This window comes from Oncorhynchus mykiss, chromosome 22 (genome assembly GCF_013265735.2).
Source record: "Oncorhynchus mykiss isolate Arlee chromosome 22, USDA_OmykA_1.1, whole genome shotgun sequence".
NCBI lineage: Eukaryota > Metazoa > Chordata > Actinopteri > Salmoniformes > Salmonidae > Oncorhynchus > Oncorhynchus mykiss.
Window position 1 is genome coordinate 18,926,397 of NC_048586.1, and position 63,921 is coordinate 18,990,317.

Sequence of the window (63,921 nt, forward strand, 5' to 3'; positions counted from 1 at the left end):
CTCTCTCCTTTGCCTTCATATCGACCATCCCCAAGTCTCAGGCAGCTTTTTAAAGCGGCACTTGTAAACTTACCTGCTCCACCTCCCCTGGGTGCAGTCGGTTCATTTAAAACCCATTGAATTAATTATTCAAGGGTATTATATTTCACATTCAATCTATTTCCTGCATCAGCGATGCTGATAATGGCTCCCAGAAGATTTGGGGGTGCCATGCATCCCTTGTTTATTACACACACTGCCTTCATAAAAGCACCACAGATAAATACTACACACTAAAATCAACGCTCAAAGGTCCAGCAGTGTTAGACATGCTCTGGAATTTTGGCGACTACTAAGTTTATTTTCTTTATCTTCCGCTTTAGGCTGGTTCTGTTAATGTGTAGTTCATACATGCATAATCTATGAGCGGAATTACTGTTACCTCAATTTGCCACAAAACCGCTAGTTTGAAAGCAACCGTTTTTGTAGAAGCTGTGCTGCACCACCACCCCCCCCCCCCCCCCCCCCCACGTGGGCCAGCCCCTAGCAATTCAAGTTCAACCAATGAGCTTCAGTCCCTCGCCATATGATTGACAGCTAGCAAGATGAACACGATGCACCCACAGCAGAGACCAAGAGAGAGAGAAATGACATGCCACACATGTATGACTTAGTACACAATTTTCAGGGACCACTTTAGGCTTGTGAGCGCTACTTTCAGAACTACTACTACCCTTTAAGCAAAGTACACCACTAAATTAAAGTTCTGTACTTAGCAGAGTGGTGTACTTAGCAAATGGTATCATTCCATTTGAGGGATTTGATGTTGACACTGGAATGGCCACCACTCAAGATTGACAGAAGCAGGCAAGGCTTTTAAGCAGAAAACTTCAGAATCGACCACCTAATAGCAACTTTTTTCAATGGCCAAATCATTTAGGGTTAATACCCATGCCCAAGACCCCAGTGTCTTTGCTCAATTATTTTTGGATAACATCCTTACATAAAGGAATAGTTTGTGATTTTGGCAATGAAGCTCTTCCCCAGAGTCAGATGAACTTGATACCATTTGTATGTCTCTGTGTCCAGCATGAATGAAGTTAGAGGTAGTTTCGCAAACCAATGCTAACTAGCATTAGCACAATGACGAAGACTAAAGGAACAGCTAGAAATCTAGTCTTTGAACTGACGCTAGTTAACAATTGCGCTTACAATAATTGGCAACTTCCTTCAAACTGCACGCAGACATAAAAATGGTATCCACGAGTTCATCCGACTGTAGCGAAGTAGACAAAGGGCTTCACAGACAAAGTCCCGAACAAACCCTTTAAGACAGGTATTCCAAAACTGGGGTACATGCATTGCCGTCGGGGGTACGCCAAATAAAAATGTGATTCACTTTTTTTTTTAATATACAGTGGGGAGAACAAGTATTTGATAACCTGAAAAATCGTCAGTGTTTCCTACTTTCAAAGCATGAAGAGGTCTGTCATTTTTATCATAGGTACACTTCAACTGTGAGAGACGGAATCTAAAACAAAAATCCAGAAAATCACATTGTATGATTTTTAAGTAATTAATTTGCATCTTATTGCATGACATATGTATTTGATACATCAGAAAAGCGGAACTTAATATTTGGTACAGAAACCTTTGTTTGCAATTACAGAGATCATACGTTTCCTGTAGTTCTTGACCAGGTTTGCACACACTGCAGCGGGGATTTTGGCCCACTCTTCCATACAGACCTTCTCCAGATCCTTCAGGTTTCGGGGCTGTCGCTCGGCAATACGGACTTTCAGCTCCCTCCAAAAATGTTCTATTGGGTTCAGGTCACTAGGCCACTCCAGGACCTTCAGATGCTTCTTACGGAGCCACTCCTTAGTTGCCCTGGCTGTGTGTTTCGGGTTGTTGTCATGCTGAAAGACCCAGCCATGACCCCTCTTCAATGCTCTTACTGAGAGAAGGAGGTTGTTGGCCAAGATCTCGCGATACATGGCCCCATCCATCCTCCCCACAATACGGTGCAGTTGTCCTGTCCCCTTTGCAGAAAAGCATCCCCAAGGAATGATGTTTCCACCTCCATGCTTCACGGTTGGGATGGTGTTCTTGGGGTTGTCCTCATCCTTCTTCTTCCTCCAAACATGGCGAGTGGAGTTTAGACCAAAAAGCTCTATTTTTGTCTCATCAGACCACATTGCCTTTTCCCATTCCTTCCCTGAATCATCCAGATGGTCATTGGCAAACTTCAGACCGGCCTGGACATGCGCTTGCTTGAGCAGGGGGACCTTGCGTGCACTGCAGGATTTTAATCCATGACAGCGTAGTGTGTTACTAATGGTTTTCTTTGAGACTGTGGTCCCAGCTCTCTTCAGGTCATTGACCAGGTCCTGCTGTGTAGTTCTGGGCGGATCTCTCACCTTCCTCATGATCATTGATGCCCCACGAGGTGAGATCTTGCATGGAGCCCCAGACCGAGGGTGATTGACCGTCATCTTCCATTTTCTAATAATTGTGCCAACAGTTGTTGCCTTCACACCAAGCTGCTTGCCTATTGTCCTGTAGCCCATCCCAGCCTTGTGCAGGTCTACAATTTTATCCCTGATGTCCTTACACAGCTCTCTGGTCTTGGACATTGTGGAGAGGTTGGAGTCTGTTTGATTGAGTGTGTGGACAGGTGTCTTTTATACAGGTAACGAGTTCAAACAGGTGCAGTTAATACAGGTAATGAGTGGAGAACAGGAGGGCTTCTTAAAGAAAAACTAACAGGTCTGTGAGAGCCGGAATTCTTACTGGTTGGTAGGTGATCAAATACTTATGTCATGCAATAAAATGCAAATTAATTAATTAAAAATCATACAATGTGATTTTCTGGATTTTTGTTTTAGATTCCGTCTCTCACAGTTGAAGTGTACCAACGATAAAAATTACAGACCTCTACATGCTTTGTAAGTAGGAAAACCTGCAAAACCGGCAGTGTATCAAATACTTGTTCTCCCCACTGTATATAATAATAATTTCTTCCCATTTTCAAACAGTCCATTTATATTTTCCAACAGGGCTATATATTTGGGTGAGGTTTTTTTCTCGCCTGAGTAGCCTCGTTTCACTGCCAAAAATAAAATTAAACCATCCAGTGTTCAGCGAAATAACACAATGTCAAATACAGGTAGCTTTGTCAAATGATTAACATCCAAACCATTACTCTCTTGCGGGAATTCCACGTATGTAGCCAAACGTAGCTGCATTCACCAAGAGGCTCTTGCTGCCAAGGGAATGCCTGACACCTTGAAAGATGCTTTGGACACTACAGTGAAAATGGTTAACTTTGTTAAAGCAAGGCCCCTGAACTCTCGTGTATCTTCTGTGATATGCAATGATATGGGCAACGACCATGTAACGCTTTTACAACATACAGAAGTGCACTGGTTATCAAGGGGCTTAGTATTGACACATTTTTTTAAAATTGAGAGACAAGCTTAATTACGCAGGTACTTTCCCGAAACAAATGACAACAAACAACTGCCCTGTCTCCAGTCCACTTACCGATATTTGAACAAGAGAGCCTCATCGAAATTGCAACAAACGGTTTTGTAGAAATGTAATTTAATCAGAAGCCACTGTCAAATTTCTGGATTGGCCTGCGCTCAGAGTATCCTTCCTTGGCAAATTGCGCTGTTAAGACACTGATGCCCTTTGCAACCACGTACCTATGTGAAAGTGGATTCTCGGCCCTCACTAGCATGGAAACTAAATACAGACTGTGTGTGGACAATTATTTAAGACTGAGACTCTCTCCAATACAACGCAACATTGAGTTACGTGCATCCTTTTCAAATGAACAAATAAGGTTTTATATGTAAGATGGTTAAATAAAGAGCAAAATTATTGATTCTCATTATATTATTATTTGTGCCCTGGTCCTATAAGAGCTCTTTGTCAATTCCCACGAGCCAGGTTGTGACAAAAACTCACACTCATTCTTATGTTTAATAAAGTATAGTGTGTGTGTGGCAGGCTTACAATGATGGCAAAAAACAACATTTGAGAGTGCGCTGAACCTGGTGCTAGAAAGGGTACGCAGCTGGAGGTTGAAAGTTTGATGGGGTACAGGAATATAAAACGTTTGGGAACCACTGCTTTAAGACATAGGCCTAAATATCTCAGCCGAACACTACTCAACTTGCATCAGTCGTCTTGCCTAACCAGACATTTTTACAAAATACTCTTGTTTATTGAAGTGCATTGCCACTGATAGCTACTGGCTGAGACAAACAATATAGCAGAAATGTATATACTGAAGGTATAATTTGATTACAGATGGTTGAGATTGTGTTAATGTCCAGCCTGAATGCTTCATAAGACTAGACCCTCTTAGGGCCATGTTCTTCCTTTTATTTAGACTGTGTGCTTTAGACTGGATGGGACAACAGTTTAAATGAATTATGAGGACCCAGCGTGAGAAAGGAGGTGGTCAAGACTGTTTAATCACTGAGGCGAGAAACAGAAGCTTGCCCAAATGGAGCCTCATTACTAAAATCATCTTTAAAATATGCATGTGAACATGTGACTTCCAAAAGACTGTAAACATGGTTGCTTAACACAGGGCTATATCTTGTAGTAATTTCAAGTAAGTTTAATAGTTTATTATACTTACTTATAGCATCTCCCTGAAGTCCAATTCCTCAATTTGAAAGAAACCAATCAACAATGGTGGAACTCATAATATAATAGAAAACAAAATCCCGTAAGAGCTTTAAATGGTATGCTTATGATGGAGCAAAAACAATTTTCTCTACAAACATTAACAGCAATAATGTGTGTTAATCCGAGGACAATCATTTGCAATGTCAATTTAAACCACAAATGATGGCTTTCATAAATGAATGCATGTTTTCTCCAAATGAACGTACCAAATGAATCGAATGTCTTATCGCCAACTGATTATTTTAAGGGTTTTCAAAACAATGCAAATAGGAATACACTCCGGAAAATAAGATTTTGCATTCAACACAACACTCCCGATCAGAATAACATTTTTATCAACAGGGCACGGGGAGAGCATTTAATTTAGAGAGAGAATCACTCCATTTCTAAAAATCACACTGGAATTATATGCAACGGGTGGGGAGAGAGAGAGGGGCACAAAGAGAATGGAAGTGTGTGAGAGAGGAAGCAAAGATAGAGAAATAGTGGTGGGTAAAAGAGAAAGAAATGAGAAATTGCTTTATACAAAGGATTCATTAAAATACCTCTAGTCTATGCTCGTTCAAATAGACAGCTAGAATGGGTTGGCAATGTCGGAGTGTGAGTGGTGGCTCACCTACAAGATTAGGCCAACATTATCTTTCTCCCAGATGTAGCGTTCCTATTTGCATCACAGAAAGTAAAAATGTACATCTTATACAGTACCTTTTCGAAAATGTTCATAAAAATCTACTCAGCCTTGTGTTGAATATTCAAAAACATTTACAAATGCACTTTTGCTAGGCATAGGCCATATCAATAAAGTGTTTTTCCATTAGTTCTCACCAATGTACTTTTCTTATTTTAAAAATTATTGGTACATTAGTGTTATGAGGGAGACTAGCCAATCCTTATTATTTTGTAAGTGTTACAGTAACCAGGTTTCCATCCAAACATTTCATGCAGATAAAAGTTGTCGTTAGAACCTCCTAATGTCGACAAAACAAAATAAGTTAGACAAGGAGGTATATTTATTTTGTTGGTGAAGTAGATTATGCGACAGTGGAAACTCATGTATGAGCAAATGATGATAGAAAGAACATAATGATGCAGTAAACTTGGGAGTCACGAGATGTTGTAGCCTACTATCACCACGACATGGAAAAGCATGTCGAGTTCTTAGTCAGATAGAATAAGTTATGATGAACTACATAAGTTATTTCACAACGTATGGTGTTTAAGTGCACGATGATAAGCTTCAACCAAATGTCCAATAGATAGATGGTTGGCTATCATTTGAATGATGCTGGGGACATGATCCATGCTTGGGATTATTTACTTTTCTTTTATTAAAAAAGAGGATCTTGGTTTTATCCATCATATAACCAAGCCTGTCCACTGTTTCAGCAAACTTGTCTACAGAGCATGCGCCAAAACCAGATTGGGCAAGTATGCCATTTATCGCAACAGTTTGTGACAAAACCATCCTTAAGAGTTGAAAATGCAATGGATACACAATCCCCCTGCCGAGAGCGCTAATGGACACTATGTCACTGTTTGAGCATTTGTTTATTTGCTTTCTGGAGTCATGCTGTCTGACTCTCACCCATACTCACCCTTTCATTGAAAATAAGAATTTGTTCTTAACTGACTTGCCTAGTTAAATAAAGGTTAAATAAAATAAATAAATAAAAATTCTCCCCCTCATGTGAGAGATCGATATCTCCTGCAGCTCATGGCTTCAGCCAATCGGACAATGGCCATGTGTCTCACCCCTGTGCACGCTCTAGCCATGCAGTCTCTCCAGGTCCTGATTGGCTAGCCAGCCTGCCCCACACTCTCCAAGGGAGTAAATATTGCCAGGTACGGTGTTATTCCAGTCTGTGAGTGTGGGTGTATGTATATATGTGCATCGGATGCGTGGACACAGAAAACATACCCATGTTCATCTTCTCCTGTGTGTGATTAAAGTTCCTGTGTGTGTTAACTCTTGGGCTCCTTTATTCCCCTCTAACCGGGGGCGGTATCAGTGAGTCACAAACCAATAAAATACGTAGAACTGGGTCACTGTCTTTCAACATTAAAAGTTGTGTTGATAGAAACACATCTGGTGGGAAAATGCACATATTTTTCTATGCAGACTTTAGAATATTCTCGTGAAAATCTGTCGCCAATTGGATGGAAACCTAGCTGGTGGTAAACTTTAATTCCCAGGTAAAATCTCTACAAATGTCTCAAAGAGGCTTTCTAATCCGTCTAATAAATGGTGTTATTGACTTAAAGTCAATAATCCAAAATCAATATAAACAGGATATTAAGACCCTGGCAAAACATTCTGTTCAAACTAATAAAGTGTTCAAACAATGTCTGAGATTAGCTCAAAATGAACAAATGCTGAAGGCACACCTGTATCTCAAATTTAGAACTAACCAAACAGGGAGGCTTGAGATCTGACTTACACTCAAGGGTCTCATATCACATCAAAATTTGGGGCTCTAAATTTAACTGATTCAGAGCCCGCTAACTACAGTTTGTGTAATAGAGTAATTCCAAAAATGAGGGGGGAAAAAGCCTTTGATACCAGCAAACAGGTCATTTTTTATTGCGAGTCGTGTAACATCAAACAAACATGACAAAAGGTTGCAACAAACATTGTCCTAATCACTGAGACCACACAACCACACACTAAGACAAGGTACTGACATCCCTAGAATGAATAGGCCTACCACAGTGTCCTCTACTGGGCGAAAAAACAATATCCCACATCGCCTCGGCGCTACAGGATCAGTATGCACCTAAATGGAGCTAGAGGATCAGTATGCACATGTATGGCGCTACAGGATCAGTATGCACATGTATGAAGCTACAGGATCAGTATGCACATGTATGAAGCTACAGGATCAGTATGCACATGTATGGAGCTACAGGATCAGTATGCACATGTATGGAGCTACAGGATCAGTTAACACATGTATGGAGCTACAGGATCAGTATGCACATGTATGAAGCTACAGGATAAGTATGCACATGTATGGAACTACAGGATCAGTATGCACATGTATGGAGCTACAGGATCAGTATGCACATGTATGGAGCTACAGGATCAGTATGCACATGCATGGAGCTACAGGATCAGTATGCACATGTATGGAGCTACAGGATGAGTATGCACATGTATGGAACTACAGGATCAGTATGCACATGTATGGAACTACAGGATCAGTATGCACATGTATGGAACTACAGGAACAGTATGCACATGTATGGAGCTACAGGAACAGTATGCACATGTATGGAGCTACAGGATCAGTATGCACATGTATGGAACTACAGGAACAGTATGCACATGTATGGAGCTACAGGAACAGTATGCACATGTATGGAACTACAGGATCAGTATGCACATGTATGGAGCTACAGGATGAGTATGCACATGTATGGAACTACAGGATCAGTATGCACATGTATGGAACTACAGGATCAGTATGCACATGTATGGAACTACAGGATCAGTATGCACATGTATGGAACTACAGGAACAGTATGCACATGTATGGAGCTACAGGAACAGTATGCACATGTATGGAGCTACAGGATCAGTATGCACATGTATGGAACTACAGGAACAGTATGCACATGTATGGAACTACAGGAACAGTATGCACATGTATGGAGCTACAGGAACAGTATGCACATGTATGGAACTACAGGATCAGTATGCACATGTATGGAACTACAGGAACAGTATGCACATGTATGGAGCTACAGGAACAGTATGCACATGTATGGAGCTACAGGATCAGTATGCACATGTATGGAACTACAGGATCAGTATGCACATGTATGGAACTACAGGAACAGTATGCACATGTATGGAACTACAGGAACAGTATGCACATGTATGGAGCTACAGGAACAGTATGCACATGTATGGAGCTATGCAAACGCTATCTGAGGGAAATGATAAAACAAAAAGAGCACAATTAATGCTGCATTATTAATCAAACAATAAGCCCTGCTCTGGCAACTTTCTAGAGATTGAAACATCAGATTGGTTTGATTTTTTGGTTTTGTATGCCAATGTTGAGAATCAAGAAACAATGTAGAAAATTATTTTATAGCCTGTAAAATGCACGGTCAATGACTATTATCTCATCACCCAAGATATTTCATGCAATCAATACAAAGGCTATAGAAGTAGCCTAACTGGGTCAACAACAGCCTATCCCAGTTCCAATTTATCAAAATAGCACAGTATAATGTTATACATTTGTCTGGGGTTTGCAACTATTTCAAAGTCTTAAAACAATAAGGCTCCCCCAGTTTGCCTTTCTCACAAGGCTTATACAACATGTTTTTTAGGGTGACGTAGACGGAAACATTTCATATTTTTCTGCAGGAGATGTAGGCGTATGAACAGTCAGGTTATAGGGAAAATATCATGGTCACTTTGCTAAACGTGTTATCCAGGCGCCAAGGTGTAGAATCTCAAAAGCGTTGCTTTTTTTTAAAACATACCCCTTGTGCTCAATCAGAGCAGGGTAGCTGAGATTTGTTAGTGAAGATAACTATAGTTTGACACGGCATCAATATAACACTTATCATATAGGGGCTGTCTGACAGCTGCTGCCAGCAAAGAAGAAAAATACATCTCCGAGGACACCAAGTTCCTACGATGCTTTAATCTTAAAATGTAGAGAGTGTGCAAAATGACGTTCTTATGGAAATGATGCAAATAATAACACTACCATCTCCTATAAATAAGTGACAGCATTACATTCTGCAATCAAACTAATGGCATTCCTTCTTAAGAATGATGGTGTGCATGCATTAAAGCAGCATACATTAACATCTGCTCATGAGAACATCAACCAAAGGAATTACAGCCCTGCATTAGGCCAATTTACAATTCAGGAATAGACTGCTACCCTGGTGTGACCCCTCTGCATCTGGAAATGTACTGCCAGTACTATGGATATGGAAGAAAGGACTAAAAACCTCACAAAATTAACCTTAGACTAGGCCTACTGAGTAGATTTACAGGTTCACAGCCAACCTACATAATTGAACACTGGATCCCATATTTTATTGCACTGCAATAATGCACATTATAACATAATTCATATAGTAAACAAAAACAACGTAGCCTGCATATTTAATTTACCCTTACCTGATTTGGTGGCGGGAAGAGTAAGATGTTTGCGAAGTTAACGTTTCAATCCCAACAAGGCTATTAAATACTGCAATAGATTTTTGTTCATCTCCATAAGAAGTACTTGTAGGCTAATAAATATCCTACTGTTAACGCCGAGCTGACTGACTGGCCTAGCTTCCAGACCTCGTGGTACAATGCGAGCTGACAGTTCTGGGTCTGGTAATAACTGGTGGGTTTTCCCTGAAATGCCAAGTACCACGACAACACATTGAAAAATACAGGTTATTAAAATCATAGGCTAGCTAGCCATTGCAATAAATACTGTTTTCCAGCTACACGTGGCAACATGAGGAACACGGGGTCAATGACTACAAATAAAAACGAATGTGAATACCAACAAAAAAAGTAACTTTTCTTTTTTTTAAATTGGAGGATATCGTCATAGATTGAGTCTTTTGGGATAATGGTTCCATTTGACAATACGCACTAGCTCAAAAGCCGGCAGGTGGCGATATTGAGTCGTGTCATTTTACATGATTCAATCTCGCCATCTGCCAGCCTTTGGGCTAGATACCCACTTGGACGTCACTAGTTACCACAGTCAGTCATAAACCCCGCATATTTCTACAATTTCTCTTAAAATATGATTTTAAACCTAACCATAACCACACTGCTAACCTTAAATTAAGACCAAAAATAAAATGTTGGTTTTCATGAAGTTTGACTTTGTGGCTGTGTTATTTAGTGGAAACCTACGCACTGGGATATAGTTTTTCGGCACCAACCGTTCGATAACGTTTGTTGCAGCATTTTAACTACAAGCATATTTATGGTCACTTCGATAATATCCAGCAACAAGGGCGTGCGTTTTGTAGTTATAACGTTGTATGTTGAGTGGTGAATTCCTAATATTTATTCGTCAAATGTTCATGTGATATTGTATCCACATTTGTGGAAGTGTTTTATTTGTTAGCCATCGATATTGAAACAAGTGAAAAGTAGGCTATTGATTATTTAAGCAGTAATACATGAGAGGCCATATGTTTTGACATGTTTATCATGGATGTGATGCGGTCATAACCAGGAAAGGAACGGAGTGGTGTGGAACACAACAGCCATGATTTTTTTTAAAGTCATAGCACATGGCCTCTTATGTATTAATGCTTTCATACAACGGTTACCAGCATAAAACATCTAGATTATTTCCCAAACTATCCATTTTTTAACAAAACGTGATGCTACATTCACTAACACTGCTTTCTGCATGTATAACATTAACGCTGGGCTCAGGTTGTTGGTCCACGTTCTCTTCTTGTTTAATATCTTTAATATCCTCCTCTTCTTGTTGGCACCATTCATTAAACGTTTGTGGATAAAACAAATCAAAAGTAACTCTAAAATCATCCATGACGAATTACAGGTGCTAAGAATCGTAGTTGTAAAAGTAGTTGTGATAGTGTGTTGCTAGGTAACGATGTAAAGATGCCACTTTATAAGAAGGTGGCCATGTGTATGTTGTCTCATATATCATGGGCAGGAGAGGCTCTAACAATGGGAATTCCAAACCACCTGTTGTATAATACAATATTAATGTTCATTCATGAAATAACCTACTTGTTCAGGTGCATTTTGGATTATCCCAGTGTTAGGGATGGGCATAGGGACGGGCCAGAAACATAAAACATATATTTTCTATAAATAAATAAAAATGTTTGAATTATCTAACCAGTTTTCATTGGGAAGACATATTAAGTGTTTTTATCAAAAGCAAGCACTTTTGCATGGTAAAAAACAGAATCCTATTAATTACCATACATGCTTTATTAAGTAACTATTGTTTTGAGCCAACTTGGACAGAGCTGTGCAAAACACGCCTACAAAGGCACCCAGGCAAGATTAATTGTACCCTCTTATTGGTTTCCTAAAGCAGAGGTTCCCAACCTTTTTTTGGTTACTGTACCACCGACTGAATTTTGCCCAGAGTATTGCTAAATTTCCCCCCATGTGTATTTTACCAGTAGGTCTATGGTCTCATGAGTCTTCTCAAGTACCCCCTGTGGATAGGCCAAGTATCCCCAGGGGTCCTTAGTACCCTTGGTTGGGAACCACTGCCCTAAAGCATGCTCATTTGACAGCGTGCTTCCTACCTAAAAGGTAGGATGTAGAACTATTGTTTGTGTTTAGGCCATTGCCCTATGCTTCTCTGAATTGAGAATTCATTTACTTAGATGCATACTTTTCTATCATCAGTGAGAACAAGAGTTTCTATTGGACACATTAAGGTAGGCCCCTCCTCATTTCGTTCTGATTGCTTCCGTTTGGTTCTGTTTGGTTCCTAGTGAATACACCCCTGATGTTAACTTTCCATAAGCTAATGCTGCGTTTGCAACCAAGTGGGAAGTGGGGAATTTACCACATATAGGACTGGGAAAAGGAACTTTGAACGGCCCTCCAACTGGTAGGTACTAGTGAGAAAACTTGTCCATCATCCTGAGCTCATATTTCTCCCACATGCTGACCTCTGACGTCACATACTAAGGAAATTACCTTGATAAAAGCATGTTCGGCAGTTAGATGCAACAGCAAAACATTATTTATAAAAAGCAATCTATTAATATGCACTCTAAAAATAAAAGGTTCCTGGAGTATCCTTTAGGGGTTCTTCAAATTAAAACTGTGGGGGAACCCCTTTAAATGAATCCTCGAAGAACCTTTTAAAAAACATTTTGGCGTTAATTTTTGAACAACCCCCCTCCCCTATTATTATTATTAATAATAATAATGCTATTATTGTTTTGTTAGTCATCTGTATAATTACATTTTTTTCATCCTCCCTACACCTCTGATGAATATAACAGGAAACCTGTTCGATCACCATGCACTGCAAAATCATTCTGGCTAAGGATAAGGAGAACAACATATATTGGACATGGGGCTCTGCTGGGAGTTTACCTCATATTATTATTAATAATAATAATACACACAACAATAGCACAATACTTTAGTTGTCAGTGTTCATTATGATGAACCCCACCTCCTATGGGGTTCTTGGAAGAACCTTTTGGGGGCAATTTTCAGTACTAAGAACCCTAAGCTTCTTAAAAAACTTTGAGGATCTTAGAAGGATCCTTGTTGAACCCCTAATTTTTTGACAATAACAATAATTTGTTTACAAGCATGATAGCTGTACTTTTAGTTTATGGTTTACGCAGCTTGTTGGCCAAACAGCGTTTCGCAATGAGTTCAAAGTACTTGAATATATCAAAGCATTATTTACGACTTCACTACTGGTAAATTCCCACCTCCCACTTGGATACGAATGCAACATTATCCTGGGACTTGTAAATAAGTGAATGCCCAGTCAAATTAATTTTTGTGTGTAGGCTACATGATATAAATGTTGGCACATTACTCCACTATGCCATTTTGCTTTTGTTCAGTTCAGAACATTACAGCCCCTAAAAAGATGTGACAAGACAAAATGTTGAATGGTACACAATATGGCTTCAGACATGTTGTCACTTGAGACACATTTCAAGACGTATTCCATTCTAATGCGTCAAACTAAAAGACATGTTCATGTGTGAATGGTTGTGAGATGTTATGGCCAAATCTTGCAATTCGCATGTACACATTTCATGTCATGGCATATTCTCTTTTTTTGTTCTATCATTATACACATTTGGAACATAGAATGATGTCTAACACAATACTTGTCACTTTGGTATTTTCTTTTCATGCCAGAATTCATTGAAGTAGTGAAAAACTATGATGCCACCAAGAGGAAATGGCTACCTGCGGAGCTGGAGCTGAAGAGACACAAGGAGCTGATGGTGAAGTCAGACATAGCCCAGGCTGCCCTGGAGGTTAAACTGAAAAAATGTCGCAACCAGGTCAATGTGGAGATTAAGAAGAGCTATAAGCCCGAAGCAGACTTTCAGCACTTGGTATGGATCCCTTTAACTTTGTTAGGCTGTCCTATTGGAGCTCATGATTTAGACTTTGAGGTCAATAATTCATTATCATTAGGTCATTATCATGGTACGTGTCCGATTGTTATTAGCACCATCATCTCGAACTTCCCAACATGCTTCTCATAAACTGAAGCCACTTACAGTTTGTTGATCAATAAATGCATGGTTTATTTGGTTAATGTTGTACTTTCTGCAGTCTGTAAGATGATGGGATAAACTTTTACCTTAAATGTCATACAGTACATTCGGAAAGGAATTCAGACCCCTTTACTTTTCCCACATTGTTAACTTACAGCCTTATTCTAAAATGTATTAAATCGTTTTTTTCCTCATCAATCAACACACAATATCCTATAATGACAAAGCAAATATCACATTTACATAAGGATTCAGACCCTTTACTCAGTACATTGTTGAAGCACATTTGTCAGTGATTACAGCACTGAGTCTTCTTGGGTATGATGCTACAAGCCTTGTACAAATGTATTTGGGGAGATTCTCTCATTCTTCTCTGCAGATCCTCTCAAGATCTGTCGCTGCACAGCTATTTTCACGTATCTTCAGAGATGTTTGATCGGGTTCAAGTCCGGCTCTGGCTATGTCCTGTTGGAAGGTGAACCTTCGCCCCAGTCTGAGGTCCTGAGTGTTCTGGAGCAGGTTTTCATCAAGGAACTCTCTGTACTTTGCCCCGTTCATCTTTCCCTCAATCCTGACCAGTCTCCAAGCCCCTGCCGCTGAAAAACATCCACACAGTATGATGCTGCCAGCACCATGCTTCACTGTAGGGATGGTGGCAGGTTTCCTCCAGACGTAACACTTGGCATTCAGGCCAGATAATCTTGTTTTCTAGGTCTGAAAGTCCTTTAGGTGACTTTTGGCAAACTCCAAGCGGGCTGTCATGTGCCTTTTACTGAGGAGTGGCTTCCATTTGGAAACTCTACCATAGAGGCCTGATTGGTGGAGTGCTGCAGAGATGTTTGTCCTTCTGGAAGGTTCTCCCATCTCCACAGAGGAACTCTGGAGCTCCATCAGAGTGACCATCGGGTTCTTGGTCACCTCCCTGACCAAGGCCCTTCTCCCCCAATTGCTCAGTTTGGCCGGGCGGCCAGCTCTAGGAAGAGTCTTGGTGCTTCCAAACATCTTCCATTTAAGAATGGAGGCCACTGTGTTCTTGGGGACCTTCAATGCTGCAGACATTTTTTGGTACCCTTTCCCAGATTTGTGCCTCGACACAATCCTGTCTTGGAGCTCTACAGATATTTCCTTTGACCTCGTGGCTTGGTTTTTGCTCTGACGTTGACTGTCAACTCTGGGACCTTATATAGACAGGTGTGTGCCTTTCCAAATCATGTCCAACCAATTGAATTTTCCACAGGTGGACTCCAATCAAGTTGTAGAAACATCTCAAGGATGAATAATGGAAACAGGATGCACCTAAGCTCAATTTCGAGTCTCATAGCAAAGGGTCAGAATACTTATGTAAATAAGGTATTTCTGTTTTTTATTATTCATAAATGTGCAAACATTTCTAAAAAACAGTTTTTGCTTTGTCATTATGGGGTATTGTGTGTAGATTGATGAGATTCTTTTCATTTTTTTTTTACCACTTTTAGAATAAGGCTGTAACTTAACGAAATTAGTAAAAAGTGAAGGGGTCTGAATATTTTCAGAATGCACTGTATATCCACACAGCAGCGACAATTGCAACTGATGTGTGATATACTGGTTCACGACAGGAAGTCCAATGCATGCCTGAATGATGAGCAGAGATCTATGCTGGCCAACTTCAACCACAGGGGAGCCAATGTCACCCAACACAAGAGCAAACAATAGGCATAGTATAGTCATATCCCAGTTCTTTTTAAAATGACCTCATACTTTATTAATTTGGGTTTTGTTTCTTGATATCTCATTCGATTATCTGTCATTGACGAGTCTTCATTCCCGTCTCACTCTGATATTAGTTATGATAGAACTGATGATGACACTTTATCACTGAAAATCCACATTTAAACCAAGATTAAATTATTTCATATGTACCCTTATATGACCGTGTAAAAGCTTGTGGCTTGTGGATGGTCCGTGTATCACTCTTTCACGTAGTGTTTCAATGTGTACAGGTCCTGGATGTCACAGTGGTAAACCACTTAAGTCGAGGGCAAGAGAAAAAAGGGTAAGTGTGGACCAGAGGAGGCTAGTGGCAGGAGCTATAGGAGGATGGGCTCATTGTAATGGCTGGAATGGATTTAAGGGAACGGAGTCAAATGTTGTTTCCATATGTTTGATGTGTTTTGTTACCAATCCATCCTCCCATCAGCGTCCTATGGTGTGGACCTCTTGAGGTTTAAGTTATGATTCATTTTGATAGATCTTTGACCCATGTTCTGCACTTTTGGGCATTCCAAGTTATCTTCCATGACACCGAATGCAGGTGCTCCCGCTGGAAAGACAGGAAGAGTAGGTGGTCGCTCAAAAGATCACCTTGGGGGAAGACGAGTGGAAAAGGTAAGCAGAGGCATAATGTGGATTTGACCCATACTTTTCATAAAAACAAGGCTGCAACATGGAGGTCTATGGATTGGTTAACTTTAATAATTAGAAAACAATTCAATGGGGTTTCAGTTTCAACCACATAAAAACGATTAACTGAATTGTTCAAGTTGAAAATCGATTCTTTGTCCTTTGTTTCAAAATTGATGCTTCTGGTTTTACACTAAATCTTTTACTAATAAACGATATCTTAACCGCCATCGATAAGAAACATTACTGTGCAGCCGTATTCATTGATCTGGCCAAGGCTTTCGACTCTGTCAATCACCACATCCTCATCGGCAGACTCGACAGCCTTGGTTTCTCAAATGATTGCCTCGCCTCGCCTTCACCAACTACTTCTCTGATAGAGTTCAGTGTGTCAAATCGGAGGGTCTGCTGTCCGGACCTCTGGCAGTCTCTATGGGGGTGCCACAGGGTTCAATTCTTGGACCGACTCTCTTCTCTGTATACATCAATGAGGTCGCTCTTGCTGCTGGTGAGTCTCTGATCCACCTTTACGCAGACGACACCATTCTGTATACTTCTGGCCCTTCTTTGGACACTGTGTTAACAACCCTCCAGGCAAGCTTCAATGCCATACAACTCTCCTTCCGTGGCCTCCAATTGCTCTTAAATACAAGTAAAACTAAATGCCATTTACAAAATAGCCTCCAATACCCTACTCAACAAATTGGATGCAGTCTATCACAGTGCAATCCGTTTTGTCATCAAAGCCCCATATACTACCCACCATTGCGACCTGTACGCTCTCGTTGGCTGGCCCTCGCTTCATACTCGTCGCCAAACCCACTGGCTCCATGTCATCTACAAGACCCTGCTAGGTAAAGTCCCCCATTATCTCAGCTCGCTGGTCACCATTGCATCTCCCACCTGTAGCACACGCTCCAGCAGGTATATCTCTCTAGTCACCCCCAAAACCAATTCTTTCTTTGGCCGCCTCTCCTTCCAGTTCTCTGCTGCCAATGACTGGAACAAACTACAAAAATCTCTGAAACTGGAAACACTTATCTCCCTCACTAGCTTTAACCTGTCTACGATACTGGTTCCCAATTGGGAATCAACCCTCCCACGTTCAGCTGAAACGGTGGCGCATGGAACGCAAAAATATTCTTAAAAATATTTAACCTCCACACATTAACAAGTCCAATAGCTCAAATGAAAGATAAACACCTTGTTCATCTAGCCAGCAAGTCAGATTTCTAAAATGTTTTACGGCGAAAACATAGCACATATATATGTAAAACCACCACCAAACACAGCTCATTTGAATAGCCAAAACATGCAATCAACAAACGCAGGATTAAAAAATAAATCGCTCACTAACCTTTTGAAAATCTTCATCAGATGACAGTAATATGACATGTTACACAGTACATATTTTTTTTTTCAATAATATGCCATTTATATCCATAAATGTCCATTTACAGTGAGTTCACGTTCAGAAATTACTCAAAAATGCCCGCAGGAAATCTATGTAGCGCGGCAAGATAACGTAAATAGACATCATAAACTTTGACTAAATATACATGTTCTACATATAGTTAGAAAGATACACTTCTTCTTTATGCAACCGCTTTGTTAGATTTATTTTTAACGTTACAGAAATCGCACACTATTCTATATGCTGAGACGGCGCTCAGTTCCAAGCTACATTTCTACGTAATGTTGGAGTCAACAGAAACACAGATTTAAGCATAAATATTCCCTTACCTTCGATGGTCTTCGTTCAGAATGTTCTGGAAGGCTTCATACTTACCCAATACATCGTTTGGTTTCAAGTCTTGCGTCTTTGTATTAGCTACTGCTAATAACATCAGCTGAAATGCACCCAAAACGTCCTCTGGTCCGGAAAAGTTGCGCATCAAAACTTCAAAATTACATATTATATGTCGACTAAACAGGTCAAACTAAGTGCAGAAGCAAGCTTTATGATGTTTTAGACACGCAAAACAAACTTCAATTCAATCGGCCATCGTCTGCCCTTCTCTTGAGTGCTGGAACAAAGGAATGGCTGGGACCAATTCGCGCCCATACGCACAGCCTATTCTCTCGTGGCACGCACTAATTTCACTCCCATAGGGTCAATTCTCGCGGGATTTGAACGATTCAAAGCTCTACTGAAAGAGGACATCTAGCGGAAGAGATATAACGTGTCCCCAGAATATAACTGGTTGGGAAGGGTGGGGGCCATGACGTCAAAGTTGCTCCAACTTTCATGGCCACAAAAACTAGTTTGGAAGAATGCCTGCCCTGTGAGTTCTGCTATACTTACAGACATAATTCCAACGGTTTTAGAATCTTTAGAGTGTTTTCTATCCAATAATAATTTTTATTTGCATATATTACCAATTTTTGACAGATTTTTTTTTCAGTTTACTAGGGGTACCCAATCTCTCCAAAGGGGGCGTATGTCTGCCATATCCTTAACAGGTTTTAAGCACCAACTGTCAGAGCAGCTCACAGATTACTGCACCTGTACATAGCCCACCTATAATTTAGCCCAAACAACTACCTCTTTCCCTACTGTATTTAATTTATTTATTTATTTTGCTCCTTTGCACCCCATTATTTTTATTTCTACTTTGCACATTCTCCCATTGCAAATCTACCATTCCAGTGTTTTACTTGCTATATTGTATTTACTTTGCCACCATGGCCTTTTTGCCTTTACCTCCCTTATCTCACCTCATTTGCTCACATCGTATTTAGACTTGTTTATACTGTATTATTGACTGTATGTTTGTTTTACTCCATGTGTAACTCTGTGTCGTTGTATGTGTCGAACTGCTTTGCTTTATCTTGGCCAGGTCGCAATTGTAAATGAGAACTTGTTCTCAACATGCCTACCTGGTTAAATAAAGGTTAAATAAAAAAAAATAAAAAAATAAAAAAAGTATTGGCCTTCACAATGCAAAAGCAGTCCAGTTTTCTGAATGTTATTTGAACCACCTGGAGTGGAACTAAGGCCTTTTTACCAGGGAGACAGTTACTTGGTTCAGCCAGTCTATCTTAAGCCCTTGGCACAAAAACATGAGTTTATTTTTAGTTCAAACATATAGATTCATTTGATCAGCCGGTCGTTAGGTCTTTGAAAATAAATCATTAGACATTGTGTGGGACAGAAATAACCTTACTGGATAATCAATTAACAGAGAACCCTTAATATACACCATGATTTGTCTAGTGTTACAGTTATCAAAACATTAATGCGGAATCATCTGATGTGTTCCTGGCCATTGTGTCCCTGTAGTTGGGCCTAGTGTGTTGTCACTTCCTGTTAGCTGGCATATTAATCAGGCCCTCTGCTCAGCGTCATCCTCTCAGTGCACAGAGCAGCACACCCGTCTGCTCAGGTGGAAATAGCACAGGACCATTCACATTGTGCGTCCCAATTGGCACCCTATTCCCTATATAGTTAACTACACTATATATACAAAAGTATGTGGACACCCCTTTAAATGAGTTGATTTGGCTATTTCAGCGACACCCATTGCTGACAGGTGTATAAAATAGAGGACACAGCCAACTTTAAACATCTGCTATCTGAGCAGCTAACCGATCGCTGCAGCTGTACATAGTCCATCGGTAAATAGCCCACCCTATTTACCTACCTAATCCCCATACTGTTTTTATTTATTTACTTTTCTGCTCTTTTGCACACCAGTATCTCTACCTGCACATGACCATCTGACCATTTATCACTCCAGTGTTAATCAGCTAAATTGTAATTATTCGCCTACCTCCTCATGCCTTTTGCACACAATGTATATAGACTCTTTTTTTCTTTCTTTTTTTTCTCTACTGTGTTATTGACTTGTTTATTGTTTACTCCATGTGTAACTCTGTGTTGTTGTCTGTTCACACTGCTATGCTTTATCTTGGCCAGGTCGCAGTTGTAAGTGAGAACTTGTTCTCAACTAGCCTACCTGGTTAAATAAAGGTGAAATAAATAAAAAATAAAATCTCCATAGCCAAACATTGGCCGTAGAATGGCCTTACTGAAGAGCTCAGTGACTTTCAACGTGTTACCGTCATAGGATGCCACCTTTCCAATAAGTCAGTGCCCCACTCAACTGTAAGTGCTGTTATTGTGAAGTGGAAACATCTAAGAGCAACAATGGCACAGTTGAGAAGTGGTAGGCCCCACAAGCTCACGGAACGGGACCGTCAAGCATGTAGCGCGTAAAAATCGTCTGTCCTCGGTTGCAACACTCACTACCAAGTTTCAAAATGCCTCCGAAAGGTCACTGGTTCGAATACCTGAGCCTTCGAGGTGCCCTTGAGCAAGGCAGTTAACCCTAATTTCCTCCAGGGGCGCCTTACTACTAAGGTTGACCATGTAAAACAACAATTTCACTGAACCTATCTGGTGTATGTGACAATAAAACCATTTTTTTCATTTTTTTTTACTACTTTTAGTGCAGGAAGGAATATGGTATCATCTGGGATGTAGCCTTTCTGACTGCCTTGTCACATTTTTTTCTCCTCCCACATGCACTGTAGAGATCACTTCACTCTGAGGGAGCAAAGACTACTCAGCACTGTGTGAGTTCATTCAATATGAGTAGGCCCACTCATTAATCTTGAAAATGGTAAGTGTTTCATACTTTTAATCAGGAAGTTGAGACTACGATTGTGAAAGCAACCGTCACAAACCCAGAGACTTTCCGGCAAGAGCATTTGGAAAGGACAATAAAGCCTACTTAACTCAATCCCTGTGGCTCAAGCTGTTTTTCCCCAATTCCCATGCAATAAAATTGTCAATGTTCTTGACTCCCAATGATGAAACAACTGATGACCCTGAAACCATCGTGGAGCTCGACACCATAGCAGAGATGGAAATGACCACCACCACAGAGCCCAGACTCAAACGGGTCTTCACTCCCACTTTGAGACACTACTTCCTGTCTAAAACTGTCTCATTGATACCATCTTCTCATGTTAAACTACAGTTGAAGTCGGAAGTTTACATACACCTTAGCCAAATACATTTAAACTCAGGTTTTCACAATTCCTGACATATAATCCTAGTAAAAATTCCCTGTCTTAGGTCAGTTAGGATCACCACTTCATTTTAAGAATGTGAAATGTTGATTTATTTCAGCTTTTATTTCTTTCATCACATACCCAGTGGGTCAGAAGTTTACATATTAGTATTTGGTAGCATTGCCTTTAAATTGTTTAACTTGGGTCAAATGTTTCGGGTAGCCTTCCACAAGCTTCCCACAATAAGTTGGGTGAATTTTGGCCCATTCCTCCTGACAGAGCTGGTGTAACTGAGTCAGGTTTGTAGGCCTCCTTGCTCGCACACACTTTTTCAGTTCTGCCAACAAATATTCTATAGGATTGAGGTCAGGGCTTTGTGATGGCCACTCTAATACTTTGACTTTGTTGTTTCTTAAGCCATTTTGCCACAACTTTGGAAGTATGCTTGTGGTCATTGTCCATTTGGAAGACCCATTTGCGACCAAGCTTTAACTACCTGACTGATGTCCTGAGACGTTGCTTCAATATATCCACATAATTTTCCCCTCATGATGCCATCTATTTTTCATGATGCCATCTATTTTTTTTAAGTGCACCAGTCCCTCAAGCAACAAAGCACCCCCACAACATGATGCTGCCAAACAGTTCTATTTTTGTTTCATCAGTCCAGAGGACATTCATCCAAAAAGTACGATCTTTGTCCCCATGTGTAGTTGTAAACCGTAGTCTGGCTTTTTTATGGCGGTTTTGGAGCAGTGGCATCTTCCTTGCTGAGCGGCCTTTCAGGTTATGTCGATATAGAGCTCGTTTTACTGTGGATATAGATACTTTTGTACCGGTTTCCTCCAGCATCTTTACAAGGTCCTTTGCTGTTGTTCTGGGTATGATTTGCACTTTTCGCACTAAAGTACGTTCATCTCTAGGAGACAGAATGCGTCTTCTTCCTGAGCGGTATGACGGCTGCGTGGTCCCATGGTGTTTATACTTGCGTACTATTGTTTGTACAGATGAACATGGTACATGCAGGCATTTGGAAATTGCTTCCAATAATTAACTAGACATGTGGAGGTCTACAATTTATTTTGATTTTCCCATGATGTCAAGCAGAGGCACTGATTTTGAAGGTCGACCTTGAAATACATCCACAGGTAACACCTCCAATTGACTCAAATGTTGTCAATTAGCCTATCAGAAGCTTCTAAAGCCATGACATAATTTTCTGGAATTTTCCAAGCTGTTTAAAGGCACAGTCAACTTAGTGCATGTAAACTTCTGACCCACTGAAATTGTGATACAGTGAATTATAAGTGAAATAATCTGTTTGTAAACAATTGTTGGAAAACATACTTGTGTCATGCACAAAGTAGATGTTCTAACCGACTTGTCAAAATTATAGTTTGTTAACAAGAAATTTGTGGAGTGGTTGAAAAACAAGTTTTAATGACTTCAACCTAAGTGTATGTAAACTTCCAACTTCAACTGTACCCAGCGACTCTTGAATAGAAATTGTTTGTACTATTTAGAATATGTATAGAACTTTTAACCGTCTGGGCTCTATTCAGTTGATTAGTCCAGAAACGTGTGAGCCATGTTGGAAGAGGATCCAGTTCGGATAGATGGCCATGAAGTCCAGGGACTGCTTTGTGGTAGCTCATCCCGAATGTAAACAGAAGTGCCTGAACTACTCTGTCTCTGCCTCATGTGGAGCTCATGGATCTGAAGTACCTCAACTCAATATTCCCAAAAGTTCCAACCTTGCTTTGTTCTGTTTGTTAAAAATAAGCATTTCTCATTCATTTGCAGGACACGTTAGAGAGCTTTGCCCCACCTACCCAGCTTAGGATCCCTCAGATAATTGTTCAGTGCGTGAATGAAATTGAGAAAAGAGGATTGGAGGAGCAATATTATTCTCAATCTGGAATAGTTTCTATTCAGACATTTATATTTGACTAGTTATCAGCATGTTTGACTTCCTCCTCCCTCTGTTGTTGCAGAAAGGCATTTAACGTGTTCCTGGGGGTGAGCGTATGGTGAAGCAGCATGCCCAGAGTGGATGACATACACATCATTTCCTGAGGAAACTGAAGGAGTCTCTCATCACCTTCAGGCTGCATAGAACCTTCATGGAGGCCTGTGGTATGTGATCACTTTTAATGACAGGGTTGGGGTCAATTCGGAATTACTGAATTTAATTCAATTCAAACAATGAATTTGAATTGGCTACACCTCACAGCAAGCATAATTTGAATTGCATTTGAATTGAAGGAAGCAGAATTGAATTCAAAGCTGTGAGATGTGAAACATGAAAGTTTCATTCAGCTGACAAAAGGATAGGCCACTTATTATTGCAAAGCGTACAACAAATAAAGACTATGATGATGTGTAGAATAAATATGCCTTTTGAATTTTGTTTCACAGTCATCAGGGAGTTGTCAAATATTACAACAATAACCATCTACTCTAAATGGGTCAGGTTAACGCATTCTCCAACACTTGGTACCTAAGGGTTTGCAAGGCGATTTTTTTGATGCTCATTAAAAATCCATCCATGAGCGTTACTGCCAAATGCACTGCATCAATCATTATATTCATGTAGATTACATAGCTCAGATACTTTAGTGCGGCTTCAAACCAGAGGCCAAATCACTGTAAATGTTTGAGTGCAACACTCAGAAATCCTGCTTTACACACTCAGGGTCGAGTCCTAACTTCCACTTAATTCAAATTCTCACTTCGTCTCCCAATGACATCAAAATGCATGACTATAAAGTGAAAATTCTACTGAAGTGGAAGTTATGCTTTGCCCAACACAATGAACAGTCACAGGGTAATTTCTTGGGGTGCGACCAATTCAAAAATGTAATTGTAATTAAAGGAACCCCCCCACCAGAGGAATTTGCCACCACTATTTTAACGTAATTTCCTGTCCTGGAGAGGAAATGCACGTTTAGGTTCCACCTTCAAATTCAGAATTGACCCTAACCCTGTTTAATGATAATCAATTACCCTATGGCTCTTTATAAACTTCCACTTAAGTAGAATTTTCACTTTAGCTTGAAAATTTGAGTTGAGTGGAAGTTAGGATTCCCTCTGAGTGTGTGAAGCAGGATTTCTGAGTGTTGCACGCAAAGTGATTTGGCCTATGGTTTGAAGCCACACTAAAGTATCTAAACTGTGTAATCTACATTAATATAATGATTGATGCAATGCATTTGGCAGTAATGCTCATGGATGGATTTTTAATGAGCATCTCAAAATCACCTCGCAAACCTTTAGGTATCAAGCTTTGGAGAATGTTTACACTTAACCTCATCCAATCAGGGCAGATGGTTATTTCCTTGTTGTAATATGACTCCCTGATGACTGTAAAACTCCCTGATGACTATAAAACAATCAACACTCAATATTTCTCCCAGCCCAGTTTGTCTACTTCCAGCATATTAATTTCAATCTTATATATGGTTTTGAGTGAAGAGTAAGTGGTAATTTGTGGCATGCTGGGAATGAGCCCATTTAAATCACTCTCTTGCTCTCTGCCTCAAAGCCGATTGACTTCAGGACATAACACCAACCCTTTTGTAAATTGCATTGAGATGTCTGAAGGAGCCCAGGGCATTTGCCATCCACAAAACGACTAATGCTACAAACTAACTAGAATGTATCTCTAGAGGCCTTCTGAGTCATAATGGAGTGAGTGAATCAACAAAGAGATAATTGCCAGAGGGAGTGTAGATTATTTTGAGGTATAACGTTATTGTATGTCTCTCAGCATTTTTCTCTGCTGTTCTTTGTCCTAAAGGGCCTCACTGATGGGTTGTGTATCGCTTACAGAGATTACAGATGATGACAACAGCGCAGCAATCATTTACCAGGCCATAGCAGATCTGCCAAAGCCTAACAGAGACACTGGTTTTCCTCATGCTGTATCTGCCGAGGTAACACCTAAGGGTGATGGGATACCTCCCTGTGTCTTTAGAGTGATTATTATTTTTTCTCCCCGAGAGGGTACCATTTCCTTAACTTACAGTTCCATAAATGACGAATCCCATAACTTGTCAGGAAATTGAGCAAAATTGGACCACTCAGATGCAGGTTATTGCAAGAGTAAACAGAAAGTTTATTTTCAATAAGAGGTTAATGTCTTCTTAATAAGTTTATTGCACACTGCCTTACTGCCCACTGTAGAGTCCTGCAGAGCCAGAACAGAACAATTTGTCCAGGATGTTTGGACCAACCATTTTGGGACATGGAATGGCAGAGCCCTTCCCCACAACCCTTATGAGAGAAACAAACACAAAGCCAAAAGGTGGGCACTGTCTTGTGTATAAATGTCATGCAATTGTGATCTTCACTATTTCACAGTGTTTCAGTATTTAAAAAAAAATAAAAAATCAAGTGTCACATTGAGTATTTCCATTGATCTGGTCCTTTCAGTGCTGTAACATTTCTGCAATGCTACCCATGTAGATGCATGCAGTATGTGTAATACCTCTGCATTTGTGAACCAGGTTACTGTCGATTTCATCATCTCTCTCAGATCACAGGCCGAATGCTGTCGTTCCCTGCTGAGAACTGGAAACGCCACCTCATGGTGTAGAACCAGGTTATATCAGTGATCGATGCCAATGTCAGCCACAGCATAGACAGAGGGCAAACAAACAACCTGTCACCAACACTCAGCTGCTGTGTGCTATTGAGAAACTCCAACGTCAATGACTACTCAACAGCCCTTGCCCAAATGTAACCAGGGTGATGTGTCAGTTTTAATGTACACGATGCTGGATTAGGACAAAAGCTGAATCCTCATGGTGCCTCCAACACGTATCTACCATCTCTTCAGATTGTCTGTTTAACCCGCCGACTTCCCCTGAGCTGTGTATATACCCTAAGACTCCTACCCATGGTTCCCTAAAGGGCAGAATGAAGAATGCCTTCAATACGTAAGACCACTTTTATTTAATTAAAATTGTTTTTGAAATCTTTTAACACTTGAAATTTGTCAAAATAGTTTTGCGGATAGCATATGACAATTTGCTACCTTTTCTCATTGTCCTTGTTAGAATTGGCTTTTTTGCAGTAGCAGGGCAAAGACTGACACGGTTAAAGTTATTTACATCCCTCAACTGATATCACTGTGGTTTCCTGACTTCTTTAAATTGGATTAGTTTTGTGTGGATAGTTCAGTGGAACGAAGAACGTTGGTATGTTCTTGGGAAAATAAAAGCACTTCACATTTGACTACATATCTTTGTGTAAAAATTTTAAATATTATATGAAATGTTAAGTATTGTCAAATGGAGTATGATAGGGCAGTGTACATTTGAGGAACTCTCAGCACTAATGCATGACAAACACAATTGGGTAGCTGTGATTGAATAAACTGCATTATGAAACATTTCTGCATGGTCGTGAGAATCAATGTTTTTTTTCTTAAACTTGGAACTGACGGTTGCAATTTTGTTATAAAAAAACACTTTTAGTAATTAAAAAAGGTACAAACTCAGTCTGAACCATTAGTGATTGATTAAAGCCAAAATCATTCCATTTCAAAATGAGTCACAGGAACAAAATTTTATTATGGTTAACTATATCCCATTATGATTGTCACAAATAACAAAGTACAGAATCGAAGGACAGAATTTCCAGGTCACCTGTTATGTTCAAATTTCAAGCAAACATTTCTTGATTGCTATTTAAAAGTGGAAAACGGCGATTGGTACATCCATTTTTGGACTTTTGCAGATTGCCCCTTTAATCAAAAGAAACATGAGACGGTCAACAATGTATTTCAGAGAAGAATGTCAGAATAACTCTTGCAATTAAAATGGTCACGTTTTAAATCAAAGCACTCGTGTTGAAATGCCCCCAAATTACCACTCATAATTAAACAGTTCGTAACCAATTCCTTTTATTTTGCAATCTTATAAAAGTCTGCAGCTGATTAGTTTACATTTTCAGGGCGCAATTTGAGTAACAAAAGGTTAGCACCACCACCTAAAATAAGTAATGCCAGCAACCCTATGCCAAAATATGATAATTATTTTATAATTCCCCTTACATGGTAGTGAATCCATCATACAGAGCTCATTATAGGGCTAGTGCAGAAATGTAACAGTTAAAATACATTTTATGAAACGTACGTTTCATAAAAGTGGTGGGATGACATTCAGACGTGTCGAAGTAATCAAACCAACCAACGCTCATCATCAGCCTCCCAAAGCATCTCAAATGATGGTAACGTCAGTTAATGCATAAAGGGGGGGGGGGGGGTACACAATATCAAATCTAGAACTTTCCAAACACCTAAATAAGTGTCATCTCCTTTTTATATATTTATCTTATGTACAATAACCCAGAGGCAGTGGCATTGATCTTCAAGCTAAAATCCTTCATTTGGTTTGACACTAAATGACCAGCGCACACAGAAAATTAACTACAATATAATTTGGTTTTTGAAGCTCCGGTTGAGGTCTTTGTATGGCAGAACAATTGAGTTGAGTATGATTACCTCGGCCGGGATAGTTACATTACAACCTGAAAAAAAATTGCAATATTAAAACATTGTCATGGTTACATGCTCCAAAAATCAACATGAATCCAATACCCTTTTCACACTATTGCCCTGAAATGCACTGTGCTGGCTCAGATATTTCCTTTTCAGCTAGTCCTTTCCAGCAACTATGGTGGAGGTGTAACCAGTCCAGCTCAACTTAATGTTATAAGTTTTATAGGCAACTTACCAAGAATGGTGATTGATGGTGTGAGTTCTCCATCTCTGAAGAGTGTTTCACTATCTATTTTGGCATAGGGGTCATTTGGATTGGGGTCACTGGGAGTTCCTTCAACTCTGGCCCACTTGCCGATAGTGCTGTCCCATCCCACTATACAGTTCAACACACAACTGTGATCCTAAAAGAACCATATGAAAATGGAATTAGGTCAGTGTTAATTATCAATCCTACTTTAAACAAGTGGACATAATAAAAACATGATCTGTGTGCTATGATCAAGAGAAGAACAGCCATTTCAGCATTTACTTTTTGACTGAGGAACTGGCCAATTTTTCACTTTTTTTTTGCCATAATGTTAAATTAAGGTAGGCCAATAGGAACTGCTTGCCTGTAGAGTAGCCCCATGGAGAATAATGGACTCCCTCACTCGCACCCCAGCCCCGATGGTCACACCTGTGCCTATGGAGACGTTGGGACCCAACTATAGAAAGAGATCTATTTAGATGTTTTATTAGGTATCATTTATTGTCTTTTTGTTGTTGTAGCATGTAGTGTCTTTGACTGTTGAGGAGTTGAATTGTATAGTATATACACCACCGTTCAAAAGTTGAAAGAAAAGCACATTCTGTCCATTAAAATAACATCAAATTGATCAGAAATACAGTGTAGACATTTTTAATGTTGTAAATTACTATTGTAGCTGAAAAAGGCAGATTTTAATGGAATATCTACATAGGCGTACAGAAGCCCATTGTCAGCAACCATCACTCCTGTGTTCCAATGGCACGTTGTGTTAGCTAATCCAAGTTTATCATTTAAAAAAAGCTAAATGATCATTAGAAAACCCTTTTGCAATTATGTTAGCACAGCTGAAAATTGTTGTTCTGATTAAAGAAGCAATACAACTGGCTTTCTTTAGACTAGTTGAGTATCTGGAGCATCAGCATTTGTGGGTTCGATTACAGGCTCAAAATGGCCAGAAACAAAGACCTTTCTTCTGAAACTCATCAGTCTATTCTTGTTCTGAGAAATGAAGGCTATTCCATGCGAGAAATTGCCAAGAAACTGAAGATCTCACTGTGTACTACTCCCTTCACTGAACAGCACAAACTGGCTCTAACCAGAATATAAAGAGTGGGAGGCCCTGGTGCACAACTGAGCAAGATGACAAGTATATTAAAGTGTCTAGTTTGAGAAACAGACATCTCACAAGTCCTCAACTGGCAGCTTCATTAAATAGTACCCGCAAAACACCAGTCTCAACGTCAACAGTGAAGAGGCGACTCCGGGATGCTGGCCTTCTAGGCAGAGTTGCAAAGAAAAATACATATCTCAGATTGGCCAATAAAAATAAAACATTAAGATGGGCAAAATAACAGACACTGGACAGAGGAAGATTGGAAAAAAGTGTTATGGACAGACGGATCTAAGTTTGAGGTGTTTGGATCACAAAGAACAACATTCGTAAGACGCAAATTTTTTTTTAATGATCTGTCAAGCATGGTGGATGCAATGTGATGGTCTGGGGGTGCTTTGATGGTGGTAAAGTGTGAGATTTGTACAGGGTAAAAGGGATCTTGAAGAAGGCTATCACTCCATTTTGCAACACCATGCCATACCCTGTGGACGGCACTTAATTGGAGCCTATTTCCTCCTACAACAGGAAAATCACCTAAAGCACAGCACTAAACTATGCAAGAACTATTTAGAGAAGAAGCAGTCAGCTGGTATTCTGTCTATAGTGGCCAGCACAGTCACTGGATCTCAACCCTATTGAGCTGTTGTGGGAGCAGCTTGACCGTATGGTACGTAAGAAGTGCCCATCAAGCCAATACAATTTGTGGGAGGTGCTTCAGGAAGCATGGGGTGAAATCTGTTCAGATTATCTCAACAAATTGACAACTAGAATGCCAAAGGTCTGCAAGGCTGTAATTGCTGCAAATGGAGGATTCTTTGACGAAAGCAAAGTTTGAAGGACACAATTATTATTTATTTAAATTAAAAATCAATATTTATAACCTTGTCAACGTCTTGACTATATTTCCTATTCATTTTGCAACTAATTTCATGTATGCTTTCAAAGAAAACAACATTTCTAAGTTCTCAAACTTTTGAATGGTATTGTATGTAGGTAAGTAGTAAGAGCAAGGATAAGCACTTACCACCGCAGTAGGGTCAATATTGGCTGTTGGGTGAATGTAAACATTTCCTGGAAAAAAAAATATTAAAAAAATGTTGGTATAAATACACTGTAAAGACAACCAAAAACATCAAAAAAGTAACAAAAGGCAAGTAATGTACTATAACCTACCACTTATTCTAGGCCCTCCTTCCTTGTTTGTAGCCAGTCTTTCAGGGTGGGTTTTATGGTACTGGTTGAGGTACAAGCGACTGGCGTATATTGCAGACCTGTCATTTTTGATTTACAAAAAGCAAATTGTAAAATGGGGAAATGTAAGATGACTAAAGTTAATAAACTCAGCAAAAAAAGAAGTCCCCTTTTCAGGACCCTGTCTTTCTAAGATAATTCATAAAAATCCAAATTACTTCACAGATCTTCATTGTAAAGGGTTTAAACACTGTTTCCCATGCTTGTTCAATGAACCATAGACAATTAATGAACATGCACTTGTGGAACGGTCGTTAAGACACTAACAGCTTACAGATGGTCTGCAATTAAGGTCACAGTTATGAAAACTTAGGACACTAAAAGAGGCCTTTCTACGGACTCTGAAAAACACAAAATAAAGATGCCAAGGGTCCCTGCTCATCTGCGTGAACGTGCCTTAGGCATGCTGCAAGCAGGCATGAGGACTGCAGATGTGGCCAGGGCAATAAATTGCAATGTCTGTACTGTGAGACGCTTAAGACAGCGCTATACACAATCAACAGATATTCTCATATCTGTTGATAGTGATTGCCACCAGACTGGAGGTACAGTGCCTTGCGAAAGCATTCGGCCCCCTTGAACTTTGCGACCTTTTGCCACATTTCAGGCTTCAAACATAAAGATATAAAACTGTATTTTTTTGTGAAGAATCAACAACAAGTGGGACACAATCATGAAGTGGAACGACATTTATTGGATATTTCAAACTTTTTTAACAAATCAAAAACTGAAAAATTGGGCGTGCAAAATTATTCAGCCCCTTTACTTTTAGTGCAGCAAACTCTCTCCAGAAGTTCAGTGAGGATCTCTGAATGATCCAATGTTGACCTAAATGACTAATGATGATAAATACAATCCACCTGTGTGTAATCAAGTCTCCGTATAAATGCACCTGCACTGTGATAGTCTCAGAGGTCCGTTAAAAGCGCAGAGAGCATCATGAAGAACAAGGAACACACCAGGCAGGTCCGAGATACTGTTGTGAAGAAGTTTAAAGCCGGATTTGGATACAAAAATATTTCCCAAGCTTTAAACATCCCAAGGAGCACTGTGCAAGCGATAATATTGAAATGGAAGGAGTATCAGACCACTGCAAATCTACCAAGACCTGGCCGTCCCTCTAAACTTTCAGCTCATACAAGGAGAAGACTGATCAGAGATGCAGCCAAGAGGCCCATGATCACTCTGGATGAACTGCAGAGATTTACAGCTGAGGTGGGAGACTCTGTCCATAGGACAACAATCAGTCGTATATTGCACAAATCTGGCCTTTATGGAAGAGTGGCAAGAAGAAAGCCATTTCTTAAAGATATCCATAAAAAGTGTTGGTTAAAGTTTGCCACAAGCCACCTGGGAGACACACCAAACATGTGGAAGAAGGTGCTCTGGTCAGATGAAACCAAAATTGAACTTTTTGGCAACAATGCAAAACGTTATGTTTGGCGTAAAAGCAACACACCATCCCCACTGTCAAACATGGTGGTGGCAGCATCATGGTTTGGGCCTGCTTTTCTTCAGCAGGGACAGGGAAGATGGTTAAAATTGATGGGAAGATGGATGGAGCCAAATACAGGACCATTCTGGAAGAAAACCTGATGGAGTCTGCAAAAGACCTGAGACTGGGACGGAGATTTGTCTTCCAACAAGACAATGATCCAAAACATAAAGCAAAATCTACAATGGAATGGTTCAAAAATAAACATATCCAGGTGTTAGAATGGCCAAGTCAAAGTCCAGACCTGAATCCAATCGAGAATCTGTGGAAAGAACTGAAAACTGCTGTTCACAAATGCTCTCCATCCAACCTCACTGAGCTCGAGCTGTTTTGCAAGGAGGAATGGGAAAAATGTCAGTCTCTCGATGTGCAAAACTGATAGAGACATACCCCAAGCGACTTACAGCTGTAATCGCAGCAAAAGGTGGCGCTACAAAGTATTACTTAAGGGGGCTGAATAATTTTGCACGCCCAATTTTTCAGTTTTTGATTTGTTAAAAAAGTTTGAAATATCCAATAAATGTCGTTCCACTTCATGATTGTGTCCCACTTGTTGTTGATTCTTCACAAAAAAATACAGTTTTATATCTTTATGTTTGAAGCCTGAAATGTGGCAAAAGGTCGCAAAGTTCAAGGGGGCCGAATACTTTCGCAAGGCACTGTACAAGGACAAAAGACACATTATGTACGGTTGTATTGTATTGATGCCATTTGGTGAACACTGTATAGTTCTGTAGCCACTGACAAAGTCACTGCCTTCTGGTTTTTAGCTCTTGCAAGCCTCTCGGGCTGGCGTTTACAGAACATTTGGCGATTTCTGATTAAGATAAGGGCCTGCTCATAGAAGGCCAGTTAGACATTTTCCTGTGCTTGTTGCAACTCCTAATAAAAAAATATATCCGGCTTATTACCTTTACCTATGACTGGTCTCCTTTTTGTTCACCTGTAAATTCCTATTACACAGATTCAGAAGATGGTTGAGTATCCTACACCAAAATCTTCAGGTCCCACTGACCACACAAGTTATTCACAGATTGAGACGACCTACTCACCCTGCAGATTTGATTTGACTCCAGATGGCAGGTGTTTTGTAGACATAGAGCTTGCCCTGCCCAGCCAGGGCTGTGAAGATGTCTTGTTCTAACCGAATGGCCTCAGCCCGATGCCAGCCATTGCCATTGGTCTGCTCGTCTCTGTGAGGAAGATACCAATCTATGAGACCATGCTCTTAACATTTATCTCTGGGCGCGTTTGTTTTGCATCATCCGGTAGCCACATTTTAGACCATTCAATTGGTTTTAAAGTGATAACTCCACCCAGAGCACCAGGCGATACAAAACAAGCGTGATAAATAATTCTCTAGTACAGTGTTTTCGAAATGTTAGCTCACAACCACTTCCGATTGGATTGTGACCTAAAGGCTAGCTTGAAGGTCACAAGAAAGTTTGAAAGACTTTAGATGGGTCATTAACAGCACCAAAGTCACCAAGAAGAGTTGTCAAAAAGAGTAACTGATTCACCAAGTGCCCAAGGATACAGTGGGGATTGTTAAAAGTTGATAAAGCACGGTAGTATTAAAATGGATTGTGAAAGCAAAAGTAATTTGACAAAAGAGGGATCAGAGGCAACATGGTTGACTTGAGTAATGGAACACATACTCAAGGAAGTCCAAAAATATTCTTATATCAAGGTCAATGTCACAACAGTCCCTTTGAATGGGTCCAAATTTGATACTTAAATATCTGATTGTGCGATTTACTACTAACAAATTGTATAAATGTGTATGCCAACTCCTTCAATCTTGACAAATGATGATGATGTGCACATCAAAAGATGAGTGAGTGTGTGAAAATAAACCTTCCAAAACACACCTTTGAGAGTGATTTATCACCCCATGTGCTAGTATTGTGACTCAATGAAGAGATACGCTTTTTAGATAGATATTTTTGTGTGACATATTTGACTAATGCGTATCTCTACTCTAAAACCACACTGTGCAGTGGCCTAGTTGTACCGACTTACCCCTCGTATGGATATCTGGTGATGGGGACGGGAAACAGAATGATGGCAGGAAAGGGAAAAGGGAAAAAGACAAATGAGGAGAAACAACGATAGGAAATTATCAAATTTGCATGCACCACTCCCATGCATAGAGATCCTAGGATCTCCCACGATAGGGTCCCTGGGGGATCCCTCCCACTCACAACAGCATGTCCTGCTGGTTCTTCTGGAAGACTGCCCCAATGTGTTGGAAGATCTCCGGGGTAAACAGGTAGATTCCACAGTTGATGATGTCACTCACAAAAGTGCTAGGCTTCTCCACATAATGTAAAACCTGAAATAAGAGCGAGAGAAAAACTTTCTGGGTCAAGTAATAATTGTAAATATAGAAGCGTGACTAAAATGTGCTGCATCACCTCATTCGTTTGCTGGTTTTCCACAATACAGCCATAGTTCATGGACTGCTTTCTGTTTGCCTGCAAAATAAAGAAAAATAAAACAAGTGAGAAACAAATAATGATATCCCATTGTCTCCATCAAGCATATTCCCAACTTTTCCCTGTATTGTTGAAGGCCTAAAGCCATAGAAATCATGGATGTCTCCTCACAGTTGTCCCCAGGATGACGAAACTGCTAGACTCTCCGTGTTCCTTCTGGAAGTTGAGCATCTCTGGTAGAGGAAACTCGGAGCACACGTCAGCATTCATAATGAAGAACGCCTCAGGGCCACCAGATAGAATCTGATCTCTGAAATGGTAGATGCCGCCTCCAGTGCCCAAAGCAGCATACTCCTGCAAATACCTACATATTTTCAACAAGTTCATCAATTAGACTACTGTCCATCCATGTGTTCTAGGCTTTGTCTTATTATGACAACGTTGACACAAAATTACTATGATCCTCTCCTTTACCTGATTGAGATTTTGAATTCCTGCTGTGCGCTAGACATGAATCTGGTAAGTTCTTCATTTGGCTGGTAAAAGCCAATTAGCAAAATCTCCTTCATATTTGGCACCTATGGGAAAAATGCAAACCATGTTTCTTTCTACCAATGATGAAGAGAGGGACATTTATTATTTTTGTCAGTGCTAACCTACCTTGGCACATTCTTCAACGTGATGCTGAAGCATGGGCACACCAGCCACTGGAAACAAGGGTTTCGGGACCTCAAAGGACAATGGTCGAAACCGTGTACCTGTATGACAAGTAGGGCAAAAGTCACCTGCTCAGTTGATCATAATTACATTTTGATGACCTGTCTATCCTCAATCAGCACGCCAGTTCTTTCTGGAAATAATTAGATACCTTGGGAAAAGTAAAGAAGCTATACTATCCTAGATTCTATTCTATGGAGTTGAAAGCACCCCTATTCTATTATTTTCTGTTCTATTTTGGTCTAGTGTTGAAAGCACCAAACTTGTGCAATGTGACAATTCAAGTGTCTATGCAAGGCTATCTTGACAGCTAGCTGTCAGCCCTTTTCGACAACGCTCATCGGAAAAATTATTTGATATGGCAAGCTGCACCTGAGGGTTTCCATGATCACGCCACGTCATTCATTAACCTACAACTAGGGTGTATTCATTATGCAGATTATCTTGCAAAACGTTTTGCTCCAAACGCTCTTCAACGTGACGGAGAAGCGGTTTTCTTAAACGTACATTGTCGTTCATTTTAATTGTATGGTTTCCACGCGTTGCCATTCAAATCTGTAATAGTCTGCGAAGTGTTTGGCACAAGCACCTATCGATTCGGCTATGCGGTGAAGTCCGCTTATTTTTTATGAAGAGAGACACGACTTCACTTCAACTTCCGTTTATGAACCAAACGGAACTCAACAGCGTTTGGAATAAACGGTTTCTGTTGCAAAAAGTTTTGTAACAGAATTGTCGTAACGAATGCACCCCTAAACTAGCCCTTCAGAGCCAGGCTAGCTAACAGCTAGCTAGATATGTGGCTCTAGATAGCAGAACTGGAGGAATTAACATGTATGAATTTAGTAATTTACTTAACACTCACCTTTCTGTGGGCCTCCAATGAGAATCACAGATTTCAGCATCTTGAATTTGTTGTAGCTAACGTTAGCTGTCTACTAGTAATCTGGATCAAATCCTGACTTTGTCTTCTTCCTGTTTGTTTGTTTTTGCTTAATACGTCATCACGTAAAACGGAGGATTGTGGGAAGTGGTGTTTTCTATACCTTTGTATATCAGAGGCATGTCAAATAATGAGTGGATGAATGCCGTGATGTTATATTCTGCTAGTTGTGACATGAATTATATTTGATTGTAAAACTTTAATGGGGGTATTACATGAATGTATCCTGCTCATCACATTCTCTTCTTCCCACTACTAGGATTCCTTTATGTCTCTCCAAAGTCAGTTCAAACCGGGTCAAACACCTGCTTCACACGGATACCTGTTGTTTCACATCATATTTATGCATGAAAACTGCCTAAGGTCAAAGAAGATCATGAACTTCAATAAAAGAGAACTATACATAAACAGATACAATAACAGAGGAGTTTACTTTCTTATTTGCTCATTAAAATGTTACCTGCAGTAAAATGATCTCCCAAGTGGTTTCTAAAGCACATCTTTTCCACGTTAACTATAACATATGCAAAACCACAGATAGCGTTTGTATCAAACGGATGGAACACCATACTCTGCAATAATCATAAAATTAGATACGAGTCTCTTTGGAGAAGTTAGGCCTCTTCAGCACTCAAAATGTGCAATTAGAGAGACATGCTTAGAGCAGCAGTAAGCATGAGGTTGGATCTGCTGCTATTCTTAACTCTGTGTCATATATGACTTGAATTTGAATAAACCAGCACATGTAAAGTGCTCTATCTACCCATTCCCCTACCCTTCACAAGAACAAAATGATTAACCACTAGGGTGCAGCAGCATAATAAGATAATGACATTTCAGGATGTCAGTACTGCGTATGTTTAGTTAACGACAATGCAAAAAGTCACCTCCAAAATGTTTGGCACCTATGATAAAGATGAACAAAAAACATAATACCAGTAGTAAACTGTCATTTTCTAACATGTGGGATTATATTTTTCTCTATTAATGATTCAATGGAATTAAACAAAATTACACATCTCAAATAAAATGAAAAAAGTAGCCAAAAACGAAGTGTCATAATTATTGGCACCCCTGTTTTCAATACTTTGTGCACTGAGACTGAGATTGGAGAACACATTGGGACAGATCTTAGACCATTCCTCGATACAGAATATTTCCAGATCCTTGATATCCTTTGGTCTGCGCTTAATGACTGCCCTCTTCAATTCAAACCACAGGTTTTTAATGGGGTACAAGTCGGGAGAATGAGATGGCCATTGCGAAATGTTTACTTTGTTGACAACTAAACCATTTCTTTGTGGATTTTCATGTGTGCTTAGGGGTCATTTTCTTGCTGGAAGATTCACTTGCGGCCAAGTTTAAGCCTTCTGACAGAGGCAACCAGGTTTTTGGATAAACTGACATTTTTGGGCACATTCTTACCATAATTCTGTAAACAATTTAAGATCTTCATACTGTATATCTGGTACACCTGGGTCATTTGGTTTTGTATTCTACATCACTGTAAATATGTGTATACACACACACTCTACCTTTCAAAAGCTTGGGGTCACTTAGAAATGTCCTAGTTTTTTAAAGAAAAGCATATTTCAAAAAACGCTGTGATCTCGTACAAACACCCGTCTCAACTTCAACAGTGAAGAGGCGTTGCACCAGATCTTCAGTTTCTTGGCAATTTCTCACATAGAATAGCCTTCATTTCTCAGAACAATAATAAATAGACTGATGAGTTTCAGAAGAAAATGATTTGTTTCTGGCCATTTTGCTTCTGTAATCGAACCCACAAATGCTGATGCTCCAGATACTCAACTAGTCTAAAGAAAGCCAGTTTTATTGCTTCTTTAATCAGAACAACAGTTTTCAGCTGTGCTAACATTATTTGCAAAAGGGTTTTCTAATGATCAATTAGCCTTTTAAAATGATGAACTTGGATGAACTTACACAATGTGCAATTGGAACACAGGACTGATGGTTGCTGATAATGGGCATCTTTACGCCTATGTAGATATCCATATCCATTTAAAAAATCTGCCGTTTCCAGCTACAATAGTCATTTACAACATTAACAATGTCTACACTATATTTCTGATTATTTGATGTTATTTTGAAAGAAAATTGCTTTTCTTCCAAAGCAAGGACATTTCTGAACGGTAGTGTTTATACAGTTGAAGTTGGAAGTTTACATATACTTAGGTTGGAGTCATTAAAACTTGTTTCTCAACCACTCCACAAAATTTGTGTTAATAACAAACTATAGTTTTGGCAAGTTGGTTAGGTCATCTACTTTGTGCATGACATACTCATTTTTCCAACAATTGTTTACAGGCAGATTATTTCACTTATAATTCACTGTATCACAATTCCAGTAAATCAGAAGTTTACATACACAAAGTTGACTGCCTTTAAACAGCTTGGAAAATTCCAGAAAATGATGTCATGGCTTTAGAAGCTTCTGATAGGCTAATTTACATCATTTGAGTCAATTGGAGGTGTACCTATGGATGTATTTCAAGGCCAACCTTCAAACTCAGTGCCTCTTTCCTTGACATCATGGGAAAATCAAAAGAAATCAGCCAAGACCTCCACAAGTGTAGATCTCCACAAGTCTGGTTCATCCTTGGGAGCAATTTCCAAACGCCTGAAGGTACCACGTTCATCTGTACAAATAATAGTATGCAAGTATAAACACCATGGGACAACGCAGCCGTCACACCGATCAGGAGGGAGACGCGTTCTGTCTCCTAGAGATGAATGTACTTTGGTTTTTGAAAAGTGCAAATCAATCCCAGAACAACAGCAAAGGACCTTGTGAAGATGCTGGAGGAAACAGGTACAAAAGTATCTATATCCACAGTTAAACGAGTCCTAAATCAAAATAACCTGAAAGGCCACTCAGCAAGGAAGAAGAAACTGCTCCAAAACCGCCATAAAAAAAGCCAGACAACGGTTTGCAACTGCACATGGGGACAGAGATCGTACTTTTTGGAGAAATGTCCTCTGGTCTGATGAAACAAAAATAGAGCTGTTTGGCCATAATGACCATTGTTATGTTTGGAGGAAAAAGGGGGAGGCTTCCAAGCTGAAGAACACCATCCCAACCGTGAAGCACGGGGGTGGCAGCATGTTGTGGGGGTGCTTTGCGGCAGGAGGGACTGGTGCACTTCACAAAATAGATGGCATCATGGAGGAAAATGATGTGGATATATTGAAGCAACATCTCAACACATAAGTCAGGAAGTTAAAGCTTGGTCGCAAATAGGTCTTCCAAATGGACAATGACACCAAGCATACTTCCAAAGTTGTGGCAAAATGGCTTAAGAACAACAAAGTCAAGTTATTGGAGTGGCCATCACAAATCCCTGACCTCAATCCTATAGAAAATGTGTGGGCAGAACTGAAAAAGCGTGTGCGAGCGAGGAGGCCTTCAAACCTGACTCAGTTACACCACCTCTGTCAGGAGGAATGGGCCAAAATTCACCCAACTTATTGTGGGTAGCTTGTGGAAGGCTACCCGAAACATTTGACCCAAGTTTAAAGGCAATTTAAAGGCAATGGTACCAAATACTAATTGAGTGTATGTAAACTTCTGACCCACTGGGAATGTGATGAAAGAAAAATATAAGCTGAAATAAATCATTCTCTCTACTATTATTCTGACATTTCATTCTTAAAATAAAGTGGTGATCCTAACTGGCCTAAGACAGGGAATTTTTACTAGGATTAAATGTCAGGAATTGTGAAAAACTGAGTTGAAATGTATTTGGCTAAGGCGTATGTAAACTTCCGACTTCAACTGTATATATTGTGGCGTACAGCAGGTCAGCCACCAGGGGGAGACTCGTCGAGGCCTGGTGAGAGACGGAGTATACATCACGAGGCGATGGCTCCATCTGCTGGACATGCCAGGTCTCTAATTGGGGCTGATTGGGAGCTTGTGAGTAATCAAGGGCTGATTGCTCACCAGCTGTGCAAGGCCCATAAAGCTGCCAGAAGGGCAGTAACACAAGGGAGAGCGGGGGAAGAAAGGACTCCCGTATAGTTGAGGGCGGTTGCAGAGGTATGTGCAGGGAGTTCAGTTTTTGTGCCCAATAGGATACAACAAGATCCGGAGCCCAGAAGACGGTATCCCGGAGAGGGTCTCATGGGGGAGACCTATCCTTTTCTTTTTGATTTATTATTTAAAGAAACGCCATTGAAACCGAGCTAATCATACTCTGTCCGTCTCGGATCTGTGTAAACATCTTGACCAAACCCCCTGGTCTGCCACAAGTGGTGGAGAATGCGCGCATTCTGATAAAGTGGTCAAATCGGGGTTGACGTTTACACAGCATCATCATGGACGAGTTGATAGCTCAGTTCAGACCAAAGGAAGTGTTTTGAGTGTAGCGCCCAGGGGCACATTGCCTGGAATTGCCCAGCTCGAGAGGAGTCAATGCCATCAGCTAGCCCCGGACGTGAGGTGGGTCACGCTGTAAACTATGTCACCTCCTGATGGGCGCACCACAAATCAACTGCACCCATGGTCCCGGGGAAGGTTGACGGACACGACACGGAATCGCTGTTAGACTCCGGAAGTATGGTTACGCTCGTAACCACGAGCCTGCTGAACCAGGAGACCGAAGGGGGTAGGAAGATGTCCAATTCCTGTGTTCACGGTGACACAAAGCGGTATCCAAACATATGGACCAACCTCGTGACGCCACCAGGGAGCTGCCAGATGATGGTGGGTGCAGTACCAGAGTTGCCGGTACCTCTCCTAGTGGGACGGGATTGTCCGCTGTTCGCGGCCCTATGGGGGCACGAGTTGAGGAAAAATATACGAGCCGGCCGAAGAAGAAAGCAGGGACGACCCATCGCCTATGCGGCCCGGAAGCAACCGGTTAACCAACCTGTATCGACGGGTTTGGAGGCGGCGGGAGCGCCGGTATCCAAGGGAATCGCACGGGAGCTGTTTCACCTTTTTAGCCGGGTGGGCATCCTGAACGAGATCCTGACAGACCAAGGTACTGAGTTTAGGTCCCACCTAATGAAAGAGTTGTGTGCTCTCGTGCAGATCAAGCAGATCTGGACCTCTGTCGGAAGGTCATCGAGCAGGACGGGAAGAACTGGGACCAGCTACTACCCTACCTACTGTTCTCAATCCGAGAAGTACCCCAGTCCTCCGCTGGGGTTTCCCCTTTCGAACTCCTCTACGGGAAGAGGCCACACAGCCTACTGGACATCGCCAAGGAGGTGTGGGAAGCCCAACCGACCCCATTACGCAGCGTGGTAGAACATGTGGACATCATTGGACTGAGCTTGTTGTCATTGCAGGCAATCCCAATGCTGTGCGTTACAGGGAAGACATCCTTGTCCATCATGTGGTACCCTTCCTGTAGGCTCATCCTGACATGACCCCCCAGTATGACAATGCCACCAGCCATACTGCTCGTTCTGTGTGCGATTTCCTGCAAGACAGGAATCCCACCCATAGCTCTAATCTGGAACGCATTTCAATGTTGGAATCTTCCTCTGCTAACTTCAAAGCCACTGGCAGGGTGGGATCACTGACAGGTGGCTATTTTTTGTCTCCTACATGTAGGTTTCATAAACATGATCTTATGAGAAGTGATAAATACCTTTTAACATGTTCGGCATAGATACAGTAGATACACTGTCCGTTGCACCACCAAAAAGACCTGTACATGATGGGAGCATTCAGAGAAGTGCGAAGGCATTCTGACAAAGCCTGTCCTGTGGACCACTGATGAGCCTCTCTTCCACGTCGCCCAGGATGGTGAATACCTTTGGGATTTGATGCTAGTAAGGAATAACAATGAAGATGAATTGTTCTCTGTACCGTATATAGCTTTTGACCTCTCTGTTGTAGGATCCACTGATGTTTGTTTTCCCTGGCAGTGTTGCCGGGCTCCACCTCAGCAGCAAACATCAGGTATTCCTCTGCATACTCATGGCCTGGGAAATACGAGTCCACACACGGAACACAGACATCAATACAATTCTTACAGAAGACTTGTGCAGAGATAGTGTTTCTAATTCCCATGTGTCCGTTTGAATTTAATGCACAGAAAATAAGGAGGTAATTTCCCTACCAGGCCATAAAAGGGTTTCAGACTGTGTCTAATGATGACAGCATTGTTGAGGCACTGCCTTCATACATTTCCCTGAAGACAAAATAAATATTTGTTGAACTCATGCGCAACAAATAGACCTATCTCCCATCATTACCACGATATATACCACACAGCGGATGAAACTCAAAACAAACTGCAGCATAGTGCAAAAAAACAAAAACTCATAAAAGTGAGATGCTTCAAAGTATAAAAATCCTTGTTTTTACTCTTACCATGTACAGTGGCAAGAAAAAGTATATGAACACACACCGTGTAAACGTTCACAGTGCAGGGTGGGAAAAGTATGTGAACCTTTGAGTTTATAACTGGTTGACCCTCCTTTGGCAGCAATAACCTCAACCAAACGTTTTCTGTAGTTGCGGATCAGAGCTTCACAATGGTCAGAAGGAATTTTGGACAATTCCTCTTTACAAAACTCTTTCAGTTCAGCAGTATTCCTGGGATGTCTTGTGTGAACCGCTTTCAAGGTCATGCCACAGCATCTTAAATAGGGTTTAGGTCAGGACTCCAGAAGGTGTATTTTCTTTGGTTGAAGCCATTCTGTAGTTGATTTACTTCAGTGTTTTGGGTCATTGTCATGTTGCATCACCCAACTTCTGTTGAGCTTCAGTTGGCAGACAGACAGCCTCCTGCAAAATGTTTTGAAAAATGTGGGAATAAATTTTCCCGTCGATGATAGCGTTTTTTATAGGGCAGGGCAGCTCTAACCAACATCTCAAATCTCATCTCATTGATTGGACTCCAGGTTAGGTAACTCCTGACTCCAATTAGCTTTTGTAGAAGTCATTAGCCTAGGGGTTCACATACTTTTTCCAACCTACACTGGGAATGTTTAAATGATGTATTAAATATAGTGTCACGCCCTGACCTTAGAGATCCTTTTGATGTCTCTATTTTGGTTTGGTCAGGGCGTGAGTTGGGGTGGGCATTCTATGTTTTGTGTTTTTATGATTTTCTATTTCTATGTATTGGCCGGGTATGGTTCTCAATCAGGGACAGTTGTCTATCATTGTCTCTGATTGGGAACCATACTTAGGTACCCTTTTTCCCACCTGTGATGGCACATAGCCTTAGGCTTCACGGTTTGTTTTGTTTATTGTTTTGTTGTCGTCATTTTGAATAAAGGAGAAAATGTATGCTCACCACGCTGCACCTTGGTCCTCATCCTTCAACAGCTGTGACATATTAGTTGAAACACACTGTGTTGTCTATTGTTGTGACTTCGATGAAGATCAGATCAAATTTGATGACCAATTTTTGCAGAAATCCAGATAATTTCAAGGGTTCACATACTTTTTCTTGACACTGTATACAGCAGTGGCGGAAAAAATACCCAATTGTCATACTTTAGTAAAAGTAAAGATGCCTTAAAAGAAAATTACTCAAGAAAAAAGTAACCCGGTAAAATACTACTTGATTAAAAGTCTTCAAATATTTGGTTCTAAATATACTTAAGTATCGGAAGTAAATGTAATTTCTAAAATATACTTAAGCATTAAAAGTAAAAGTGTTAATCGTTTCCAATTCCTTATGTTAAGCAAAACAGACAGCACCATTTATATTTTTTATTTACTGATAGCCAAGGGCACACTCCAACACTCAGACATCATTTACAAACAAAGCATGTGTTTAGTGAGTCCGCCAGATCAGAGGCAGTAAGGATGACCTGGGATGTTCTGTTGATACAGTGGAAAGTATTCAGACCCCTTGACTTTTTCCACATTTTGTTACGTTTTAGCCTTATTCTAAAATTGATTACATTCTTTTTTTCCCTCATTAATCTATACATGGGGGCAGCAGTAACCGAAAGGTTGCTGGATCAAATCCCCGAGCTGATAAAGTAAAAATCTGTCATTCTGCCCTAGAACAAGGCACTGTTCCCTGGTAGGCCATCATCATAAATAAGAATTTGTTCTTAACTGACTTGGTTAAATAAAAAATTTAACACACAATACTCCATAATGACAAAGCAAAAACAGGTTCAGTATTTTTTGCAAATGTATAACCCTCCTATTTACATAGGTATTCAGTACTTCATTGAAGCACCTTTGGAAGCGATTACAGCCTCGAGTCTTCTTGGGGATGACGCTACATGCTTGGCACACCTGTATTTGGGGAGTTTCTCCCATTCTTCTCTGCAGATCCTCTCAAGCTCTGTCAGGTTGGATAGGGAGCGTCACTGCACAGCTATTTTCAGGTCTCTCCAGAGACCTGAAAATAGGTAACACTACAGGTAACACTTAGCATAGGCCAAAGAGTTGAATCTTGATTTCATCAGACCAAAGAATCTTGTTTCTCATGATCTGAGAGTCCTTTAGGTGCCTTTTGGCAAACCTCAAGCGGGCTGTCATGTGCCTTTTACTGAGGAGTCGCTTCCGTCTGGTGGTGGAGTGCTGCAGAGATGGTTGTCCTTCTGGAAGGTTCTCCTATCTCAACAGAGGAACTATGGAGCTCTTTCACTTGACCATCGGTTTCTTGGTCACCTCCCTGACCAAGGCCCTTCTCCCCCGATTGCTCAGTTTGGCTGGGTGGCCAGCTCTAGGAAGAGTCTTGGTGGTTCCAAACTTCTTCCATTTAAGAATGATGGAGGCCACTGTGTTCTTGGCGACCTTCAATGCTGCAGAAATGTGTTGGTACCCTTCCCCCAATCTGTGCCTCGACACTATCCTGTCTCGGAGCTCTGTGGACAATTCCTTTGACCTCACGGCTTGGTTTTTGCTCTGACATTTACTGCTGTATTTAACATTCAGCAAAAAAAAAAGCTTGTGTCCCTCCTGGAATAGTCTATAGGTATAAGAAATGCAAAAAAATGTCCAGAAAGCTATTCAAGTCTAGCTTTTCCTGCATGGCACTACAAGAGCTAAGTAGCGTTTTTTTAAAGAGGCCAGTAGAGCACAGGTACTTGCGTATTGCACAAGAGACAAAGGCTATAAGTTAAAAGCTTATTATGCATAACCCATCATTAATTAGATACATATCAGGCTAATACTCCATTGAATGTATTACCTGAAAATGGTAGGCTAGGACATCTATATATGTGGCAATATATCAATCTAGAACAGGATATTCTATTTTGGATGGAGAGTTGATGGAGAGAGAGTGCTCAAGCATGCACTGATTTAAAGCAACGATATTCGAGTGATGGGCTTTTTTAAAACTCTGCAGCTACAATTAAAAATAAAACGTCTTTACAATTGAAAAATAAAGGTGAGGCCAGGGGTTTTCAAACTGACCCCCGAAAGCCAGATGGAGATGGGTAAATTAGACATGAATTATATTACTGTAGCATAGGCTATGCTGCAGCAAATGTATGCCTACATGTCACAAGAATAAAAAATTCCAAGATGAGATAAGCCTACATGCATTGTGAACTGCGCTGGCTGTCCCTACCCTGAGCGTTGATTCATCATACAGAGGCCGTAGAGAAACTCATTTAATTTCACGCCATGGTGTTCATATATAAATCATTTACAGGTTTCTCGCAGTTATTTATCTCAGGAAAAGATAACCGCGTTCCCGCCATTCAACCCTAATTGACTCCGCCTCTAGCGTTGCAGTGGTCATAGACCCTGCAGACCCACAGAGAGTTGAGGTGGGTGATGGGTCATGGTTATGCCTACTTTGTAAATATTACTTTTTCTCTCTTGAAATAATACTCCCTCTTGAAATAGTTGGGACACTATGAAGTCTATATCAGGTTAATAAACAACACATATGGTGAGGTAGGAATACTACAGGCTATACAGTGGATTTCAGGAAATAAGTCACCATCCATAAGGTTATTTGGGCGATTGAGGAAACCCAGAGCAATACACTTTTAGATGATCATCCATAAATTTACCTCTGGAAGGGCTTTTACTGACTGTCATAATGCCTCATTATCTCATATGTGGCACTTCCTCTTGGTTGGAATAAAACCCTTTTTGATTGGATGTAGCCAGCTCTGGTGCCAATCTGGCCTCTGTCCCATATGCATACAATGATTGCTTAGTCTGGATTAGGCCACGGGTTTTCAAACTTTTCTTGCCCAGAAACTCCCGCACAGGCAAACCAGTGACCCAGGACCCCCATCACGTCAGCAAGAAAAAAAGAGTCACGTCTTGTCTTATCATTAGGTGAATGATACTGGCAAGTAGAAGTAATGAACGTTTTAAAATTAATACATTTGGTAGACAGTTTCATTATTTATACCTCCCCACAGTTCATTGGAAGAGGAAGTGTAAACTCTAGCGTAGTGTATTAGCTAGAAAATAATCTTGGCGGCGTAGAGAATGTTCCTGTTGTTAAGCACATTTTCAGCAATTCTACACATATTTCCAATGAACTGAGCATTTTTTTGTTGTTGCACTTGTTAAAGTCATTTCCAGTCATTTAACACTGTTTGGCATGAAGCAGAGAGATAATTTGGCGGTTTTAAAGCTATTTTCCTGCAATTATACTAAACAAAAACATAAACGCAACACAACATGTAAAGTGTTGGTCCCATGTTTCATGAGCTGAAATAAAAGATTCCAGAAATGTTTCATATGCACAAAAATCATATTTCTCTCCAATTTTGTTCACACTTCTTTTTTTACATTCCTGTTAGTGAGAATTTCTATTTTGCCAAGATAATCCATCCACCTGACAGGTGTGGCATATCAAGAAGCTGACTAAAAAGCATAATCACTGCATTATCACAGGTGCACCTTGTTCTGGGGACAATAAAAGGCCACTCTAAAACTCAACTCAAAGTGCAATTAGCATGCTGACTACATGAATGTCCACCAAAGCTGTTGCCAGATAATTGAATGTTAATTTCTCTACCATAAGCCACAGCCAATGTAGTTTTAGAGAATTTGGCAGTACATCCAACTGGCCTCACAACCGCAGACCACGTGTAACCACGCCACACCAGGACCTCCAGATCTGGCTTCGTGAGCTGTGGGATCGTCTGAGACCAGCCACCCGGACAGCCGATGAAACTAACTGGCTAAATAAAGTTGGCTTTACTTCACATCAAATCAATGTTTATTTGTCACGTGCGCCGAATACAACAGGTGTAGACATTACAGTGAAAAGCTTACTTACAGGCTCTAACCAATAGTGCAAAAAAGGTATTAGGTGAACAATATGTAAGTAAAGAAATAAAACAACAGTAAAAAGCCAGGCTGTATACAGTAGTGAGGCTAGAAAAGTAGTGAGGCTACATACAGACACCGGTTAGTCAGGCTGATTGAGGTAGTATGTACATATAGATATGGTTAAAGTGACTATGCATATATGATGAACAGAGAGTAGCAGTAGAGTAAAAGAGGGGTTGGCGGGTGGTGGGTGGCGGGACACAACGCAGATAGCCCTGTTAGCCAATGTGCGGGAGCACTGGTTGGTTGGCCCAATTGAGGTAGTATGTACATGAATGTATAGTTAAAGTGACAATGCATATATGATAAACAGAGAGTATCAGCAGCGTAAAAAGAGGGGTTGGGGGGGCACACAATGCAAATAGTCCTGGTAGCCATTTGATTACCTGTTCAGGCGTCTTATGGCTTGGGGGTAAAAACTGTTGAGAAGCCTTTTTGTCCTAGACTTGGCACTCCGGTACCGCTTGCCATGCGGTAGTAGAGAGAACAGTCTATGACTGGGGTGGCTGGGGTCTTTGACAATTTTTATGGCCTTCCTCTGACACCGCCTGGTGTAGATGTCCTGGATGGCAGGCAGCTTAGCCCCAGTGATGTACTGTGCCGTACGCACTACCCTCTGTAGTGCCTTGCAGTCAGAGGCCGAGCAATTGCCATACCAGGCAGTGATGCAACCAGTCCGTATGCTCTCGATCTTGCAGCTGTAGAACCTTTTGAGGATCTCAGGACCCATGCCAAATCTTTTTAGTTTCCTGAGGGGGAATAGATTTTGTCATGCCCTCTTCACGACTGTCTTGGTGTGTTTGGACCATTTTAGTTTGTTGTTGATGTGGCCTACCACTGCTGTGTTGTCTGCAAACTTAATGATGGTGTTGGAGTTGTGCCTGGCCATGCAGTCATGGGTGAACAGGGAGTGCAGGATGGGACTGAGCACGCACTCCTGGGGAGCTCCAGTGTTGAGGATAAGCATGTCAGATGTGTTGCTACCTACCCTCACCACCTGGGGAAGGCCAGTTAGGAACTCCAGGATTCAGTTGCAAAGGGAGGTGTTTAGTCCCAGGATCCTTAGCTTAGTGATGAGCTTTGAGGGTACTATGGTGTTGAACGCTGAGCTGTAGTCAATGAATAGCATTCTCACATAAGTGTTCCTTTTGTCCAGGTGGTAAAGGGCAGTGTGGAGTGCAATAGAGATTGCATCATCTGTGGATCTGTTTGGGCGGTATGCAAATTTGAGTGGGGTCTAGGGTTTCTGGGATAATGGTGTTGATGTGAGCCATTACCAACCTTTCAAAGCACTTCATGGCTATGGACGTGAGTGCTACGGGTGTGTAGGCATTTAGGCAGGTTGCCTTTGTGTTCTTGGGCACAGGGACTATGGTGGTATGCTTGAAACATGTTGGTATTACTGTCACGAGAATTATGTTCTCAGTGTTCATAAACCCAATTGAATTGATTACTCAGCCTGAAACCCAGAATTTGTCGGAAACTGGTTGGAATGAATCAGACGGAGGCCCAGCTACAAAGTCATGAATGTTTATTTAGAGAGCTCTGCCATGCATATACAAAGACGTTCCTTTTATAATATTCTCTTAACCTACACACATACATACACACTAACCATGGGATTTTCTCATGAAGTCTCACCACAGTTTTTTACCACTCAGCTCACAGTTCCAGTCTCCCCCAGATACGAGAGCTCTGGAGTGGCTCTCCCTGTCCTATCTTATCTCCCCAGAGTTACAGCCGGGTCGGTTCAAACATAGGTTAATGTCCCTCTTCGTTCTCTTTCGACACACATATACATTCCTTTCTTCCTAGGTCTATGCTACATAACCCCTTCCTAATGAACAAACATTATTTGTCATTATATAAAGACAGGGTAGAATTCTGTTAGTTATAGTTCTACGTTAAACGTATACATCATTTAGTCATTATTCATAAAAATCCCATAACAATTACAGACTCAATTAGGGACATGTTGAAAATGTCAGTGAAGGCACATGCCCGGAGCACACGTCCTGGTAATCTGTCTGGCCCTGCAGCCTTGTGTATGTTGACCTGTTTAAAGGTCTTACTCACGTCGGCTACGGAGAGCGTGATCACACAGTTGTCTGGAACAGCTGATGCTCTCAAGCATACCTCAGTGTGGTTGGCCTCGAAGCGAGCATAGAAGTGATTTAGCTCGTCTGATAGGCTCGTGTCACTGGGCAGCTCTCAGCTGTGCTTCCCTTTGTGGTCTGTAATAGTTTGCAAGCCCTGCCACATAAGTCGAGTGTCGGAGCCGGTGTAGTATTCAATCTTAGCCCTATATTGACGCTTTGCCTGTTTGATGGTTCGTCGCAGGGCATAACAGGATTTCTTGTAAGCTTCCGGGTTAGAGTCCCGCACCTTGAAAGCGTCAGCTCTACCCTTTAGCTCAGTGCGAATGTTGCCTGTAATCCATAGCTTCTGGTTGGGGTATTTACGTACAGTCACTGTGGAGACAACGTCCTCGATGCACATATTGATAAAGCCAGTGACTGATGTGGTGTACTCCTCGATGCCATTGGAAGAATCCCGGAACATGTTCCAGTCTGTGATAGCAAAACAGTCCTCTAGTTTAGCATCTGCTTCATCTGACTGCTTTTTTAAAGACCGAGTCACTAATACTTCCTGCTTTAATTTTTGCTTGTAAGCAGGAATCAGGAGGATAGAGTTGTGGTCGGATTTACTAAATGGAGGGCGAGGGAGAGCTTAGTACACGTCTCTGTGTGTGGAGTACAGGTGATCTAGAATTTTTTTCCCTCTGGTTAAACATTTAACATCTTGATAGAAATTTGGTGATTATCCATGTCGTCATTCAGCCACGATTCCGTGAAACACAGGATATTACAGTTTTTGATGTCCTGTTGTCTAATTTATTGTCCAATGATTGCATGTTGGAGAGTAGTATTGATGGTAACGGCTGCTTTCCCACTCGCCTTCGCCGGGTCCTGACGAGGCATCCGGCTCTTTGTCCTCTGTACCTGCGTCACTTCCTCTGTGGGGTGTTTGGAGAATGTCCTGTGCGTCCTCCTTGTTGTAGAAAAAAATCTTTGTCTAATCCGAGGTGAGTGATCGCTGTCCTGATATCCAGAAGCTTTTTTTGCTGTAAGATACGGTTGCAGAAACATTATGTACAAAATAAGTTACAAATAACGCAAAAAAAAACCTTCATAATAGCACAATTGGTTGGGCGCCCGTAAAACTGCTGCCATTTCTTCCGGCGCCATTTTTAGTACTTCCAGACACAAACGAGAGAACACCTCACTCTAATAATTTTATTCGCCCTTGCAGAGCTGGTTAGGCTGTTTTCATGTTATCTAGAGCGTTGGTGACTGTCACTGTGCTGGGGGCAACAATTTAATTACGTTTTTTTTACGACGTTCACTGACACCGGTCATATTCAACGGGTATTGTGTGTTCGGTCAATCACGGATTACAAAAAGAAAACCAGCCCCGTCACGGACCAGGATGTCTTGCTCCCAGGCAGACTAAATAACTTTTTTGCTCGCTTTGAGGACAATACAGTGCCACTGACACGGCCCGCAACCAAAACATGTGGACTCTCCTTCACTGCAGCCGACGTGAGGAAAACATTTAAACGTGTCAACCCTCGCAAGGCTGCAGGGCCAGACGGCATCCCCAGCCGCGCCCTCAGAGCATGCGCAGACCAGCTGGTTGGTGTGTTTACGGACATATTCAATAAATCCCTATCCCAGTCTGTTGTTCCCACATGCTTCAAGAGGGCCACCATTGTTCCTGTTCCCAAGAAAGCTAAGGTATACTGCAGCGCCAGCTGTGCCATCAGAGTCCTGGGTTCGCGCCCAGGCTCTGTCGTAACCGTCCGCGACCGGGAGGTCCGTGGGGCGACGCACAATTGGCCTAGCGTCGCCCGGGTTAGGGAGGGCTTGGTCGGTAGGGGTGTCCTTGTCTCATCGCGCACCAGCGACTCCTGTGGCGGGCTGGGCGCAGTGTACGCTAGCCAAGGTGGCCAGGTGCACGGTGTTTCCTCCGGCGCATTGGTGCGACTGGCTTCCGGGTTGGATGTGCGCTGTGTTAAAGAAGCAGCGGCTTGGTTGGTTGTGTATCGGAGGACGCATGACTTTCAACCTTCGTCTCTCCCGAGCCCGTACGGGAGTTGTAGCGATGAGACAAGATAGTAGCTACTACAACAATTGGATACTACGAAATTGGGGAGAAAAAGGGGTAAAAAAAAATAAATAAAAATAAATTTAAAAAAATGTAAAAAGAAAGCTAAGGTAACTGAGCTAAACGACTACCGCCCCGTAGCACTCACTTCCGTCATCTTGAAGTGCTTTGAGAGACTAGTCAAGGACCATATCACCTCCACCCTACCTGACACCCTAGACCCACTCCAATTTGCTTACCGCCCAAATAGGTCCACAGACGATGCAATCTCAACCACACTGCCCTACCCATATGGACAAGAGGAATACCTATGTGAGAATGCTGTTCATCGACTACAGCTCGGCATTTAACACCATAGTGCCCTCCAAGCTCGTCATCAAGCTCGAGACCCTGGGTCTCGACCCCGCCCTGTGCAACTGGGTACTGGACTTCCAGACGGGCCGCCCCCAGGTGGTGAGGGTAGGCAACAACATCTCCACCCCGCTGATTCTCAACACTGGGGCCCCACAAGGGTGCGTTCTGAGCCCTCTCCTGTACTCCCTGTTCACCCACGACTGCGTGGCCATGCATGCCTCCAACTCAATCATCAAGTTTGCGGACGACACAACAGTGGTAGGCTTGATTACCAACAACGATGAGACGGCCTACAGGGAGGAGGTGAGGGCCCTCGGAGTGTGGTGTCAGGAAAATAACCTCACACTCAACGTCAACAAAACTAAGGAGATGATTGTGGACTTCAGGAAACAGCAGAGGGAACACCCCCCTATCCAATAGTGGAGAGGGTAGTAAGTTTTAAGTTCCTCGGCGTACACATCACAGACAAACTGAATTGGTCCACCCACACAGACAGCATCGTGAAGAAGGCGCAGCAGCGCCTCTTCAACCTCAGGAGGCTGAAGAAATTCGGCTTGTCACCAAAGGCACTCACAAACTTCTACAGATGCACAATCGAGAGCATCCTGTCGGGCTGTATCACCGCCTGGTACGGCAACTGCTCCGCCCACAACCGTAAGGCTCTCCAGAGGGTAGTGAGGTCTGCACAACGCATCACCGGGGGCAAACTACCTGCCCTCCAGGACACCTACACCACCCGATGTCACAGGAAGGCCATAAAGATCATCAAGGACAACAACCACCCGAGCCACTGCCTGTTCACCCCGCTATCATCCAGAAGGCGAGGTCAGTACAGGTGCATCAAAGCTGGGACCGAGAGACTGAAAAACAGCTTCTATCTCAAGGCCATCAGACTGTTAAACAGCCACAACTAACATTAAGTGGCTGCTGCCAACACACTGACTCAACTCCAGCCACTTTAATAATGGGAATTGATGGGAAATGATGTAAAATATATCACTAGCCACTTTAAACAATGCTACCTAATATAATGTTTACATACCCTACATTATTAATCTCATATGTATACGTATATACTGTACTCTATATCGTCTATTGCATCTTTATGTAATACATGTATCACTAGCCACTTTAACTATGCCACTTTGTTTACATACTCATCTCATATGTATATACTGTACTCAATACCATCTACTGTATCTTGCCTATGCCGCTCTGTACCATCACTCATTCATATATCTTTATGTACATATTCTTTATCCCCTTACACTTGTGTCTATAAGGAAGTAGTTTTGGAATTGTTAGCTAGATTACTTGTTGGTTATTACTGCATTGTCGGAACTAGAAGCACAAGCATTTCGCTACACTCGCATTAACATCTGCTAACCATGTGTATGTGACAAATAAAATTTGATTTGATTTGACTGCTTTTTATTGTAGTGAAAATTCTAGTTAAGGCAAACTTTTTTATGGGAAATTGCATGTAACGTGCCCAATTCTGTGATTCAAAGTCAAAGGAAGTTGGAATATGTACTTGATGATATTGAGCCAGAGGGCAAACATGTATTTCACTTGCTTAACAGAATGTCAACAGCAGTTTCCATAGCATTGTCTTTTAATTGGTCTATAGATATCTAGAATAATTTTTTCTTCTCCGATGACAAAATCTGTAAAAGGTTCAATTATTCACTGTGATATCACAGTTTCTCAGTATCATTGGTTTGTATTTACCATGTGAATCAGTAAATATGAATCCATTTATTCAGATTTAGGCCACATGAACTACTGTATATCAGTGGTGTAAAGTACTTAAGTAAAAACACTTGAAACTACAGCTTAAGTAGTTTTTTAGGGTATCTGTACTTTACTATTTATATTTTTGACAACCTTTACTTTTATTTCCCTACATTCCTAAAGAACATAATGTATTTTTGACTCCATATATATTCCCTGACGCCCAAAAGTACTTGTTACATTTCGACAAATGTCTAATTCACACTCTTACAGTGCATTTGGAAAGAATTCAAACCCCTTGACTTTTTCCACATTTTGTTACATTACAGCCTTATTTTAAAATGTATTAAATATTTTTTTCCCTCATCAATCTTCACACCCATAACAACAAAAGTTGAAATTGAGCTCAGGTGCATCCTGTTTCCATTGATCATCCTTGAGATGTTTCTACAACTTGATGAGTCCACCTGTGGTAAATTCAATTGATTGGACATGAGTTGGAAAGGCACACACCTGTCTATGTAATGTCCCACAGTTGACAGTGCATGTTAGAGAAAAAACTAAGCCATGTCAAAATAATTGGCTGCTGTAGAATTTTCAATTGAATTTTCCATAGGTGAACTCCAATGAAGTTGTAGAAACATCTCAAGGATGATCAATGGAAACAGGATGTACCTGAGCTCAATTTCAAGAGATCTTCCGGCGCCAACAGAGATGGCTGCCTCGCATCACGTTCCTAAAAACAACACTAAACAATGCATTAATTGCACTATAACGGTGACAAACGGCGCCCACAAACTGTTAAGGCCTGCATAAAGCTGTCCCAACAGCAGAACTTCCTTTTCAGCTGAGTCTTGTCTGGCAGAAAAAACAGTTCATTCCGCCTCATTTCCTGCCTTTAAAAAAAAAACTGCGGATATGGCTGACTTGCTTAAACAAATGTGGTTTCTACTGACAATTGAGATTTACAAACTATGGCATAAGACTTGGTCAATAAAACTATTTATTCAGCACTTTTGAAATGTGCAGTGACCAAATTCAGAACATGGGCCATTCTTACAGTTTTCTCCTTGTACAGCAAGTCAGAACCGTATGATAAATAAAGAGGGCATATAAGCAGACAATGAAAGTTCTTACAATATTCAATGATGACATTTCTCTAAAACAGGCTATAGGCTACATGTGCACCACCATGTCAGAACAGTAGGCTAAGTTATAAGGGGGCAAGAGAACAAATTATTAAGGTGAGACACATGGGCTACTAACAGCTTACTACACAACATACACCTATTATTATTTTCGTAGCTACAGTATGCATCTCTCCCAGGCATATTACATAATTGATTTAATAATTGATTCATACAATACATTTTTGGACTCACCTTGTTGTGCTGTGCTCACTTGAACAGGAAGGTGGCATGGCGGTCCTTTTTGTGGACAAATTTTGTCATCAAACTTTATCATCAAAGTCTGGGATTCTCTGGATTTATGGTGCTTTTAAGACAACTGAGAACTCGGGGGAAAAACAAGGTTGAATCATGACGTCAGTGATCTTCAGGTCGGAGGTCTATGAAGAGGCTAGATTTCCCGAGTTGGAATTCCGAGTTGGATGACCGTTCAAAACATATTTTCCCAGTCAGTTCCCAGTTGTCTTGAACTAACTGAGGTCTGAGATTTCCCAGTTCCGAGTTTCCAGTTGTTTTGAACAGGGCAGAAGTCATGCTGGATTGACAGAATGGCCAATGTATTCTATATTTTCTGGCACATTGTTTTGCATGTGAATGTTTATCCTTTTAAGCTTGGAAAGGAGAACGTTAAACCCAGACTTGGTCCACACACCCACTCCACTGAATAGCAGGCTAGTGATTGCTTTGCAATGCTTGCAGTTAGCCACTGATTGCTTCCAAACCACTCATTATTGAATGAGCGATTTCCAACTTTTTGTTTAATGTTTATGTCCTATGGCCAATGAGCACTGATACGTTTTATCTAGAATTTCTCTTCATATGACAAGTATTGAAAACGATTTGCCAGTCGATTGTCGACTTGATTCATGATGATGACTGCTTGTCTAGCTGGCTAGCTAAGATTTTGAAAGTATGATGTTGACATGATATGTCCAATCAAAACTACGGTAGATATAGTGTGATTTGATGCCATTTTATCTGTGACCAATGACCTTGAGCCTTCTTGGATGGGCACTTCTAATGTAACTCTATGGCAGCACCCAAGGGGGTTGAATTTTCGAGCTCTTCCCGTGGATTCTGCATTGACGTAGTGTCCCCATGAGTGACAGAACACTGAGCCAATCACATCGCAACTAGAGAACGTTATCAACCCCTATGCTCTGTATTTTCCGCTGGCTGCCCCACCCCCACAGAATGCGCTGAGCTAGGCGGAAACATCTGCATTTTGGAGCGGCATTAGACAAGAAATCAAAAAAGAGACCATGTTTGTTTGCAGATTTTTTTTGTACATTGTTTGCAAACTCATATGTGACACGTATTAATGCCAAAATAACATGCCAAACAAAAAAATATATCTGCCCCACCTGCCCTGAACGACTGGTCGCCACTGCCTGTAGACAAAAAATGTGACGTGTAAGTAATATACTAATCTTTACAGTAGCTAACATTAATTGACTTAACATGAATAACCTGTTGTTAAAATCACATTTAGGTTTTACTTCCATGGGCTGTGCTCTGGAATGTCCTGTGGGGAACCAATCGCTAGACTTTCTCATCTGTTTCTTGTAGTATATATAAACAAGTTAAGTTCTTGTGTACAATGTATACCTACAATTGAATAGCTTGTCTTAGTAAGTTGTTTTCATACACCTTTTGCTGGCAAAAATACAATGACAGATGTAGCTACCTAGCTGACAACAAATGTTCCCACAACATTAGAGAACGTTCCTGTCACGCCCTGATCTGTTTCAACTGTCCTTGTGCTTGTCTCCACCCTTCTCCAGGTGTCGCCCATCTTCCCCATTATCCACTGGGTACTTATACCTGTGTTTTCTATTTGTCTGTTGCCAGTTCGTCTTGTTTGTTCAAGTCAACCAGCGTTTTGTCTTAGCTGCTTTTTCCCAGTCTCTCTTTTTCTCGTCCTCTTGGTTTTGACCCTTGCTTGTCCTGACTCTGAGCCTGCCTGCCGCCCTGTGCCCCTACTCTGGATTACCGACCTCTGCCTGACACTGGGCCTGCCTGCCGTCCTGTACCTTGGCCCCACTACTCTGGATTATCGACCCCTTTCTGCCTTGACCTGTCATTTGCCTTCCCCTGTTGTTGCGATAAACATTGTTACTTGAACACAGTCTGCACTTGGGTCTTACCTGTAACGATTCTCTTCTTGTGAAGTAGAGGCGGACCAAAGCGCAGCGTGGTGGTTGTTCATTGTAATTTATTGACGACACTATACATGAACAAACTAACGAAAAAACAAGAAACGTGAGAACTCAAAACAGCCCTGTCTGGTGCAAACACAAAAACAGGAACAATCACCCACAAACACACAGTGAAACCCAGGCTACCTAAATATGGTTCCCAATCAGAGACAATGACGAACACCTGCCTCTGATTGAGAACCATATCAGGCCGAACATAGAACTAGACAAACTAGACATGAAACATAGAATGCCCACTCAGATCACACCCTGACCAACCACAACATAGAAATATACAAAGTAAACTATGGTCAGGGTGTGACAGTACCCCCCCCCCCAAGGTGCGGACTCCGGCCGCAAAACCTGAACCTATAGGGGAGGGTCTGGGTGGGCATCTGTCCGCGGAGGCGGCTCTGGCGCTGGACGTGGACCCCACTCCATAATAGTCTTTGTCCACCTCCTTAGCGTCCCTAGATAGGTGACCCTCCTAAGAGACAGCTCGGGACAGAGGGACAGCTGCTCGGGACAGAGGGACAGCTGCTCGGGACAGAGGGACAGCTGCTCGGGACAGAGGGACAGCTGCTCCGGGCGGAGGGGCTCTAGCGGCCCCTGGCTGACTGGCGGCGCTGGCGGCCCCTGGCTGACTGGCGGCGCTGGCGGCCCCTGGCTGACGGGCGGCGCTGGCGGCCCCTGGCTGACGGGCGGCGCTGGCGGCCCCTGGCTGACGGGCGGCGCTGGCGGCGCCGGGCTGACGGGCGGCGCTGGGCAGACGGGCGGCGCTGGCGGCGCTGGGCAGACGGGCGGCGCCGGCGGCGCTGGGCAGACGGGCGGCGCCGGCGGCGCTGGGCAGACGGGCGGCGCCGGCGGCGCTGGGCAGACGGGAAGCGCCGATGGCGCCGGGCAGGCGGGAGGCTCCGGCAGAGGCGCCGGACAGGCGGGAGGCTCCGGCAGAGGCGCCGGACAGGCGGGAGGCTCCGGCAGAGGCGCCGGACAGGCGGGAGGCTCCGGCAGAGGCGCCGGACAGGCGGGAGGCTCCGGCAGAGGCGCCGGACAGGCGGGAGGCTCCGGCAGAGGCGCCGGACAGGCGGGAGGCTCCGGCAGAGGCGCCGGACAGGCGGGAGGCTCCGGCAGAGGCGCCGGACAGACGGGAGACTCCGGCAGAGGCGCCGGACAGACGGGAGACTCCGGCAGCGCTGGAGAGGAGGAAGGCTCTGGTAGCGCCGGAGAGGCGGGAGACTCCGGCAGCACTGGAGAGGAGGAAGGCTCTGGACGGATGGGCCGGAGAGACAGCCTGGTACGGGGAGCTGCCACCGGAGGGCTGGGGTGTGGAGGTGGTGACGGATAGACCGGGCCGTGCAGGCGCACTGGAGCTCTTGAGCACCGAGCCTGCCCAACCTTACCCGGTTGAATGGTCCCGGTCGCCCTGCCAGTGCGGCGAGGTGGAATAGCCCGCACTGGGCTATGCAGGCGAACCGGGAACACCGTGCGCAAGGCTGGTGCCATGTAAGCCGGCCCAAGGAGACGCACTGGAGACCAGATGCGTAGAGCCGGCTTCATGGCACTTGGCTCGATGCCCACTCTAGCCCGGCCGATACGCAGAGCTGGAATGTACCGCACCGGGCTGTGCACCCGCACTGGGGACACCGTGCGCTCCACAGCATAACACGGTGCCTGCCCGGTCTCTCTAGCCCACCGGTAACCACAGGAAGTTGGCTCAGGTCTCCTACCTGGCGTAGCCATACTCCCTGTTAGCCCCCCCCCAAGAAATTTTTGGGGCTGACTCCCGGGCTTCCATCCACGACGCCGCGCTGCCTCCTCATACCAGCGCCTCTCCGCTTTCGCCGCCTCCCGTTCTTCCTTGGGGCGGCGATACTCTCCTGGCTGAGCCCAAGGTCCTTTACCGTCTAATTCGTCCTCCCATGTCCATACCTCCTCGCGCTGCTCCTGCTGCTGCTTTTTCCTTTGCCCATTACCACACCGCTTGGTCCTGTTGTGGTGGGTGATTCTGTAACGATTCTCTTCTTGTGAAGTAGAGGCGGACCAAAGCGCAGCGTGGTGGTTGTTCATTGTAATTTATTGACGACACTATACATGAACAAACTAACGAAAAAACAAGAAACGTGAGAACTCAAAACAGCCCTGTCTGGTGCAAACACAAAAACAGGAACAATCACCCACAAACACACAGTGAAACCCAGGCTACCTAAATATGGTTCCCAATCAGAGACAATGACGAACACCTGCCTCTGATTGAGAACCATATCAGGCCGAACATAGAACTAGACAAACTAGACATGAAACATAGAATGCCCACTCAGATCACACCCTGACCAACCACAACATAGAAATATACAAAGTAAACTATGGTCAGGGTGTGACATTACCTGAGACCTGATAGTTCCCTTAAGAGTCTCCTTATGTCAGTACCTAGCATTTTCATAGGAATGTTCTAGTGATGTACAAGGAATGTTTCTAACAGACCATTCCCTTAATGTGAAACAGACCTTACCCAGGTGCTGGGTCTCCGCTAGGGATGTCCTGGACTCAGGCCTCATATTAATGTTCTAGACACGTTTTATGGGAACGTTGCAAGAACATTCTATTTCTTTGGGACCGCCTGGAACGGTCCTGATGAACTGACACACAGGAATGTTCTTGCAACGTTCTCATGAAACGTATCTAGAACATTATTATCTTATATTCTGAGAAAATGGCAGTCATGTTCTGTGTATGTTTGGTGGGATGTTGATGGAATATTCTCCTATCCCTCAAACTGGACACAGGTCAGGAATGTTCTTGCAACGTTCCCATGAAACGTGTATACAACATTAATATCTTATGTTCTGTATATGTTTGGTGGGACGTTGATGGAACAAAAAAATGGTATGTGGATGAAGGTCATGCTTCGGCAGAAGATAGCCCTATTTGGTAAAAGACCAAGTCCATATTATGGCAAGAACTTATCAAATAAGCAAAGGGAAATGACAGTCCATCATTACTTTAAGACATGAAGGTCAGTCAATACGGAACGTTTCAAGAACTTTGGGTAAGTTCATTAGAGTTACCAGGCCAAATAGATTCTTCACAAGAGTTCAAATAACAGACACATCTCAACATCAACTGTTCAGAGGAGACTGTGTGAATCAGGCCAAAAAAAACACTACTAAAGGACACCATTAAGAAGAAGAGACTTGCTTGGGCCAAGAAACACGAGCAATGGACATTAGACCTGGGGAAATTTGGCATTTGGTCTGGAGTCCAAATTGGAGATTTTTGGTTCCAACGGCCGTGTTTTTGTGAGACGCGGTGTGGGTGAACGGATGATCTCTGCATGTGTATTTCTTGGCCCAAGCAAGTCTCTTCTTCTTATTGGTGTAGTTGTTTCTTTGCAGCAATTTGACCACGAAGGCCTGATTCACATAGTCTCCTCTGAACAGTTGATGTTGAGATGTCTGTTACTTGAACTCTGTGATCTGCCGGGTATTTGTGGAAAATATGTTATCAAACATGTCATGTCAACTATGCAGGAATCCCATAACCTATTTGATAAGAAGTTACTGCGACTGTGTATTTTAAACCCCAAATGCCCCACCTGTCATTTGTAATTCTTATGTGATGTCATTGTCGTAGTGTTTTCCTCTTACCCCTCTGTCTTATAAAGGTGCCCATATCGTATCATAATGTCAAAGTCGGATTTCCCTATAGCGTATGAAGGTGTACTACATGGCCCCAGGCATGGGAACTACCCACAGCCCCGACCAGGATACGGGTTACCTGCACCCCAACCACCACCATCCGATGGACCATACCCAGCTCAGTCCTCAGCTCAATACCCAGGACAAGCAGGGTACCATCTGGGCTACCCTCCATCCAGGAGGCCCTATTCCATTCCTCTAGGGAATGCCCACCTCCAACCCAGGTTCTGGAGCTATGTAGTACAAAGAAATACTTGGTCATTACTGACTTCATATCTTAACTCACTTATTTCTAATGCAGTGGAATATGATGAATTTGCATATTCTACTGCATGGGAAAGCACTTCTATTCGAGATGCATTCATCCGAAAAGTATGAGACCTTATACCTTTTACACATTATACTAATTTCTACTTATACTTGCTATGATCATTATCTTATATCTTTATCAGGTATATATTTTGGCGGCTCAGCTCATCGTCACTGTATCAATTGTGGCTGTTAACATTTGTGGAAGTGTCAAGAATGTATTGTATTATTTCTGTCTTACCATTTCATATTAATATGAGCAGTTTTCTGTTTGTGTTTTCTGTTGTTTTTTTGTATTTGTGTAATGGTAACATGTCAATATTTAATCTATCTTACAGTGAGGAAGTACGTGTTTTTGTCATTAAAAACCCAGTTGTGTATTGGACATCATTGTAAATACTTCATATTTCATTTAGCGTCCTTACTACCTTCATTACTCAGTAATTATTACAGAATTATATAATATCGTAACATATTTTTACATGAGAAACTTTCTGAGGTTTAAATATTTATTTACCTACCATTTTTTTGTTGTCACCTACTGTATTCTTGTCTGCTGCAAAGGGCCAAGGTAATATTATCCATGCCCTTTTCACACTGTATATACAACAGTCCAGTGTTAAACATCGGAGATTGATATTTGATCTTAAAATTCTATGTTTAGGAGGCGCTTTCCTTTGAACTTTGTGCTGGCCATTTTTGTCAGTAATGACTGCACAAAATAATCTCTATCATGTCTTAACCGACGATAATGCATAATGGAAATATATCTACAGTATAGATATTTTAAGACTTTTTTTATATTTCATATTTTAGAAAGTGGCAGGAACAATATCAAGGTTTGTAATAGCATTGTAATACATTTGTATTTCATTTTAATGCTACTAGAAATACTCATGTAAGGTGCAGTGTAATTTTTGTTTTGTCACTCAATCTACTTTGAATTTCTTGCAGTTACTATGACACAAAAGCAGTGTTTCTAACCGATGGAATAACAACAATTGTGTGTATAATTGTCACTATCTTCTGCATTCAAACTAAGGTACATGTTGTAAAAACCCTGCCTCTTTAGAACCTAGCAGCGTAGCCTGTGAGAGTGTCTTTGTTGTCAGTGTCAAATGACTCCTTTGTCTAGGATTACAATGGGCGACTGTCTTTAAAATATTCATGACATTTTGGGTAAGATCTTGCGCAATCCCCCCTTATGAAACCAATTATTTAAATAGCAGAAATGTATGCTTATTGTACTGTTACACATTCCACAGCTGTTTATTTTTTTAGACCTTCTACAGTGGGGAGAACAAGTATTGGATACACTGACGATTTTGCAGGTTTTCCTACTTACAAAGCATGTAGAGGTCTGTAATTTTTTATCATAGGTATACTTCAACTGTGAGAGACGGAATCTAAAACAAAAATCCAGAAAATCACATATGATTTTTAAGTAATTAATTTGCATTTTATGCTTAACAGTGGCTGTTAAGCAGCGAAAGGGGGACGAACTCCATATTAATGCACATGATTTTGTAATGAGATGTTTTCATTTTTAGGCAAGTCAGTTAAGAACAACAAGTTCTTATTTACAATGACCGCCGACACTGGCCAAACACGGACGACGCTGGGCCAATTGTACGCCGCCCTATGGGCCTCCCAAATCACGGCTGGTTGTGATACAGCCTGGATTCGAACCAGGGTGTCTGTAGTGACGCCTCTAGCACTGAGATGCAGTGCCTTAGACCGCTGCACCACTCGGGAGCTCGTGTTCGATGAACAGGAATCTACATACCTCTGGTCATGTCGTGTATCTGATAAATGTAGGCCTATACATACAGTACAGAAGGTCCTGTGTTTTATTCCACTCGCAGGTCCCACGGCTTCACATGCTATACGCTGCAATCGGAGCTGTCGTTTACACACTGGTGAGTTCATTGAAAACCCTCAGTATTTCAGAGGGAATTGGAGAAATGTACATTTCTCTTGAACCAACCTGTATGGAATTAACCATTTCTATTTTGACATTTTTAGCACCTAGCTACTCATCGGAAAACGTGAGCTTTCCGTCATCCCAGAGGAGTGTTTTTTGGAGCACTATCACTTTATGTTGACATCGTCCAGATCTTTATTTTCCTCTTGCAACTAGTTGGCGCTTCCACAGAACAAAGGCAGGAGGATGACGTTTGACCTGGTGTGGATCATCCTTCTATTGTATTTATTCGCCCAATCTGTCGCTGCTCCTAAACAAAACAAAAAATGTTTTTGTCTTTTGACGCCGTTAACATGGTAACCTTATGAGAGTGCTGCGCAATTTCAATTAAGGTGAAATATATACCACAGTATATTTATTATTCGCAGAATGGATGTTATGAATGCAACAGGCTTGTCTGAATGACATATGACTTGACCTAAGTATTTTTTTCAAAAACTTTGTCCTTACGTTGCCTTTTCTCCTGAAACAGTACATTAAATGTTAAAATAGCTCAATAAACTGTGTGCTTGAATGCATCCATTGATACTATATTACTAATGACAGTATATTCTAACATCGCTTCTCTTAGAAATTGAATGTGATACACTGTAGAAAGGGATGAACTTTCCTTGAGATATATATTTCTGATTATCAGAACCCCTCCTTAATCGAGAAAAGTACATATCAGAAGGTCCCTGTAGTTCTGCAGTTCGGTCTGTGAAAAAGCAATTATTCCATGGGGACTTAATTACAACCCAATCACCAACCTAACTGATTTAGGATGGAATAGAGGGGGGGATGTAATGAAAAAAAACATGTTCTCATATACAGCTTATCAGTATAGGGACTTTTCCAATTATGAGCCTACTGATGAGTTCTTCCCTTGAGTTGATTTCAGACACTATTCCTTTCAGGTGCCATTTCACCATGGTGCTTTTCCTGACAAAAAGAGCTTTATCATGTCCACCAATTATAAAAAGTATAATGAACCCTGAAATATGTTTC

The 63,921-nt window shown here is 41.8% G+C and overlaps 1 protein-coding gene and 2 pseudogenes across 3 annotated transcripts; 2 read left to right on the top strand and 1 right to left on the bottom strand.

Annotated features, from left to right (window-relative positions):
• Positions 1 to 13,557: 13,557 nt before the first annotated feature.
• Positions 13,558 to 25,272, top strand: LOC110502061 (annotated as a pseudogene).
• Positions 25,273 to 27,227: 1,955 nt separating this feature from the next.
• Positions 27,228 to 36,112, bottom strand: LOC110501540 (mannose-1-phosphate guanyltransferase alpha-A). Of its 3 annotated transcripts, none has more exons than XM_021579187.2 (13): positions 35,969 to 36,112; positions 35,047 to 35,144; positions 34,861 to 34,964; positions 34,558 to 34,750; positions 34,366 to 34,425; positions 34,153 to 34,283; positions 33,971 to 33,985; positions 33,001 to 33,141; positions 30,376 to 30,473; positions 30,227 to 30,273; positions 28,453 to 28,545; positions 28,074 to 28,242; positions 27,228 to 27,867 (listed from the first exon to the last, which is right to left on the bottom strand). In XM_021579187.2, exons 1-13 carry the CDS (start codon positions 36,006 to 36,008, stop codon positions 27,767 to 27,769), a joined length of 1,290 nt encoding a protein of 429 aa, XP_021434862.1. In that variant the 5' UTR covers positions 36,009 to 36,112; the 3' UTR covers positions 27,228 to 27,766. The 3 variants fall into 3 exon arrangements, with proteins under 3 accessions (XP_021434862.1, XP_036814816.1, XP_021434865.1); XM_036958921.1 differs by lacking the exon at positions 35,969 to 36,112 and adding an exon at positions 35,255 to 35,461; XM_021579190.2 differs by lacking the exon at positions 33,971 to 33,985.
• Positions 36,113 to 60,626: 24,514 nt separating this feature from the next.
• LOC110502062 lies at positions 60,627 to 62,022 on the top strand (annotated as a pseudogene).
• Positions 62,023 to 63,921: the final 1,899 nt, after the last annotated feature.

Bases quoted from the DNA above. Each gene is read 5' to 3' on its own strand.
- LOC110501540 (XM_021579187.2), bottom strand. From the start codon at position 36,008: ATGCTGAAATCTGTGATTCTCATTGGAGGCCCACAGAAAG. The intron at 34,965-35,046 runs GTAGGTTAGCAC...TTTTTCCCATAG, and splicing joins ACGTTGAAGAATGTGCCAAG to GTGCCAAATATGAAGGAGAT. The intron at 34,751-34,860 runs GTAAAGGAGAGG...GAAAATATGTAG, and splicing joins GAATTCAAAATCTCAATCAG to GTATTTGCAGGAGTATGCTG.